The sequence below is a fragment of the Podarcis gaigeae genome (assembly GCF_964106915.1).
Source record: "Podarcis gaigeae genome assembly, chromosome: 8".
Lineage (NCBI taxonomy): Eukaryota > Metazoa > Chordata > Lepidosauria > Squamata > Lacertidae > Podarcis > Podarcis gaigeae.
The window spans coordinates 86,526,362-86,587,591 of NC_139684.1; the positions used below are offsets into that span (position 1 = coordinate 86,526,362).

At 47.1% G+C, this 61,230-nt stretch overlaps 3 protein-coding genes across 4 annotated transcripts in view; all 3 read left to right on the forward strand.

Moving 5' to 3' along the window:
- The first annotated feature begins 14,330 nt into the window (after positions 1-14,330).
- On the forward strand, positions 14,331-27,460 carry LOC310851504 (cytochrome P450 2F3-like). Of its 2 annotated transcripts, XM_083754003.1 has the most exons (9): positions 14,334-15,111; positions 16,753-16,915; positions 18,203-18,352; positions 19,767-19,927; positions 22,323-22,499; positions 22,656-22,797; positions 24,074-24,261; positions 24,550-24,691; positions 26,164-27,460. In XM_083754003.1, the coding sequence occupies exons 1-9, from the start codon at positions 14,932-14,934 to the stop codon at positions 26,349-26,351; spliced, it is 1,491 nt and encodes a 496-aa protein (XP_083610129.1). In that variant the 5' UTR covers positions 14,334-14,931; the 3' UTR covers positions 26,352-27,460. The 2 variants fall into 2 exon arrangements, with proteins under 2 accessions (XP_083610130.1, XP_083610129.1); XM_083754004.1 differs by lacking the exon at positions 18,203-18,352 and having other exon boundaries at positions 14,331-15,111; positions 26,164-26,703.
- Positions 27,461-29,431: 1,971 nt separating this feature from the next.
- On the forward strand, positions 29,432-40,782 carry LOC310851515 (cytochrome P450 2A13-like). Its single transcript, XM_083754017.1, has 10 exons — positions 29,432-29,549; positions 31,347-31,536; positions 32,481-32,643; positions 33,877-34,026; positions 34,830-34,990; positions 36,974-37,150; positions 37,372-37,513; positions 37,675-37,862; positions 40,065-40,206; positions 40,547-40,782. Exons 2-10 carry the CDS (start codon positions 31,366-31,368, stop codon positions 40,726-40,728), a joined length of 1,476 nt encoding a protein of 491 aa, XP_083610143.1. The 5' UTR covers positions 29,432-29,549; positions 31,347-31,365; the 3' UTR covers positions 40,729-40,782.
- A 4,306-nt stretch (positions 40,783-45,088) lies between these two features.
- Positions 45,089-61,230, forward strand: part of LOC310851514 (cytochrome P450 2A13-like) — a 20,176-nt gene continuing 4,034 nt past the window's right edge. The window contains exons 1-8 of the mRNA XM_083754016.1: positions 45,089-45,218; positions 49,153-49,343; positions 54,450-54,612; positions 56,197-56,346; positions 57,394-57,554; positions 58,143-58,319; positions 58,573-58,714; positions 58,875-59,062. Of these exons, the coding sequence (XP_083610142.1) occupies positions 49,173-49,343; positions 54,450-54,612; positions 56,197-56,346; positions 57,394-57,554; positions 58,143-58,319; positions 58,573-58,714; positions 58,875-59,062 (1,152 nt within the window). The 5' untranslated portion in view covers positions 45,089-45,218; positions 49,153-49,172. The remainder of the gene's footprint in view (positions 45,219-49,152; positions 49,344-54,449; positions 54,613-56,196; positions 56,347-57,393; positions 57,555-58,142; positions 58,320-58,572; positions 58,715-58,874; positions 59,063-61,230) is intronic.

Consider the following 61,230-nt stretch of genomic DNA (forward strand, 5'->3'; position numbering starts at 1 on the left):
TATACAAAAATGCCACTTTGAGCTCCTTGGAGGAAAAGAGGGAATAAATACCTTGCCCGTGTTTTAAGCAAAAGAACAGGACCCTTGTGAGAATGGTGAAACCTAGTGTCTTGTTTGTTTCCCTAAAATCCTGAGTTTATCTTTGGCAAATATAGTCTATTTTATAGGTACAAAACAGCCTTCGTAGAAGAGGCTATAATTACAGTTTGCTAGAAACACAAGATTAGTGTGCTGATCGTTATGTTAAGCATTAGAAGGTCAGGAAGTTTTTATCAATGCTTTCCAAGCAGGACTGAGAGAGACTCCAGAGAAAACTCACCTTGAGGAATCTGAGCCAGTCTCTCCCCAAATTGTGGCCTTGCTCCTTGGCCACAAACAGACCAAGATAAAGCAGGACTGGGAGAAGCCAGGGGGTGATTCCCTAGTCATCAAGGACTTTGGAATTCAGGCAGGAGCCACCAGATGCACAGATAAAGCAAGGGCGACCCCTGACAGTGGCGTAGCATGGGTTGTCAGCACCCGGGGCAAGGCAAGTAATTTGCACCTCCTAACCTGTGGATTTGCGCCCCCTAACCCGTGGATTTGCACCCCCTAACCCCCAGATGTTGCGCCCGGTGTGGCCGGCCCCCCTGCACCCCCCACGCTACGCCACTGACCCCTGATCTGCCAGCAGTGCAGGTGAAAAAGATCTAGGGGTCTTAGCAGACCCCAGTCTGAACATGAGTCAACAGTGCAATGCAATAGCAAAAGTAGTGGATGCAGTTCCAGGCTGCATCAACAGAAGTCTAGTGTCTCAATCACATCCCCTCCAACATGTTGACTCTGGAAACCTGGACACACATCTTCCCAGCCAGTCACATGACCTGCCCAAGACTGACTAGCCCAATATTATATTTTGTTGGAAGCTGCCCAGAGTGGCTGGGGAAGCTTCTCACTGGGCTCCCTTCCTGTCCAGTTATCTCCCTCACCTGTCCACACCTGGGCCAACCTGAGACTCTTCTCCCGGCAGCTGAGCGAGGTCTACGGCTCGGTCTTTACCGTCCACCTGGGGCTGCGGCGAGTCGTGGTCTTGAGCAGCTACAAGGTGGTGAAGGAGGCCCTGGTGGACCAGGAAGAGGACTTCAAGGCGAGAGGGCAGATACCATCCTTTTCCAAGGATTTCCATGAGCACGGTGAGAGGTCCATCCCTGTGGGAAAGGGGGCTTGGGGCGCAGCTCAGCCCATCTTTCTGTCACTCATCAGACATGGGTCTGATGGTAGAGTGCCAACCCGGTGCCCTCCATCTGGTTTGGACTACAGTTCCAATCAGTACCAGCTAGGGATGGGCCGATAGGACTCGAACCCATGGCTTCAAGTTACAAGAAAGGAGATTCTGACTAAGCATCAGGAAGAACTATCTGATGGGACGTCAAAGTGCAAGTAGATCAATAGGTACCACTCCGGTGGGAAGGTAAACGGCATTTCCGTGCGCTGCTCTGGTTCGCCAGAAGCGGCTTAGTCATGCTGGCCACATGACCCGGAAGCTGTACGCCGGCTCCCTCGGCCAATAAAGCGAGATGAGCGCCGCAACCCCAGAGTCGGTCACGACTGGACCTAATGGTCAGGGGTATCTTCACCTTTTTATCTGATGGGAAAAGCTGTTAGACAGTGGAACGGTCTCCCCCCAGAGGTTGTGAACTCTCCTTCTTTGAAGGGTTCCAAACAGAGATTTGGTGTCTACAGTTCTATGGTTTGTCAATTTTGGTTTCTATCAGTTTCTCATCTTCCCCAGTCTTGATTTCAGTACCCCACATATCCACATTGGTTTGCGAATTATTCTTCCAAATTTGAGTGCAAGTTTCTCCTAACATGCACATTTTTCTTAACATGTACAACATTGCAAAGCAATTTCCCCAAAACAAAACGCATTTGACCCTCCTTATTTCTGTGACTGCAAGTTGCCATAAGCTGCTTTTAACCTTGTGCTTTAATGTTGCAACCCCCAGCCCTACGCTGGGACCTTAGGGTAAAGGGCGGGTAATGAATGTTTAGATATTGGCATCTGTCTGTCTCTAGAGACAATGGAGTGTGCCTCTGGGGTGAAGGCAAACCATTGTGTTGGCAGCACCAAAGTGACCTCTCCAGGGCGGAAGCCTGGGCAGTGTACATGGGAGTCCTGGGCTCCCCAGAGGACAAGACCCCTCTTGGTCCCACTGATGTGTCCAAAGGAAAGCAGAGCAAGACATTTGGCACCAGCTTGGCTGCAGGAGTGGCCAGAAGGAGGCGTACAAGGCATCATCCAATCATCTTAGGGATTTGTGTAGGGTTTAATCCTTTGCCTTGACTTCTCCTGAAGATATCCCACAAGGCAGCAGGAGGACAACCAGAGTTGTCCTTCTCCTTGATAGGCTCCCTTCCCAGGTGGATGAGTCCCACTCGCCCCTCACTTCCCTCTGTGGTTTCTGCTTCCTTCACTGTGCAGCGAAATGCTTGTCACGGGACATTGTTTACATTCCACAGTCAGAGTTGCTGTTGGGCTTTCCCACGGGAAAAGGAGACTGGATGTGACGTACACTGGTTTCCTGTTTTTCACAGTTCTTTCGGTGCTTCCGAAGAGAGAGGGTGTTTCTCTGCTCTCGCAGAGGCAAGATGCATTTGTGTAATCTATCAGCTTTGAAGTGCAAATAAAGTAATGTAAAGTATGTGGCACGTACTCCTCATCCTTCCGCTGTGCACAGGAGCCTGCAAATACAACATTTTTGGTTATCGGGCCCAGAAAAACGCAGTCAAACTGTTGGTTATGGACTTCAGAATGCCGGCAAAGGAATGCAGAGAGACGGATCGGACGGATCGCTCTGCGCGTCAAGATGATTGATGAGAGGTATGTGCTCATGCTCCGGGCAGCCTGCCAGCTCCTAATTAATGGCTTTATGGCTGGACTTTGAACTTTTATAGCCGTTTGCTGCGGTCAGGCAAAGGCTCTAAGGCAAAGGCTTGGGGAGGCTGGAAACCAAAAGCATTTTTGAACTTGCTATTGGAATGAGGTTTGAAGCAGCAGACACGCAGCTTGTATAAAGCAGCTTGTTTAAAGCAGCAGAGATGATGCAGAAGGCTAATGCCAGAGTCATGATGGCTAGCTGCAGAAGGCTGGCAGATGCAAGTGGGGAATCTGTTACCACTCAGATTGCTGTTCAGCCAAATGCTCAGCTCACAGTAGCCTGTGATACTGCCGTGATTCAGAATGAAGCAGACTGCCGGGGTGCTAGCTGCATGGGAAAGGGGGAGTCTTCACAGACGTCATCTCAGAGCGCAGTGGAACCACCAGATGGCGCCAAAGCTTTGAAGGCAGTGAAATGCTACTCGTGTGGACGTCTAGGCCATATGAAGAGGGAATGCAGATATCCCAGGGCCAAGACAGAGCAGCGCAGCGAAAGCTCATCGCGTGGAAAAGGCCAAGGCAAAGGCAAAGGTCCGGTGTCCAGGACAACACAGCACAAGGCAATGGTCTCACGCTTCACTCCAAAGGTTGCAAAGGTCCAGAAGACGTCTAGATCTTTCTTCGTTGTTGATTCAGCAGCGACCCACCACATGTGCAACGATAAGCGACTGTTCGTGTCTTTTACACCACAGGAAGGTGCGATTCACCAGGCGGATGACCACACAATCCCCAGTAAAGGCTACGGAACTGTTGTTCTTCACAGTTTGGACTTATCGATAAAAGATGTACTTTACGTACCAGATGCCAAACATAATCTACTCAGTGTTGGACAGCTGAATGAACGGAAAATTGACGTTTCCTTTAAGAACAAAAAGTGCATCATCACAAAGAAAAATGATTATGTATTGCATGCTGAATATGTTGATCGTTTGTTTGTTTTGTATTTTGATGATGTTGTGCAGGATGACACTTGTTGCATTGCAGGTTCTAACAAAAGTTTGCATGCAGAATGTATTCACGATTTTCACAGGAAATTTGGTCATTTGCATTTTGAGGCAGTATCTAAAATGCCTGCCTTGGTTGAAGGTATGACTATTAAACCCTGCAGGTACCACATGAAGTGCAAGGCATGCGCAGCAAACAAGGTGAAAATGGCTGCGAAAGGTAAGGTGTCTATTAGGCAAGCAACAGAACCATACCAGGTTGTTCATGCTGATTTGGTTGGACCACTAGCGCCCTCTTTGGGTGGAAACAGGTACTTCATGGTTCTCATTGATGCATTTTCCAGGTATATTTATGTGTACAATCTCAAGCAGAAATCAGAGGCTTTTCCAAGGTTCAAGGAATTCTGTGCTTGGTTGGAAAATGTGCATAGTAAGAGGATAAAGACTTTTTTCAGTGATCGCGGGGGACAATTCACTTCTCAGCAGTTTGAAGCTTTTCTGACTGAGAAAGGAATTCAACACGATTTGTCTAGTCCTCGCTCGCCATGGCAGAATGGACTTTGCGAGAGGGAAAATCAAACATTGCTTCAAGGGTTAAAAACCTTGCTACATGATGCAAATCTTCCAGAGAGTTATTGGGCTGAATCTCTCTCGTGTTTCACTTACAGTTATAATTGGAGGTTATCTTCAGCGATTGGTTGTACCCCGTATGAGAAGATGTTTGGCAAGAAGCCATACATCAAACACATGAAAATTTTTGGTTCTGACATGTGGGTTCACACACCACAAAGCTCCAAGTTAGACAAGCGTGGATTGCATGGTATCTTTCTAGGTTATCAGAAAGGTTCTTACAGAATAATGATGACTGACTCTAAGACAATTAAGCTCACAAGAAGTGTTGAGTACAATGCCAAGTGGGGGGAGAATGTGGGAATTTTCCAATGTTATCCTGATGACAGTGATGAGACTGAGGATAGTCAAAAGCAGCCGCAACAACCCACACCCACTGATGAAGGTTCTGATTCTGAGTCTGAAGCTGAATCGAGTGATTCAGAGGATTTCAAGAGTGCGAAAGCCTCTATGCGACCCTCTGAAAGCTCTGATCAAGAATTGGAAGAACCATTGTTCACTATAGGTCACTTTTCTCCTAAGAAGGAAGAGGAGAGTGTTGAAGACTTAAGGCTAATTCGCAGGTCACAAAGAGCCACAAAAGGCAGACCTCCAAAGAGATTTGCTGGAGTTTGCTAAGATAGCAGTAGTAGGTGTTAAAAGCTCCAAGAAGGTATTTGAACCTTCAAGTTTCCAAGAAATCCAGGATTTGGATTCAAAGGAAGCTGAGCCATGGTTAAATGCCATGAAGGCTGAGCTTGATTCCTTAGAGAGGAACAAAACATGGGAGCTTGTTCCAGTAGTTCCAGGAATGAAACTGCTTGGAAGCAAATGGGTCTTCAAAGCGAAGACTGATCAAAATGGCAGGATAGTCAGACACAAAGCCAGATTGGTAGCCAGAGGTTTTGCACAGGTACCAGGTGAAGACCATCACGAAACCTACTCACCCACAGTGAGGTATGAGAGCATTAGGCTTATGCTCAAGCTAGCTGCAGAGGAGAATCTACACATTAGTCACCATGATGTGAATACAGCTTTTCTGTATGGATCTCTAGGTGAATCACTTTATATGCTTCCACCTGATGGTGTACAGGTAAAACAGGGATTTGTTTGTGCTCTGAAGAAGTCCCTTTATTGTCTCAAACAAAGTGCATGGTGTTGGCACACAAAACTCACTGAAGTATTGTTTTCTCTAGGTTTTAAACAAGGGAAAGCTGATCCATGTGTATTTGTCAAAGAGGAGGGGCAAAAGAAACTGTATTGTTTGTTTTATGTTGATGATATTTTATTCTTTTGGGAAGATGTCACAATGTACAATAACTCCCTAGCTCAACTGAAAGAGCACTTTGACATGAAAGATCTTGGTGAGGCAAACAACTACCTATCTCTGGAAATAGAGGGAGATCAAGATGGTAACATTCTAGTACACCAGTCACGGAAAATTGCTGATGTGTTAAGCAAACTAAACCTGATGGATGCTAACCCTGTAGACACACCGATGACAACAGGTTATCAGGTAGATGACACTGAAGAAGCATTTTCTGACACTACACTGTACTCTGTGTGCTAGGCAAGCTAAACTTCATTGCCAGATGTTCAAGACCAGACATTGCTGTTAGCTGTAATTTGCTAAGCAGACAAGTAAACAATCCTACTGTTAAGGATTGGAAAGCTCTGAAACGCATAGTGCGGTATTTGAAAGGCACTATGCATTACAGACTGAGATTTAACAATCAGAAGTCTGGTGGTCTTGAGATATTTGCAGATGCAAGTTTTGGAAGTGACACTACAGACAGGAAAAGTACGTCTGGAGTTTGCTATATGTACAATCAGGGTCTATTTGATTGGTCATGCAAGAAGCAAACAACAGTTAGCTTAAGTACTTGTGAAGCTGAACTGAATGCACTGTCTTATTCACTTAAGGATTGTGAATGGTTGTTACAATTGTGCAAAGACATGAAAATTCCTGTCAAATGTCCACTCCAGGTTTACCAGGACAACAAAGCATGTTTGGCTTTGCTGAATTCTGAAGGTTGTAAGCAAAGCACGAAGCACTTGCAATTGAAGTTGCAACATGCTAGGGAACGTATTCAGAAGGGACTCGTAACGGTGTCCTATATGCCAGGTAATGAAATACCTGCTGATGTATTGTCCAAGATTGTATCAAGGGATCAACACTGTACCTATGTGCAGAAGTTGGGTTTTTTACTGATATTGTACGAACACGCTGCCCAGTGATGTTCACAGAAAGGGGGAGGATGTTGGTTTCTGCTTCCTTCACTGTGCAGCGAAATGCTTGTCACGGGACATTGTTTACATTCCACAGTCAGAGTTGCTGTTGGGTTTTCCCACGGGAAAAGGAGACTGGATGTGACGTACACTGGTTTCCTGTTTTTCACAGTTCTCTCGGTGCTTCCGAAGAGAGAGGATGCTTCTCTGCTCTCGCAGAGGCAATATGCATTTGTGTAATCTATCAGCTTTGAAGTGCAAATAAAGTAATGTAAAGTATGTGGCATGTACTCCTCATCCTTCCGCTGTGCACAGGAGCCTGCAAATACAACACCCTCTACAGCACATGCAGAAACTGCCTTCTTGACCATTGGTCCTCTTTGCTCAATCCACTCAATTCTTATGCATGCTTTACTTTTGTGGCACTATACTTGGCTGGAGAACTGCGTTGCAAAATTCAGAGAGGCATGGATTCGCAGCTGTGTTCCAGTTCTTGGCACATCTTGTAAATGCAAACTGAATTGACTTTTTCTCCCCCTCACTAGCCAACTGGGCCAGATGTTGCTAGGAGAGATGCAAGTTCTCATCCCCCAAAACAACTGGAGGGCACCAGGTTGGCAAAAGCTGCTTTATCCACCCTGATTTTTCTTGAAAGCAATGTACTTGGCAACATCTGACTGGCACATAAACAGTGGTTGTGAAGGGTATTGTTTATCTCAGTAGTAGGAAGACTAGGAGAAATTTATGCAGCAAACTGGAGGTCAGGAAATGGCAGGTTGTGGGAGATGTCTCTGGGAAACATAACACATGCATCGGCCAAGGAGGAGTATCGAAGAGACAATATGTACTGGAAAATTATTATTCTCTCTCTCTCTAAATAGATTATATTAAAAGTTTGGAAGCCACTAGCTTATATATTTAGCAGCTCAGTAGTGTTTTTGGGTCTCCAATCCAGTGTCAGTATTCCCTTCTCATCCTCCTGCTCCTCTCATTGGAACTTTGGAACTCCCTTCCAAGAGAATTTAGATTACCTCCTTCCTTGCTGTCTTCCCACTGGCAGGTGAAAACCTTCTTATTCCAACAGACCTTTGGGAGCGGAGTTCTTTCAAGGAAACAGCTGGTGCTGTGCTGTTGTTATTGTAATTTTATGTATGTTTTTAATAGACTACATTATGTTGTTGTTATTGTTTAGTCGTTTAGTCGTGTCCGCCTCTTTGTGACCCCCTGGACCAGAGCACGCCATGCACTCCTGCCTTCCACTGCCTCCTGCAGTTTGCTCAAACTCAGGCTGGTAGCTTCGAGAACACTGTCCCACCATCTCATCCTCTGTCGCCCCCTTCTCCTTGTGCCCTCCATCTTTTCCAACATCAAGGAAGAAGGGGGGATATACACAAAAATATTGCAATAATCATAATATTGCTTGGCCAGGGGTGACCTTTTCCAACGGCGATCGGTGGAGGCAGCTTCGGAGGTTCAGCCTCACCACCTTGAGGAATTTTGGGATGGGGAAGAGGTCCATCGAGGAGCGGATCCAGGAGGAGGCTCAGTGCCTGGCAGAGGAGTTCCGTAAGTTTCAAGGTAGGCCTCTGGAGAAATTCATAATTAAAGGATTGGTCGCCTCTAGAAGGCTCTGTGGTGCTTGGTCCACAAGTGTAGCCATTGTGTGCTCTTGCCAAAGACAGACCTTTTCTTCCCTCCTCCTGCCTTCTGTCTCTCCCCACTAGGGACGCCCTTTGACCCCACCGTCATTCAAGGGTACTCATTACCAGCTCCTCTTTTTTTATTGAAAAGTGTGACATTTACTGTAACAACTTCATGATGAGTACTGGCACCTATTTTCCTAGGGGGGAAAAGCACTGGACAGAAATACAGTAACTATAAGAAAACCAATAGCTATTACCAATAATTGGCTGTCTTGTGACTTGAGGCAACTCAGAAGTGTAAATACAAATGTGACCAAAATAAATAGCTTTGAGGCTGACAAAAGCAGTAAAACATTAAATAAAAAGCGAGGAGTGTGTTTCGCTGGAGGCTCTGCACTTTTGGAAACAAGACATGAACTGGATTGTGGCCATCTTTTGAAATGTGCACTTCTCTGAATGTTGCAGTGTAAATCCCCAAGCCAAGTAAATGGTACCAACATGCATATCCTGGGATGGTAAAGCATGCATAAAAAGGTCTATAATAGTGAAAATATCATACACAGAGGCATTACATAGCCATAAAATGCTTTGCAAAAATGTGCTTCTTAGGCAATTGTGCATATGAAAAAGGGCAATGTTAGGAGAAATTTGTACTAAATGGTTGATGAATTTTCAGGAAACTGATATGGAGGGCACCAGGCTGTGGAAAACTGGATTAGGGATTTGATTTCCTTTTTTAAAAAAATCATTTTATAATGTACATAAAACACAGAGAACAGTTATAACAGGAGATGGGAATGAAAAGATGAAAAACAAAATTTTAAGAGAGGCACATGGGTCAGCATAACAAAGTCCAAGCAAAAAAGACTGACTTTCAAGGCTAGTTCCAGATCTGCCGGGCTGGGGAGAAGGGTTATCTTGAGAAAGAGGCATCCTGTGTATATGTAATAAAGAAATGCCAAGTCATATGAAGAGCCTTGTCAAACTCAAATGACTCACAGCTTTCTTCATTATCGCTACATTCCACACTGAGCGTTGCCAAGCACCAAGTGTAAGATTTTGTAATGACTATTCAAGCTGCCAAGATCATATATTAGACCAATTCCCTTGGCAATGTATCTACATTGGTATCATCAAAAATATTCATGTTTTGGAGACAAGTTGCACACCAGTGAATCTTGATGTTTGTTTCTGTCTATCATAAATATTCAAAGCTTGCAATGCAGAACTAGTTTGTAAAACTCTTTTTCTATATTTGTTGGCTGTGGATAGGTTGACCATTGCTCAAGGATGGAGAAATACGCCAGACTTTCCCCTTCACATTCACTTTCAGAAGGCTCTATGTATCACTGTCAGGGAACTGCCATCGGAGCCAGAGGGAGAGGGACGGCTCCAGAGGGATTCCGGAGAGCGTCCCGGGAGGGAGAGAAGCAGCCCATCTTCTGGGGAAGGAAATCAGCGTAGCACCAGTGGAGAAGGGGGGCAGATGGGGGAATCGGCAAGGTGGCTCCAGGACTCCTCGCCGGAGACCAGCAGGGAGAGCACGGGCCCTCCACTGCCCACACCCTCCCTGCGCAGAAGGCTTCCGCGCAGGGAGAGTAGGCGGAGACTAGGCGTCAAAGAGCTTCTTTGCTGGAAGAAGTTCAAGAAACGCCCACTGACGGATTCTGCCAGCGATTGAGACAGCCACGGGCGAGTGGCTGTCCGGACAGAAAGGGTTCACTCAGGCAACCCAGCCAGGTGTGGTGCCGATTTACGCACAAGCAACCCCTAGAACCATTACAATCACGATTTCAGAAATGTTTATTCATTTGAGGCACTGCCCAGCCAATAGCCTATGCTGTCATGTACCATATTTTTCCGTGTATAACATGCCCCCATGTATACAACACCCCCTTTTTGGGGGGACTCCAAATTAAGAAAGTGGGGGATACACTTCTTCTTTTTCTTCTTCAATCACTCGTAGCCGAGTAAGATTGTCTTCCATAAACACGGTTTCAACAATGAGTCCGTAAGTGACTGTGGAGGCCAATTCTGGATCCACACATCCTTCCACGGTGGAGACATTGGTTCCTGGGAGGGATTTGATCACGGTGTGGATTTGCCAAGCGTGCCTTCCTCTTAGCACGTTTCTCCCTTGCATTCTGAGTCTGAGTGTCTTCAAAGCCCATGACACCTTTGGTAAAGGCTGTTCTCCAACTGGAGTGCTCGCAGGCCAGGTTTCCCAGTTGTCGGTGTTTATACTACATTTTTTTAGATATGCCATGAGAAGTCTTTAAACCTCTTTTGTTGACCACCAGCATTACGCTTTCCATTTTAAAGTTTGGAATCGTGTAGTTGCTTTGGAAGACGATCATCAGGCATCCGCACAACATGACCAGTCCAATGAAGTTGGTGTTGAAGAATCATTGCTTCAGCACTGGTGATCTTTGCTTCATCCAGTACACTGATATTAGTTTGCCTGGCTTCTCAAGTGATGTGTAAGATTTTTTGGAGACACCGTTGATGGAATCTTTTGAGAAGTTGGAGATGACATTTGTAAGTGGTCCATGCTTCACAAGCATACAGTAAGGTTGGTAGTACAATAGCTTTGTAAATAAGCATTTTGGTTTCCCTGCGAATGTCCCAGTCCTCAAACACTCTGCACTTCAGTTGGGAGAAAGCCGCACTTGCAGAGCTCAGGCAATGCTGAATTTCGGCATCAGTGTTGACCATTGTGGAAAGATAACTGCCTAGGTAGGAGAAGTGGCTTTCTCAATAATGATGGAACTCAACAGAGAATACCTTTATTTTTATATGCCTATATTATTTGCAAAGGGAATCTTTGTGGGGGTTAGCATAGCAACATAAGAAGAGCCTGCCTGTTGGATCAGGCCAAAGCTTTTTCATTTAGTGGCCAACCAGATGCCTATTATGGGAAACCCACAATCAGGAATTGAGTGGAAGAAACCCTCCTGTGGTTTCCAGCAACAGAAACATTACTGCCTTCAACCATGAAGGCAGAGCTTAGCTGTTGTTGATGGCAGCCATTGATAGCCCTCTTCTTTGTAAATGTAGGAATATGTCTTCAGTGCCCGTGGATCAATATTTGGGATGGGCTTGAATGATACTGTGGTCCAAGGAGACAGGATAGTCAGACAGCAGGAGTTCAATATGTGGGCAGGAGCTCAAATTCCCTGTTTTGGGTTTCCAAAAGCTGGTCAGTATGACAGAGGGTCAAAGACTTCTTCTGTCTGCTCCTTGTTTTCTGGCTGCCTCTGGCATCGTGGCCTGGCGTCTTGGCTTCAACTGCCTCCTACTTGGACCTTGGAGCTCCTTGGATCTCAAAGGGCAGGGCACAGGACTGGCAGAAGTCCTGGCAGGCCCTGTCTGGGCCTGTGTTCCCACTGACCCTCCACCTGACTTGGCTTCCTTCAGCCCCTTGGCAGCCAGAAGAGCAGCTGGGCTCTGCTCCCAGGCGAGGCTGGTCAAAGATTGGCAGAGATGGACCCAGGTCAGTGGCATAACTGGGGTTTTTGCCACCCGAGGTGGTCACTGAGTTTGCTGCCCCTCTTGTCTATCATTTCGTGGATATGGGCTGATAGATGTTAGGAGGCCACCCCCATTTTCAGGGGCAAACAAACAAAAACAAACACCATGTGTGAGGCCAAAATTTGGCACGCACTCCCACCTCTTGCTTTTTCATTCTGTTCAATTCAGTATATCATAGGTATGACACCTAGACAGCATCTTAAAAAGTAGAGACATCAAATTGCTAACAAAGGTCTGTATAGTAAAAGCTATGGTTTTCCCAGTAGTGATGTATGGAAGTGAAAGCTGGACCGTAAGGAATGCTGATCGCCAAAGAATTGATGCTTTTGAATTATGGTGCTGGAGGAGACTCTTGAGAGTCCCATGGACTGCAAGAAGATCAAACGTCTCAATTCTGAAGGAAATCAGCCCTGAGTGCTCACTGGAAGGACAGATCCTGAAGCTGAGGATCCAAGACTTTGGCCACCTCAGGAGAAGAGAAGACTCCCTGGAAAAGACCCTGATGTTGAGAAAGATGGAGGGCCCAAGGAGAAGGGGACGACAGAGGACGAGATGGTTGGATGGTGTTCTCGAAGCTACCAGCATGAGTTTGACCAAACTGCGGGAGGCAGAAGTGCCTGGCGTGCTCTGGTCCATGGGGTCATGAAGAGTTGGACACGACTAAACGACTAAACAACAACAGTGCCCCATCAGCTTGGCATGCAGTGCAGGAGAACTGCTTGCATTGCCCTGAATCTGCCACTGCCATTCCCCTCACCAAGCTATAATTCCCCGATGGGCGCAGCACCCCTTTTCACAGGGAACCCTGGAATTGTAACTCTGGGAGGTGACTAGGGAGGGTCTCAGATTCCTCAAGGTGAGCTTTCTCTGGAGTCTCTCTCAGTCCTGCCTGGAAAGCATTGGTAAAACTTCCTGACCTTCTAATGCTTAACATAACGATCAGCACACTAATCTTGTGTTTCTAGCAAACTTTAATTACGGCCTCTGCTACAAAGACTGGTTTGGACCTATACAATAGACTATATTTGCCAAAGATAAACTCAGGATTATGGAAAGAAACAAGACAGTTTTGTCATTGTCACGAGGTTCCTGTCCTTTTGATTAAAACACGGGGAAGGTATTTTGTTATGAGAATTTTAAGGTCTAAGATATAAAATAAATGTTCATAAATGTACCAGGCAAACACATACATGAATATATAAACCACATGTCTGAAACAGTACAGGAAAAAAGTCCTAAAGCCATGTTGACTCTTTCGGTGACCTCAAATATTCCTCCGCAGTTTGGATGGAAATGGGAAAAGCCTCCCTATTGTCTCTGTGCTCACAAATCCTGCCTGAAGGGCTCATTTGGGTATGAATAGGGTGAGCCTGTGACCTGGACTCAGGAATTAAGTATTTACCATCACAAAAGAATGGATGGGCTGCCCAGATAAACCCATTAACAGGTTTCCCACCAGACAGGATTCTGTGGTAGACTGCCTCTTATGTGATGTATGTATGATGTATTGGGGGGTGGCCTTGAGCTACACGTTAGGCAATTTCAAAAGTCTATATAAGAGCTTCCACACCAATGTTCTGGGGTCCTCCTTCCTCCCGCGTGCGGGGGTGGTGGTGGTGAGCACCCTGTTGCAACAGTTTAATATAGATCAGGCTTACTAGCTGCTTTGCTTCTCAATATTCTCTGGTTGGCTTCTGTTATTTTCTCCTACCAATAGAGAACCTATATAAAGACTCTATATGGCTCTTGGATACCCAATAAGGGATAAAGGAGCACTTTTTTCTTATAACCTATTTATTCCCTCTTTTCCTCCAAGGAGTTCAAAGTGGAGTATATTACATAGCATTTTTGTATATTCTCTTTTCTCTCTCTCTCTTTCTTACTCCCCCCCTTGTAACACTCCCCCCCCCTTATAATTGAAATACTTTCAATAAAAATAGTAATTTAAAAAAGGAAGCGTACATAGTTATTTCCCTCCCTATTTAATCTCCACAACAACAACCTTGTGAGGTAGGTTAGGCTGAGAGTGACTGACTAGCCCAAGGGCACCCAAATGAGCTTCATGGCCGGAGTGGGGGGAATTTGAACCCTGGGCTTTCCCAGGTTCTAGTCTGACACTATAACCACTATGGGACACAGCAAACAAACAGGGATTTGTAGGAAATAAACAGAGTCCCTCTTCTCAGGGAACTGTAGCTCTGGGAGGCGAATAGGGAGGGTCTCTGAACATTGAAACAGACTACATTTCCCATGATTCTCTGGGGGAAGCCATGGCCATTTAAAGTAGAATCATAGCACTTTAGAGGGATGGTGCGGATGTGAGCCTGGAAAGGCAGGTGGATGAAACTCCAAAACATTTTCTTGCAAGCCTCCACAGTTGTTCTTTAAATGGGATTGCCTATTTGCCCTGCTCTGCAAAACATAAACATGTATTTGTTGTTGTGTAGTCTTTTAGTGGTGTTCGGCTCTTCGTGACCCCATGGACCAGAGCCTGCCAGGCACTCCTGTCTTCCACTGCCTCCCGCAGTTTGGTCAAACTCATGCTGGTTTGATAACACTGTCCAACCATCTCGTCCTCTGTCGTCCCCTTCTCCTTGTGCCCTCCATCTTTCCCAACATCAGGGTCTTTCCCAAGGAGTCTTCTCTTCTTGTGAAGTGGCCAAAGTATTGGAGCCTCAGCTTTAGGATCTGTCCTTCCAGTGAGCACTCTGGGCTAAGTTCCTTAAGAATGGATAGGTTTGATCATAGTACCAAAAAGGCAATTCACCCTCCACCTTAATGAGCCGCTCTCTGATTTGTCCCCAGTACCCTGTCCAACATTTGCAATGAAATGCCCTTTTTATGGTTATCATGTAATCCTTGTTAAGTTAACGAATTAACTTCTTGACTCGAAATGGCAAAGTCCACCCAGCTGGCTTGGAAAGGGGTCGGAGGACCGGGAGTTACTGGATAACCAATGTGGAAAGTTTGGTGTTCCCCAGCCGCCCTTATAAGTCCAGCTGTGGCTCTCGGCGCCTCCCCATAGCCCAGAGGGGGCATCTCTTGGCCAGGGTCCTCCATGGAGCTACTCTCTGGGTCTCTCTTCCTGCTCCTTTGCATCTGTGGCGTCCTCCTCCTGGGCTTGGGATGGAAGGGCAAAGGCGGCAAAGGTCGTCTGCCCCCTGGACCCACCCCGCTCCCCATCCTAGGGAATTTTCTCCAACTGGACCCAAATAACATCATCAAGTCCCTGGAGAAGGTGAGTCTCCTTTCACCTCCCTACCGAGCTGCAAGGTAAGCTGGGGGAGATTGGAAGCCTATGAGCAGCGCCACGGCCGGGGATCCATCTTTGTAGGAATGCAAGAGCACCAGAAGAGACTTGCTGGATCTGTCCAAAGGGGGTTTGAACAGACAGTGAACAGACAGGGGCCTCTGGGAAGCACTCGGGCAGGTCCTGAAGGCAATAGCCCCCCCACTATTGTCTCCTAAAACCTGATATCCACAGGTCTGTTACAAGTGTATGGACTCAGGTCTGGACTCAGATGTTCTCAGCCAGTATTCATGCAAGCTCATATACCCACTGCTGAGAAATTTAGGATTTTTGCTGATGTTATAATCAGTGCCGGATTTATGTATAAGCTAAACAAGCTATAGCTTAGGGCCCCACTCTCTTGGGGGTCCCCCAAAAAAATTAAAGAAAAAACACCACCTGATGTACATTTCCAAAATATAAGATAAAAAACAAATAAAATAAAACCTACATACAGCAACAGTGTTTTGTGTTGTGTAGGCTCCTATGATGTAAGTAATGGGCCCGGCCTGCTAGCCTGCTCCTAAAATATCACTGGTTTGCTCATTTCTATATATAGGGTGCCTACATTCTGCGGGGACTGTTATGTGCAAATGGTTTTAGATACCTATTAGGTCCATAAATTGTCATATAGCATATATTCAACTCAAAAAACAGCAACAACAAAGTACAGCTGAACATTTAAACTGAAACTATTTGATGTGTTTTAAATTGTTTTTTTTGTTTTGTTAGTTTAAATGTGTTGGTGTTGTGTAGTGTTTTTGTGTTGTATTGTATTGTTTTTATTTTTTGTAGTGTTTAAATTGTTAATAAATATTATTTTTTTAAAAAAAAACATTTAAAGGGCCCCATTACCTTCAGTAGCTTAGGGCCTCATCAAACCTAAATCTGGTCCTGATTATAATGCACACTAGTCTTTGAATGTGTGTTGACCCTTAAACTTATGCCCACGAAGACTTCTCACACCAAAGGAATACAGAAAACTTGGTTTGCTATGTGAGATAGAAATGATAGAATATATAAATGCTGCTACACACACACACACACACACACACACACACACAATCCTACAATTTAAGCAGGCAGAAAGTTTTATAATACCCACACCTTTGATCTGAATTTTGCCATGAACCCACACTAGAAGTGGGAGCAGGGGGAGGAAAGTATACCTTAAAGCAAAGCAGAAGTGTGTTGAATCCTGAGGAGCATTGGCTAAGTACCTCGTAGTAGGAAGCAGTGGTGTAGCGTGGGGTGTGTGCAGGGGGTGCCAGCCGCACCGGGCGCAACATCTGGGGGTTAGCGTTAGCGGGCGCAAATCCACGGGTTAGGGGGCACAAATCCACGGGTTAGGGGGTGCAAATTATTTGCCTTGCCCTGGGTGCTGACAACCCACGCTACGCCACTGGTAGGAAGGCCTTGGAGAGGAGCACTTCCTGTCTTTCCCCCAGAGCTCCTGCCCGTTTCTCCCCTTGGCCATCCTTGTGAGGCTCCCTTCCCGCCCGGTCCCTCCCTCACCTGTGCACACCTGTGCCAACCTGAGGGGGCAGGGAAAGGTTCCTTCAAAAGGGACTGACACTCTTCTCCCGGCAGCTGAGCGAGGTCTACGGCTCGGTCTTCACCGTTTACCTGGGGCTGCAGCGAGTCGTGGTCTTGTGCGGCTACAAGGTGGTGAAGGAAGCCCTGGTGGACCAGGCAGAGGACTTCAGCGGCAGAGGGCAGCTGCCGTCCTTCTCCAAGGATTTCAATGAACACGGTGAGGGGGTCCATCCTTGCGGGGAAAGGGGGCTTGGGGCGCAGCTCAGCCCATTTCTCCATCACTCTACTGACCTGTTGGAGGGCATAGTACATGGGTTTGAAAATTATTATTTTGTGTGTGTGAAGGTAACCATGAACGTTTATTCCCCTTAGAGTGAAGGGCAGGTGATTAATATTGATAATCAATAATCATATTTTTATATGTTAAGGTAAAGGTAGAGGGACCCCTGGCCATTAGGTCCAGTCATGACCGACTCTTGGGTTGCGGTGCTCATCTCGCTTTATTGGCCGAGGGAGCCGGCATCCAGCTTCCGGGTCATGTGGCCAGCATGACTAAGCCGCTTCTAGAGAACCAGAGCAGCGCACGGAAATGCCATTTACCTTCCTGCCAGAGCCGTACCTATTCATCTACTTGCACTTTGACGTGCTTTCGAACTGCTAGGTTGGCAGGAGCAGGGACCGAGCAATGGGAGCTCATTCAGTCGCGGGGATTCGAACCGGCAACCTTCTGATTGGCAAGTCCTAGGCTCTGTGGTTTAACCCACAGTGCCACCTGTGTCCCTCATTTTTATACGTTAAGTTTCACAAATATATGCACACTTTACCCCTGTATATTCACTTTTGTAACACGTTACTTGGCCGATGTTTAAAATGATGAATGTTGAAGAGACAAGCTTTATTGGAAAATTACTGCTTTCTCTATGGCTGGGCCTCTTCCAAGGAGTTCATGTTAATTTGAGATGCTGATGGATAAATCAGGGGTCCCTAAATTGGGTGGTAGTGTCTACTGGGGGGGGGGGGTAGTGGGATCACCTGGAAGGGTGCTAAAAGACAAGGGGTGGCAGGATTAGGGTGCTGGAGATGTCTGTGACTACCAGGCTCTGAAAAGCTGGTGTTGCTGGATGGAGTTCTGCAATTTTGTGGAATTCGTAGTTATAAGCAGTTCTAATTGGGGTTTGAACAAATGTCAAATGAATTTCTGCTGCCTTGAATATCACTGTGTAATTATGTTGCTTAATGGGTTGCACAAACCTCTATTCCCATAGATCTAATATATAAATCTGATAAACAAATAAATATTCCAAATAATGTTTTTTATAGGGGAGGGGAGAGGGTGATAGGGATGAGTTTGTGGAACCAAGGGGGTGGCCCCCAGAAAAAATTGGGAACCACTGACTTATAGAATAACAGCTCAGTGGTGCTTTTAGGTCTCCACATACATACATACATACATACATACATACATACATACATACATACAATAATAATAATATTGCTTGGTCAGGGGTGGTCTTTGCCAACGGCGATCGGTGGAGGCAGCTTCGGAGGTTCAGCCTCACCACCTTGAGGAATTTTGGGATGGGGAAGAGGTCCATCGAGGAGCGGATCCAGGAGGAGGCTCAGTGCTTGGCAGAGGAGTTCCATAAGACACAAGGTAGATCATAAAGATTAAAGGTAAGGGTAAAGGACCCCTGACAGTTAAGTCCAGTTGCAGATGACTCTGGGGTTGCGGTGCTCATCTCGCTTTACAGCCCGAGGGAGCCAGTGTTTGTCCACAGAAAGTTTTTCCGGGTCATGTGGCCAGCATGACTAAGCCGCTTCTGGAGTAACGGAACACCGAAACCAGAGCAGCGCATAGAAATGGCGTTTACCTTCCTGCCGGAGTGGTACCTATTTATCTACTTGCACTTTGTGCTTTTGAACTGCTAGGTGGGCAGGAGCTGAGACCGAGCAACGGGAGCTCACCCCATCGTGGGGATTCGAACTGCCGACCTTCTGATTGGCAAGCCCAAGAGGCTCAGTGGTTTAGACCACAGCACCACCTGCGTCCCTGATAAAGATTGGTTGCCTCTAAAAGACTCTGTGGTGCTTGGTCTGCACTTGAGAGGCTGGCGTAGCCATTCTGTGCTCTTGCGAAACGCAGACTCTTTCTTGTAGCAGCTTGTATGGCATATATATGATACCAACAAGGAGGAATGGCCAGACGAAGTTAGTAGAATATATAGAAATGGCTTGTTGTCTTTGTCCATGGAGCTGGACCATAAAGAAGGCTGATCACCGAAGAATTGATGCTTTTGAATTATGGTGCTCTTGAGAGTCCCATGGACTGCAAGAAGATCAAACCTCTCCATTCTGAAGGAAATCAGCCCTGAGTGCTCACTGGAAGGACAGATCCCGAAGCTGAGGCTCCAAGACTTTGGCCACCTCAGGAGAAGAGAAGACTCTCTGGAAAAGACCCTGATGCTGGGAAAGATGGAGGGCACAAGGAGAAGGGGACGACAGAGAACGAGATGGTGGAACAGTGTTCTCGAAGCTACCAGCATCGAGAACCTGCGGGAGGCAGTGGAAGACAGGAGTGCCTGGCATGCTCTGGTCCATGGGGTCACAAAGTGTTGGACACGACTAAATGACTAAACAACAACATAGAAATGGCATGATTGGGAAATAAGATATGAAATCAGGACACGAAAGTATTAGAAGAAGAATGGAAATGTTTTGTAGATTAACTGGAAACTCATTGCGAACGTATTAAAAGGTTAACAGTAAAAGAGTAAATTCAGCAGTTAGAGATATTGAGAAAAAAGAAAAGAAAAAAAAAGAAAGAAATGGGGACTACAAATTATAATATGTAGTGGAAAAGAAGTTAACAAAATAAACCGTGGAAGGAGTTGGGAGGGAAGTCAACATGAATTGCGTGGACCGTATTTGTATTTTGTATTTTGTATTTGGATTACTGTTTCAAGTGTGAAAATGAAAATGAAAAATACAATCAATCAATCAATCAATCAATCAAACAAACAAACAAACAAACTCTTTCTTCCCTCCTGCTTTCTGTCTCTCCCCACTAGGGACGCCATTTGACCCCACCTTCATCCTCAGCCGAGCTGTCTCCAACATCATCTGCTCCATCGTCTTTGGGAATAGGTTCCAGTACGACGACGAGAAATTCCTCACTTTGAACAACCTGATCACAGAACGGTTCCGCGTGGCCAGCCTGTCCCCGTCTCAGGTGAGGGCGGACGGAGAACCCCCCAATATCTCTACACCTTGATTATTATCACTATCGTTTTTTAAAAAGCAAAGAATAAAAAATTCAAGCTGTAAAGTGTCACAGTCTGGAAGGGCAAAAGGGCAAAGATGCAGCCCAGTTCCAGCGGTTCTCTTTGCAAATGAATACTTATTAAAGAATAAAAGTATTCCACTCCCGTGTGTGCCATCATCACCATTATTATTTTTACATTCTTTATCATTTTGCATTGCAACAATTCGAAACACTCATATACAACAACAAACCAACCAACCATAAATATGTCAGAATCTGCGTTTGACCAAGCTGATAAAGCTCATCTTCCGGAATCGCCCTCCGACGTGATTAACAACCAGAGCTTTTGATGAGGCTCCAGGCACATTCCCATTCAGCAGAGAATCAAAGCAGCACACGGAAGTGATGAGATTTATGGCTACATCGCTATGCTTTATTTCTTACTACGCAGACAGAAAGCACATCCTCTCTCTGTGAAAGCAGAGAGCAACTGAAACAAAGGAACAGGAAACCAATAACGTCATATCCGTCTCCTGTCTCCCGTGAGACTTCCAACAGCCTGGAAGGTCTCTGGAATGTAAACAGAGTCTTGTGACTCTAATCAGCTGCACAGTGGCAAACAGAAACTAACAAAATAACATATGAAAACAAAAGGGATGGTTTGCATTTTCTGTTAAGGTCTCTTTAAGTATTTCAGTGTCTTTCAGTAAGGTTTGGAAGGTAAGCATTGAGTCAAATAAGATCTTTTAGTCAAACGGGTCCCTCCATAGTGTCACAGAATCAAAGAATCTTAGAGCTGGAAGGGATACAAGGGTCATCTAGTCCAACCCCCTGCAATGCAGGAATCTCCGCTAAAGCATCCCTGACAGGTGGCCATCCAACTTCTGCTTAAAAACCTCCAAGGAAGGAGAGTTCGCCGCCTCTCATGGGAATATGTTCCACTGCAACAGCTCTTAGTGTCAGAAAGTTTCCCCCCGAATGTTTAGTCAGAATCTCCTTTCTTGTGACTTGAAGCCATTGGTTCGAGTCCTACCCTCCAGAGCAGGAGAAAACAAGCTTGCTCCCTCTTCCATGTGACAACCCTTAAGGTATTTGAAGATGGCTCTCATATCTCCTCTTACTCTTCTCTTTTCCAGGTTAAACATACTCAGCTCCTTCAACCGTTCCTCATCAGGCTTGGCTTCCTGACCCTTGATCATCTTGGTTGCCCTCCTCTGCACACCTTCCAGCTTGTCAACATAAATTGAGTTACTCTTAATTGGACACAATATTCCAAGTGTGGTCTGACCAAGGCAGAAAAGAGTGGGATTATTACTTCCCTTGAGTTGGACACTAGACTTCTGTTGATGCAGCCTAGAATAGCATTAGCATTTTTTGCTGCTGCATCACACTGTTGACTCATGTTCAGCTTGTGGTCCACCAAGACCCCTAGATACTTTCCACATGTACTGCTAGTAAGCCAGGTGTCCCCCATCCTTTATTTGTGCACCTGGTTCTTCCTAGAATCATAGAATCATAGAATCATAGAGTTGGAAGAGACCACAAGGGCCATCGAGTCCAACCCCCTGCCAAGCAGGAAACACCATCAGAGCACTCCTGACATATGGTTGTCAAGCCTCTGCTTAAAGACCTCCAAAGAAGAGACTCCACCACACTCCTTGGCAGCAAATTCCACTGTCAAACAGCTCTTACTGTCAGGAAGTTCTTCCTAATGTTTAGGTGAAATCTTCTTTCTTGTAGTTTGGATCCATTGCTCCGTGTCCGCTTCTCTGGAGCAGCAGAAAACAACCTTTCTCCCTCCTCTATGTGACATCCTTTTATATATTTGAACATGGCTGTCATATCACCCCTTAACCTCCTCTTCTCCAGGCTAAACATGCCCAGCTCCCTTAGCCGTTCTTCATAAGGCATCGTTTCCAGGCCTTTGACCATTTTGGCTGCCCTCCTCTGGACACATTCCAGTTTGTCCGTGTCCTTCATGAACTGTGGTGCCCAGAACTGGACACAGTACTCCAGGTGAGGTCTGACCAGAGCAGAATACAGTGGCACTATTACTTCCCTTGATCTAGATGCTATACTCCTATTGATGCAGCCCAGAATTGCATTGGCTTTTTTAGCTGCCGCGTCACACTGCTTAAGTGCAGAACCTTACATTTCTCCCTATTGAGAATCTTTTTGTTAGCTTGCGTCCAGTTCTTCAATCTGTTAAGGTCATTTTTGTTTTTTAAGAGTCAAGGTTTCCAGGCAGGCGTGAGCCTCAACACTTGCCTTTTTGTGGAATCTGAGTTTGCAAGAATCACATACTAAGGTCAGCCAAATGTGGTAACGCCCTTCCATTGCTCCCCATCTTCTTCCCCTGCAGCTGTACAATATTTTCCCAGAGATCATGGAGAAGATCCCCGGATCCCACCACGCGGGCAGCAAATGTTCCCAGGGGATCATCCGCTTCATAGAGGAGAGGATCAAGATGCAGCAGGCCTCACTGGATCCCTCTGATCCCCACAACTACATTGACTGCTTCTTAGTTAAGATGGATCAGGTAAGGAATGAACTTCCTCATCTCTATCATCTGCTCCCCCTAAAACGTGCTGTCTGCAGGTTTCAGAGAATTGTGGAATTGGAAGGGACCCCAAGTGGCAACTAGTCTGACCCCCCTTCAATGCAGGCATCATAGTAGACCTCGATCTCTTGGCAGGAAGAGAATAATCCGGCTTCTGAATTTTGCATGGAGAATTTGGTCATGGCCACCTTCAACTTGTTCTTCGCTGGGACGGAGACGATCGGCACCACCCTGAGATATGGATTCCTCACCATGCTGAAGTATCCACAGATTCAAGGTGAGGGCAGAAGGAGGGAACCTATGAGAATCACCTGAGCTTCTACAGCTACAAACAAAGCTGTTCCCGGGGTGTGTCCATTGTCGCATGCTGACAGCTTCTGGGAGCCACAAGTGAGAGAAGAGTGTTGGGTAGGGACCAGAGCTGGACAAAGTTGTTGGGAGTACCCACAGATTCAAGGTGAGGGCAGAAGGAGGAAACCTCCCTCCAACAAGCGAGAAACACATGAATTGTACAGGGACAGAACAAGCTGATGATGGAAGGCAGCAGCATAGACCCTAAGGCCACATGTCCCCACAGAGGGGGGCGTGTGGATTGTTTATATATTTGAGAAAGCTCAACATCTTCACACTGGTCTGTCATTCTGTCTTTCTGAAGAGGCCTTTATAGGTCTCTGCTGGGTCAAGCCAAAGGGGGTCCATCTAGTCCGGCCTCCTCTTTTCACAGCGGCTCAGTGGGAAACCTGCAAAGAGGACTGGAGCACAAGAGCCGGGGGCTGGACCACATAACCCTCAGGATCCCTTCCAACTCTACAACTCTATGATTCTGTGATTTAAGCCCTCCTTTGGTTCCTAGCGGTGAAGTAATTAAATAAATAAATAAATAAATAAATAAATAAACTATAGGCATTTTCCACCCACAAGGGAAGCCCCAGCTAGAACTGACTGTAGTAGTCAAGATGTGAGATTAACAGGGCATGTAGATGCGTGTCCAGGCTACCCCAGTCCAGAAATGGCCATAGCTGGACTTCTGGTTGGTCGCCCATTATGGCGGACGGGAGCTCTTTCATCTGAAAGGGCACCGGTGCTTTGAAGGTTGGAGATCGCTAGAGTGTCGCGGTACCCCCCCCCAAAAAAAACTCGGATCAAGTGTTCTGAGGACCTGGTGTTCCTGCGGGTGCCTGTAGCGAGTCCCTCGCTCCCTGGTAAGCTCTTGAAAAGAGCTCCGAGAGCGAGCGGGGTTGGAGACGGAGGCACTTGAGAATAGGCTACCCCAGTCCAGAAATGACCATAGCTGGAGGGCCAGTCATGGATGGCAACAGGCACTCCTTGCCACTGAAGCCAGTTGGCACTCAACTGATAATGTCACATCAAAGCCTTCCCCCAAAATTTGAAGTTGCTGTTTTTGGGTGGTGGAAACGGCCCTATCCTGATTGTGAACAGGTGCTCAGTCATAGAATCACAGAACGGCAGAGTCGGCAGGGATCCAAAATATCATTTTGTCCAGCCTTCTGTAATCCAGGAATCTCAGCCCAACCGCTCTCTTTCCCCCCAAGAAAAACTCCATGAGGAAATCGATCGAGTGATTGGGAGGGACCGGATTCCAGCCACTGAGGACAGGAACAAAATGCCTTACATGGAGGCTGTCTTGCATGAGATCCAGAGGTTCAGCGATATCCTACCCATGAGTCTTCCGCACGCTGCCACCAAAGACATCAACTTCAAGGGATACGTCATCCCCAAGGTAAGATTCCCAGCAGGCCCCTCAGCAAGGACAGAGGGACCAGGATCCAGCCTTTTGGCCCTCAAAGCAATTGGTGTGAGACTACAAGGATGGGGGTGGGGACAGGATTTGAGCTCAGTGCCCCCCACTTTCAGGTCCAGAGGCAGTCTGTCTAGACTCCTGGGCTCCTAAGGGGGTATTTGGCCACTGTGAGAACAGGGTGCTGGAGCAGAAGGGCCCCCTTTGGCCTGATCCAGCAGCCAGGCACTTCTTATGTTTTTTAAATATATAAAAATACTATTCTCCTAGGGGACCTACATCTATCCTTTGCTGAGCAGCGTTCACTATGACACAGAGGAGCACTCCAACCCTCAAGAATTTGACCCAGGGAGATTCTTGGATAGCCAAGGCTGCTTCAAGAAGGTGGAGGCGTTCATGCCTTTCTCAGCAGGTACGTGGGGGGGGAGGGGGCTCCTTCCATTCCATTGGGAGGGGAGTCGGGTTGGTGGGTGGTCTCTCTCCTATGAGATTCATTTCTGGGCCATCCTTCTCAGGAGGGTCAGAGAAAGGAACCTCTTTTCTGGTCCTACTTATCTTGGCTTCTCGCAGGCATCTTGGGGGCCACTGGAAGAACAGGATGCAGGGCTGGAGGGGGCCTGATCCTGCCGGGCTCTCCTGCATTATACCTGCCAAGGACAGCATGGGAGAGGGGCCGGGTTGACCACTTAGCAACCTGTTGGTGCATGCCCCATTAAGAGAATACATTACAACCCCCCCCCCCGGGGCCACAGACAGTTAGAGGCCAAAGGCAGGCTTAAAGAGGATCAATTATGCCTGGCACCTAAAGATTTATAATTTATAAGCATTCCACAAATCGGGAGCCACTGCAGAAAAGGCCTGTTCCCATGTTGCAACCCTCTGGACCTCTCATGGAGGAGGTACTGTTTAAATGTATGCTATAATAGCATAAGGGACGCGGGTAGCACTGTGTTATAAATCAGTAAGCCTCTTGGGCTTGCCGACCAGAAGGTTGGCAGTTCGAATCACCGCAACGGGGTGAGCTCCCGTTGCTCTGTCCCTGCTCCAGCCAACCTAGCAGTTCAAAAGCACGCCAATGCAAGTAGATAAATAGGTAGCACTGTGGTGGGAAGGTAAATAGTGTCCCCCCCCCTTTTGACGTTTTAATTTTTTAATTTTTTAAAAAATTGTACACTCTTTACATCAGAGGATGGTTTCTGTCACAGTGTCCCGTTGCGTCAGGAGCGGTTTAGTCCTACTGGCCACATGACCCAAAAAGCTGTCTGTGGACAAACGCCAGCTCCCTCGAAAGCGAAATGAGCGCCGCAACCCCATAGTTGGCTTTGACTGGACTTAACCATCCAGGGGTCCTTTACCTTTTACCTATAATAGCACACAAGGACACCTTGACTCTTCTAGACCATCCTTGCAGGCAACAGCTACTTAAGACTTTCTTTTACTGCCGACACGCCGTAAGCTATCGGTGCCTATCAATAATTGTTCCCACTACATCTTGCACCCACTGAGTTTTTTATTGGCTTAATTGGGTAGGTTTCGGCACAGCAGCCAGACAGCCCTCCAGCTAGCTCTCCTCCTCCACTGACACCCAGATCATGAAGAACCTTGCATGTTGCTGAGCAATGGGACCGGCAGGCCCAGAGGGGGTTTCCTTGCCCTCAGCGCCATTTACGTCTGCTTGGGAGGAGTCCAGAGGGAGAGGATTAGAGAGGGAAGGAGGGGCCAGACAACAATCGCAACAACATCTTCAAGTAGGACAGATTAGCCCAGATGAACTCTGTTATGTTTTTGCTGTTGCGAATAAAAGCTGACTGCACTTCGCGTCTCGATACCTGTTACAGTCTCTTGACACTGCCCTACAGATTTTGCGTTTCTTTCTCCTGGCAGGGAAGCGTATCTGCATGGGCGAAGGGTTGGCCCGCATGGAGCTGTTCCTCTTCTTCACCACCATCCTGCAGGCCTTCACCCTCCAGTCCCCTGTGCCCCCCAGCCAGATCAGCCTCGCACCGGCGGCCGTGGGCGTTGGGAAGGTGCCCCCAAAATACCAGCTGTCAGCGTCCTGGCGCCAACACTGATTTCTCCCTTCCTGTGTTGCGGCGCAAGAAGATATCTGTTTCTCTCTCAGTACCTCTGCACTCCTGAGAGATTGGCCATGTAGGACAGTCCTCTCTTTGAAGGCCTGCCCATGCAAGGAGGAACAGCAGCACCAGAAGAAAGGAAGACAGCAGAGGCCTTGAGGTCACCTCTTTTGGGCAGCAGGCAGAACAAGGACCCAACTCACCTGGCCACAGTCCCCTTCCCTGCTAGGATGAGATGGGCTGCATTTCTGTTTAAATCAATGGTTGCCAAGCTTTTCTGGAGGACCTCCCTCTTGGCTCCATGAACTCATCCCCTGTGTCCCCTGCCTTGTCATTAGAATATTGGTTTGCACAAAGCCACTTCCGACCTTGGGAGGAGGTGGTGTTGCGGGCTTCACGCTCGCAGTGGCTGGTTTGCAGCCCCACATGATCTGGTGAATCGTCGGGCTGCGTCATCCCCTGAGCCAGCCAATCGGCTGGCTCGGAGAGTGTGGCTTGCCCCATTTAAGGCAAGCGCGGCCCGGGGATCGCCCTCTTTCAGACCGCTCAGCTGACTGGTTTTCCCACCCGCCCGCCCTTCAAGGTTTCCTTCTGACCTTGCTTTGGACCTCAGTTGGTCGCCGTTAAGGCGCCTGGTAGGAATTTTTTCCACTTGGCAAATTGGCACTGGCCATTTGGTTTTTCGCCTACCTTGTAGCAAATCGTCACAACTTCCCTGGTTTAGGCATTGGTAGGGGTATTCTTATGCAGATGTGTTGGGGGGAGCGCCATCACCTCCCCCAAATATTGAAGGGTAGTCTGGTAAAGGATTCCAGGGGGCGTTGCCTCATCCGAAGCCTATGGAGACCAGGGCCCAAAGTGCGCCCCCAAGCCGTGACCCCGGGGGAGTTCCTAGTTGACGTGCAACAGCAGGGCTCCCCCTGCTGGTGTTAACCCTTGCCGGTCTTCATGCCATCAGGCTGAAGCCGGATAGAATGATAGGACCAATGCCTAAGCCAATACCGCTCTTACCTGTAACCAATAAAGTTGTTTCCAATTTTAGCCCATTAACCTTAATTATGGTGTCATGTGTTGTTATTACCACTGGTGGGAGACGGGAACTCGCCATGCAACCCACTAAGGAAAGTAATAATACAAATTATGACAATAAAGGTTGAATGGATGGATGGGTGGATGAATAGCACAAGGGGTTTCAAAACATCCACAATGAATTGCACATTTATTGGGGGGGGGGGGAAACGTTTGCAAAAATGGATATATCTCATTCCCCCAGAATCTGGTCAGCTGAAACTCCTGGCTGACTCGCCAAACTGCTATAAGAAAAACAACAACAACTGCTCATTTTCCCTTATGGGGTATCCAAGGGCCCGTATAGAATCCTTAAGTGGGTTCCCCATCAGTAGGAGAAAATAACAGAAGCCAACCAGAGTATATTGAGAAGCAAAGTGGCTAGTAAGCCTGATATTTATTAAAGGAACTGTTGCAACAGGGTCCCCACTCACCACATGCAGAAGGGAGGAGAGAATCCAGAACAATGGTGCGCAAACCCTTATATAGACTTTTGAAATTGCCCACCCTGTAGCCCAAGATCACCCCGCAAAACAGCATACGCATATACATCACAGAAGGAGGCAGTCTACAGCAGAAATCATGTTTGTCCAGGATACCTGATAATGGTCACTGATTGCTTTCCTTGGGCGGCCTGGTAATTCTTTTGTGATGGTTTAGTTCCTGAATCCAGGTCACAGGCTCACCCTATTATTCATATACAAGTGCACCCTTAAGAGAGGATTTGTAAGCAAAAGACAATAGGGAGGCTTTCCCATTTCTTTTCTCCTTGCAGAGAAATATTTGAGGTCAACTTGGGAGAGTCAAAATGGCTTCAGGATTGCTCTCCTGTACTATTTCAGACACTTGGCTTATATAGTTATGTATGTGTTTGCCCCATATATTTAATTTATATTTGAGACCTTAGAATTCTCATAACACCCTGTAGTTAAAAAAAGAATATGCAGCAAAGAATATTGCATGAAAAATATTTATACACCTTCTTACATATGGGTGAGGGAAATTTAATTTAACAGCATTATGTATTTATATATAGCTACTTAGTCCTGCTGGCCACATGACCCGGAAGCTGTACGCCGGCTCCCTCGGCCAATAAAGCGAGATGAGCGCCGCAACCCCAGAGTTGGCCACGATGGCCAGGGGTCCCTTCCAGGCTGTAGAGAAAGGTTTTCTTGAGAAAGATGTTGCCTTTGTACATGTAATAAAAGCAGGGCTACCGGCTGGCAAAGAGGAGACTCATCTTGGTCGTTCTGCAGCTCTCAAGTTTTCAGTTCGTTTTAACTTTGTGTTAATTGGTTTTAACTCATTGCATCAATATTTTATGGAGGGGAGACCATAGGACAGAAATCCAAATCTCGCCTGCCCTTGAAGCCTTTCTAATTAATTTAGACTGGTTTGCAAAGAGTGTATCACATGTCACAGTCAAGACAAAATAAAAAAATTCCTTCCAGTAGCACCTTAAAGACCAACTAAGTTAGTTCTAGGTATGAGCTTTCGTGTGCATGCACACTTCTTCAGATACACGGCATGCACACGATAGCTCATACCTAGAACTAACTTAGTTGGTCTGTAAGGTGCTACTGGAAGGCATTTTTTTATTTTGTCTTGACTATGGCAGACCAACACGGCTACCTATCTGTAACATGTCACAGTGTTTTTCCAGATAGGGGTGGCCACAAGAATGCAAAAAAGAGTGGAGCAAGTTAAGCAAGCCAAACAAGCAAAGCTTTCAAAATATTTATCTCCCGCTGATAAAGCAGGAACATGGTACTCCTCTGGTGCAAGGAACACTCATACATCTGGCTCATTTAAGGCTATATAGAACCCCAGTTCCTATTTTCCAGAGATGGTCCCAGCTTCTGTAAATCCGGCTTCTGTAAATCTGGCTTCTGTAAATCCGGCTTCTGTAAATCTGGGGCTGTCCCTGGAAAATAGAGACACTTGGAGGGTGGCTTGGTCCATGGCTGCAACTGTGGGTGTGGTTTAAGGACAATTCCCAGGTCTCTCCTCCTTCTCCTCCGCTGCTTCCCCCCTCTGGGTAACTCAGTAAGACGCTGCAAAGGGTGTGGAGCTTTGCGCAGCTAGGAGTTTGAGAAGGGAGCAGGACAGACTGAGTAGCCGACCAAGGTAGGGATGGGGTAACAGAGAGGCATTTGGAAGACCTTTGAGCCGTGGTGGATGGGAGGGAGTCCTCATTTTTTATCTTAACCAGGATCAGGGGACAAATGGCTTGGACACCGAACGGCCAGCGTGGCTATACGTCCATGCCAACCTCCCTCTTGAGCTGTGTCTCTCTTCTACCCCTCCCCCCAGACATTTTAGGGGGGGATATGAAAACTTGAGGGACGCGGGTGGCGCTGTGGGTTAAACCACAGAGCCTAGGACTTGCCAATCAGAAGGTCGGCGGTTCGAATCCCTGCAACGGGGTGAGCTCCCGTTGCTCGGTCCCTGCTCCTGCCAACCTAGCAGTTCGAAAGCACGTCAAAGTGCAAGTAGATAAATAGGTACCGCTCTGGCGGGAAGGTAAATGGCATTTCCGTGCGCTGCTCTGGTTCACCAGAAGCAGCTTAGTCATGCTGGCCACATGACCCGGAAGCTGTACGCCACTAAAGTGAGATGAGCGTCGCAACCCCAGAGTCAGCCACGACTGGACCTAACGGTCGGGGGTCCCTTTACCCCTTACCCTTATGAAAGCTTGGCAACCAGAGATTTTAAGGAAAGTGGCAACCATCCTGGAAACCTCAGGAAGAGCTTGGGTGTGGGGCATAAATGGACTGCAGCAAAAAGGTTATTTCTTTCTCTATCCTTTATGACATTTCCTTGTCACATTTTCCTCTAAAGGCCTCCAGGAGCTACACAGGGCTCTTCTCCTCCCCATTTTACTTTTACAACACTCCTGCAAGGTAGGCTGGGCTGAGAGGCTGTGACTGGCCCCCCAAGGTCACACCCAGTGAGCGTCGTGGCCGAGTGGTGGCGATTTGACCTCTTCTAGCTCATTCCCCAACACTCTAACCACTATGCCACATAGCCTTTAATTTTTTTAAAAAACGGACTTGGCAGGAAGGGATAATATAAATGTGAATGTGCTGGTCCCATGGGTTACCCCAGAGGTGAGGTCGAAGTCTGGTCCGTGGTCAAAGGTGCAACGAGAACGCCCTGTGTAGGGAAGCTTTTAATATTTAATGCTGTATTGTTTTTAACATTTGATTGGAAGCCACCCAGAGTGGCTGGGGAAACTCAGCCAGATGGGTGGGGTATAAATAATAAATTATTATTATTATGAAGCTGGGTGCAGGCCAGGGAGTCGGGTGAAGTCAGGAAGCAGGGAGCCAGGGCAGGTCAGGAGGTCAGGCAGGAACGCAGGACAGGGTTCAGGCAGGAACTAGCGACCAACAATGCTGCTTCTGCAACTTGGGACTGGGCTGACCAGCTTTTGTCCGCTCCGAGGCATAGGGCGGCCCCGATCCTCTGGTGACTCACCTCTCCTGTCCTGGAGGCGAGCACTCCTCCTGCGGGAACTTAGTTCCCTCCGCCTCTCTGCCTTCAGCCTCTGCAGCTCAGGAGAGGCTGGAGAGTTACTGGACCCAGAGGCAACCTCAGCTTCCTCTGACTGGGCTGAGAGTGGAGGACCTGCAGGCAATGGGTCCTCCATCACCTCAGGAGCCAGAGCAGACTCAGCTGACGCCTGCACCTGAGGATCCAGCACAGGTGAGGACCCTTCAGGCTCATGTGGGGACTCCTGTGCAGACTGGGATCCCTCAGGTTCAGCACCCGAGTCCGAATCCCAGGCCATCACAGTGAACGAATCTGCGGAAGATCCAGGATCAAACTGAGGGCCTGATGGGGAGGGAAATATACCCAGACCTAGCAGCCCCTCCCCCAAGACAATGCTAGAAGCTCTCTTTCTCTGCTCCCCACCTGCAGGTTGCCATCCAGCCTCCCCATGGACCTCCTGGGCCCATGGACCCTCCTGTTGGCCTCCTTCCTCTTCTGCTTGCTGCTCCTCTCGGCATGGAAGAAGAAAGAGAAGCTGCCGCCTGGACCGACTCCGCTGCCCTTCATTGGGAACCTGCTGCAAGTCAACACAAATGACATGTCTCAGTCGCTGATGAAGGTAACTCTCTGGACGCCTGTCCGTCCATCCGGCCGTCTTCCCTCTCACCTCCTGGCCAAGTGCCAAGTGCCCTCAATAGTTTTGCAAGCCACTCGGGGACTTGGAAGCCTAGAAGTGTGGAAGGAGGGGACCCCAGGGGTCACGTAGCCCAACCCCTGCAGTGCAGGAACGCTCCAAGTGCACATTCCTCAACCAGACATTGGAAGGTTCACTTCTTGTGTCCCAAGTGGCTCATCAAGCATAGATTGTTGTTTAGTTGTTTAGTCGTGTCCGACTCTTCATGACCCCCTGGACCAGAGCACGCCAGGCACTCCTGTCTTCCACTGCCTCCCGCAGTTTAGTCAAACTCATGCTGGTAGCTTCAAGAAGACTGTCCAACCATCTTGTCTTCTGTTGTCCCCTTCTCCTTGTGCCCTCCATCTTTCCCAACATCAGGGTCTTTTCCAGGGAGTCTTCTCTTCTCATGAGATGGCCAAAGTCTTGGAGCCTCAGCTTCAGGATCTGTCCTTCCAGTGAGCACTCAGGGCTGATTTCCTTCAGAATGGAGAGGTTGGATCTTCTTGCAGTCCATGGGACTCTCAAGAGTCTCCTCCAGCACCAGAATTCCAAAACACTGGCTATCAAGTGTTGGTGAAAGAGGGGCAAGATATGTCAGGAAGGCAGGAAAGGCTGAGCCTCAAGGAAAGGGAACAATGAGCCAGTAAGTGGACTTCTGTCTAAGGGAAGATACATCGCAGAGTAAGATTGCCTCATTTCAAAAGACTGGCCAGGAGGCAGTGGAAGACAGGAGTGCCTGGTGTGCTCTGGTCCATGGGGTCACAAAGAGTCGGACACGACTAAACAACAAGAAGCTTCCTTGTCTTCCTAAAAACTAGTCTATGTATTTGTTCCATCTCTCCATCTGTTCCATCACCTCACACAATGCCCTCCTCCTGTTTTCACAGATCCGTGAGAAATATGGTCCTGTCTTCACCATCCACTTAGGCCCTCGCCGTGTTGTGGTCTTGTGTGGATACGATGCTGTGAAGGAGGCCCTGGTGGATCAGGCCGAAGAGTTTGGTGGCCGTGGAGAACAAGCCACGTTTGACTGGCTTTTCCAGGGTTACGGTCAGTCTCTTCTTGGGCAACCCTTGGCCAGAGCCAGAGCCTTTTCAAATAATAAATTATTATTATTATTATTATTATTATTATTATTATTATTATTATTATTACTGGTTCCGGCCTGGTGGAACGCTCTGTCTCATGAGACCAGGGCCCTGCGGGATCTGATTTCTTTCCGCAGGGCCTGTAAGACAGAGTTGTTCCACCTGGCCTTTGGCTTAGAATCAGTTTGATTCCCTCCTCTTTCTTTTTTCCTCTCTCCTCCTGTGAAGAGGCTGCATCCTAATGTTTTAATGTTGTATTTTAATCTTGTTTTTTAAGCTGTATTTTAATCAACTTATTTTTATTATTGGTTGTTAGCCGCCCTGAGCCCGGTCTTGGCTGGGGAGGGCGGGGTATAAATAAAATGATGATGATGATGATGATGATGATGATGATGTAGCACTGCCAATGACCCTTCCCATGCTCCTATGAAGTAGATTTTTTATACCCATTTTACTGAGGCTGAGAGAGAGTGTATGTCTCAAGACTATTGAGCCTCACCTCCTCATCTGTTCTTAAAGACCACAACCCTCTTAACACAAATCAACACACACACACACACACACACACACACACTATGAGAGGGAACCCGGGCACTTACAATTGTTGAATGGTCACTGTAAAATGTGAAGGTTCATGATTGTTTCACAAGTTGTGTATGTCTTTAAGGGCCAGGGCAAATAACGAGACCCAGTCTTACAGCTGTGAAACATAGAAGGTGCTGCTAGGTTGTGTTAATTAAGCTGTGTCAGCATTTGGGCATAGTATATAAGGAGCAGCTCTCTCACTACACTGGGGGGTGGGTTATGTTATGTTATGTTATGTTATGTTATGTTATGTTATGTTGTTATGTTATGTTATGTTATGTTTTATGTCATGTCATGTCATGTCATGTCATGTTTGTTGTTGTTATCTTTAGTGTAAAAGGAGTTTTTGTTTTGTTATTAAAACCTTGTTAAAGTTATTTTTTAGTTCCTTGTCATGCATGGTCTCCCCAGCAAGCTCTCTGCAGCGCTACTAAACTGCAAATAGCCAGCAACAATGTTCTTCCATCTCCTGCAATCACAATTTTAAAATTAAGAAGGTGAAGGTTTTTTTGTGTGGGGCCACTCTTCATCACTGTGTGGTTCCATCCACATTCTCATTCACTGCCACCCCCTCTTCCTCCTCCTTCCTCCTCACTCCTTTGCTTCTCAGGGGTTGGCTTCAGCAACGGGGAACGGGCCAAACAACTACGCCGATTCTCCATCACGACGCTGAGGAATTTTGGGATGGGAAAGAGATCCGTTGAAGAGCGGATCCTGGAGGAGACCCACTTCCTGCTGGAATCGCTGAGGGCAACAAAAAGTGAGCTCAGTTTTGACATCTTCAAGATATGCTGCTTAATGGGTCAGGAAATATTGCTTAATGGGTTAGAAACCGTTGGCTGTTAACTGGGCATTTGAAGGCTTTATACTGAATGTTCTCACTGCCACTTTTGATTTATTTTTGGTTATGTGCGAAGAAAACTTTGCCTAAGCTAACCACATTACCAATAAGTTTTGTCCTCTAAAAGAGAACTTGCTCTTATTGGCCCAAAAATGGAAGCAAGAAGAATTCCCGACAATTGAAGAACGGAGGATGAAGTTAATGGACTATGCAGAACTAGATAAACTAACAGGAAGCATTCGAAACCAGCGGGACCAGAAATTCACGGAAGACTGGAGTAAATTTACGGACTATTTAAAAAGTATTTGTGAAGATCAGACGACGTTTGTAGGTTTGCAAGAAGTTTTGTGAGGAGTATTATTGGAAGTATTGTAAAAATGGACAAGGGGAGGGATGATTTGTTAAGAGATGTAAAGGCAATATAAAGTTAAGAAATGCATAAGAAGTGTTTAAAACGGTGGATCATCAGAGGTGCTGATGGAAGTCTAAAAAGATTGTATAAGTGATACGTTTTGTGGTACATTTTATAATTTATATGTTAAAATCAATAAATATATATATATAAAAGAGAACTTGCTCAGGCTGTCACCCAGGAAATTGAGGCTTAAGAAGAAAATGGAGTAGTGGGTCAAATGAATAATGTGAGCCAAGGCTGGACTGGTTTGCAAAGTCTCTTCTTGACATGTTCCAGAGTTGAGTGACTTGGGGGTCTCTCTTTCCAGGCGCACCCTTTGACCTCACCTACACCCTGAGCCGCACGGTCCGCAACATCATCAGCTCCATTGCCTTTGGCGACCGCTTTGAATACGAAGACCAGGAGTTCGTCTCCCTGCTGAGCATGATGCAGCGTAGCTTACAGTTCACTGCCACCTCTTGGGGGCAGGTAAATTGGAGGGGAGGGGAAGGACTTCCTTTGTGAGTGTGTGAATAATGTCGTTTCAATGAATCTCCTCAAGGCATGGCCTGCAGGACCAGTCAGGAGAAATTGGAGCCATTCTTTCCACTAAGGAGCCAGATCATATTCAAGGCTGAATGGAGCTGTCCAATACAACCTTCCCAATACAACCTTCCTGCTGGGTTCCTCAACACAGTACAAAATTAAACTCCAAATTTTGTACAGTGGTACCTCTAGATATGAACAGGATCCATTCCGGAGCCCCATTCGCATCCTGAAGCGAACGCAACCCGCGTCTGCATGTGCGTGGGTCGCCATTCCCCACTTCCGCTCATGCGTGTGATGTCATTTTGACCATCTGCGCATGCGCGAGCAGCGAAACCCAGAAGTAACGTGTTCCATTACTTCCGGGTTGCCGCGGAGCACAACTCGAAAACGCTCAACCTGAAGCAACTTCAACCCGAATTATGACTGTAATCCATTAGTGATTATATGCAATTATGAATAAAGTTCAGTTGTTAAGAACTTTCCTTTCCATAAACAAAAGGTTTGAGACAGTGGCGTTAGGGCTCCCGGACGCTCCCAGGAATCTGGCACCGCCTTCCCTTTTCTGTCTCTCAACACAGCATCATAGCCACTTTTAAAATCTCCTGATAATAATAATAATAATAATTATTATTTATTATTTGTAACCCGCCCATCTGGCTGGGTTTCCCCAGCCACTCTGGGCGGCTTCCAACAAAGATGAAAGATACACTAATATGTCACATATTAAAAACTTCCCTGAACAGGGCTGCCTTCAGATGTCTTCTGAATGTCAGGTATACGTTTATCGCTTTGACATCTGATGGGAGGGCGTTCCACAGGGCGGGTGCCACCACCGAGAAGGCCCTCTGCCTGGTTCCCTATAACTTGGCTTCTCGCAGGGAGGGAACCACCAGAAGGCCCTCGGAGCTGGACCTCAGTGTCCAGGCAGAACGATGGGGGTGGAGACGCTCCTTCAGGTATACAGGACCGAGACCGTTTAGGGGTTTAAAGGTCAGCACCAACACTTTGAATTGTGCTCGGAAACATACTGGGAGCCAATACTGATACTGACAATCAGAAAAAGTATGGGTTTTGGTGGCCCATCATCAAGTACTTGTCCATAGGTTTTTAATAAAAGAAGGTCTCCTACTTGCAGCTTTCGTGCACGTAACCTTAATTTATCCAGAAATCAAAGGGCGGACCTCCTGTTTTAACCTGAATTCCGTCTAATTAAATCCAATCTGATTCTTCGATCAAAATGCTAGAAGATGCCAGATTCTTCTTACCCTTTCATTTCGGCTTGAATATTTTTAGTTGAGAATCTCGTGCTGACAGTAGGCAGCTTGAAGCTTCGTCCCACAGAGTCGTGTTGCAGCTGAAAGCACTCTCAACCGCTCCCCCCCCCGCCCTTTGGCAGCAGTTTTGTAGAAGTTAAAACTTTGATTGATTGAAAGGCCTTCTTATCTGTGAGACAATAATCCACTGCACTTGTTCCGTTATTATTCATAAAGGTACTGTATTTTTCGCTCTATAAGACGCACCAGACCACAAGACGCACCTAGTTTTTGGAGGAGGAAAACAAGAAAAAAAATATTCTGAATCTCAGAAGCCAGAACAGCAAGGGGGATCACTGCGCAGCGAAAGCAGTAATCCCTCTTGCTGTTCTAGCTTCTGGGATAGCTGTGCAGCCTCCATTCGCTCCATAAGACGCACAAACATTTCCCCTTACTTTTTAGGAGTCTTATAGAGCAAAAAATATGGTAAATTCTCCCTTCCTGTTCTCCAGAAACACCCCATTCACAATCCTGAGTGGCAAAATTTCACCCAGAGGGTAAAAAGAATTAGAAATCAGCATCCTCTGGATAAAACATAACGACTTCCTTCACCTCAGCTTCACTTTGTTCAATATCTGTTTTCTCTCCCCTCTGAAACCAACACAAACAGCTCTACGACATGTTCTCGGGCGTCATGCAGTACCTCCCTGGCCCACAACATGAAGCCTTCAAGCAGCTCTTAGGGTTGGAGAAGTTCATCATGGAGAAGGTAAAAGACCACGAGGAGACCCTGGACCCCAATGCCCCTCGGGATTTCATTGACTGCTTCCTGGTGAAAATGCAGCAGGTATGGTGATTTTATTCTAAGAAATATGAATATTTTTTTTCTGGAAGGAAACTAGGGTCTCTGAAACCAAGCCACCTTTTCAACACTACTCAACTGTCCATTCACTCTCATTGGTTTAATCATGACATCACTGCAGCTCAGCCAATCAGTAGTAGAGAACAAACTTTGAAGACATCTGAAAACCAGATTTTAACCTCCTTTACCATTTTCCTTCTGGCTAGGAGAAGGAAAACACAAATACAGAGTTCTTCCTAAAGAACCTTGTTATGACGACCCTCACCATTTTCTTCGCTGGCACAGAAACGGTCAGCACCACCTTGCGCTATGGCTTCCTGCTTCTGTTGAAATACCCGGAGGTTGAAGGTGACTGCGGAAGGGGGGGGGGGATAGGGTGGAGAGATGTGTCCTTGCCTTTCTGTGGGAGGGTCCCTCTTTGTTTTCCCGGCTATGAGCTGGGATCCTTCTTTAGCTCCCTGGAAGGTGCAAATAGCACTTTTGGTCTCATTCTGCTGATTTCTCAACAGAGAAAGTCCACAAAGAGATTGAACGGGTGATTGGCTCCAGTCGCACTCCCAACATGGATGACCGTCCCCTGATGCCCTACACGGATGCTGTGATCCACGAGATCCAGAGATTCACTAACATGTTCCCCTCAGGAGTAGCAAGATGTGTGACCCGTGATACCCAGTTCCGGGGATACACCATTCCCAAGGTGTTGTGGTCCTATTAATTCCTTAGACCTCACCCTTCCAGATATAGTTTGTGGCTCAGTGAAGTTCCCCAAACACATCTGTTCCACCTGTCCTTACTCTCTGAATGATAACAATCAGGGAGACAGAGGTGTGGCTGCTGGGGAGCCCTGGCAGTATTCCCTTGTCTTTCTGGCATCGCTGTGGCTTAGCAGGAGGAGCGAGGCAGCTGCGAGGACAGTGCTGTGCAGATATGCCAGCAGAAGGACCACATGGGCTCCTCTGGGGACTACAGTTCCCATCATCCCTGACCACTGGTCCTGTTAGCTAGGGATCATGGGAGTTGTAGGCCAAAACATCTGGAGGGCTGCAGGTTGGGGCTGCCTGATCTAAAGGGATGGATTGCTACAGTTGCTTGCATTTGTGGACTTTCTGGGATGGGCATGGCTATGATAAGCTCCTGTGCTTCAGAGCTGGCCACAACACCAATGGTGTTGTGGTTCTGGATGGTTAAGAGTTAACACTGCAGGAAGAGTTTTTATTAACTGGGTGCACTGCCCGCATGATCTGGGCATTTTTCCTTTGATCTAGGCTCTCTGGGGGCCGCTGAGAGCAGTCTGTCTGAGAAGGTGAGCAAGGTTGTTTCGTTTTTGTTAGAGACAGAAAGCTGTGAACATGCAGCTAGATTCTGTAGGTTTTTCTTTTCTGTTTTTTGTTTGCTTCTAAATAAAGAGAAAAGCAATGACAAACCTATACAGCATCTTAAAAAGTAGAGACATCACCTTGCCAACAAAGGTCCGTACGGTTAAAGCTCTGGTTTCCCCAGTAGTGATGTATGGAAGTGAGAGCTGGACCATAAAGAAGGCTGATCGCCGAAGAATGGATGCTTTTGAATTCTGGTGCTGGAGGAGACTCTTGAGAGTCCCATGGACTGCAAGAAGATGAAATCTCTCCATTCTGAAGGAAATCAGCCCTGAGTGTTCACTGGAAGGACAGATCCTGAAGCTGAGGCTCCAAGACTTTGGCCACCTCATGAGAAGAGAAGACTCCCTGGAAAAGACCCTGATGCTGGGAAAGATGGAGGGCACAAGGAGAAGGGGACGGCAGAGGACAAGATGGTGGGACAGTGTTCTCGAAGCTACCAGCATGAGTTTGACCAAACTGCGGGAGGCAGTGGAAGACAGGAGTGCCTGGCGTGCTCTAGTCCAGGGGGTCACAAAGAGTCGGACACGACTAAATGACTAAGAAGAAGAAGAAGAAGAGGAGTTTGGATTTGATATCCCACTTTATCACTGCCTGAAGGAGTCTCAAAGTGGCTAACAGTCTCCTTTCCCTTCCTCCCCCACAACAAACACTCTGTGAGGTGAGTGGGGCTGAGAGACTTCAGAGAAGTGTGACTGGCCCAAGGTCACCCAGCAGCTGCATGTGGAGGAGTGGAGACACGAACCCGGTTCCCCAGATTACGAGTCTATCGCTCTTAACCACTACACCACACTGGCTCTCTAAATGACTAAACAACAACAACAACAACACTGTGGTGCCCAGAACTGGACACAGTACTCCAGGTGAGGTCTGACCAGAGCAGAATACAGTGGCACTATTACTTCCCTTGATCTAGATGCTATACTCCTATTGATGCAGCCCAGAATTGCATTGGCTTTTTTAGCTGCCGCGTCACACTGTTGGCTCATGTCAAGTTTGTGGTCAACCAAGACTCCTAGATCCTTTTCACATGTACTGCTCTCAAGCCAGGTGTCACCCATCTTGTATTTGTGCCTCTCATTTTTTTTGCCCAAGTGCAATACTTTACATTTCTCCCTGTTAAAATTCATCTTGTTTGTTTTGGCCCAGTTCTCTAATCTGTCAAGGTCGTTTTGAAGTGTGATCCTGTCCTCTGGGGTGTTAGCCACCCCCTCCCCTGCAAATTTGATCAGGATGCCCTTGAGTCCATCATCCAAGTCATTGATAAAGATGTTGAATAAGACCGGCCCAAGACAGAACCCTGTGGCACCCCATTGAAGTTTGTCAGAGTGCCAATAAATCAGATTTATTGCAGTGCCATTGCAGCAGACTCCATGGGTCAAAGGGTTTACGACCCACAAACTTTAACAGTCTGGTGTTGGAGAGTGGAATATGCAGCCTCAAATCTCAGAATGATTTCTTGCCCCCCAGAAGAATCTCCCATTTCTCCCGTATCTTCTCATTTCTCTCCCTTTCTTGTTCAGGGGACTGAAGTGTTTCCCATGCTCGGGTCTGTGCTGAGAGACGCCCAACACTTTGCAAGACCAGATGTTTTTGACCCCCAACATTTCCTGGATGAGAATGGGCAGTTCAAGAAGAATGATGCTTTTATGCCATTCTCTACTGGTGAGTCAGTCCCCTTCCTTTTCCAAGCATTCCTAAACCATCTATAACAGCACCCTGAAAGCCTGTATTCACCTTCCTCCTCCCAGTGTGGTGTAGTGGTTATGAGCGGTGGACTCGTAATCTGGGGAACCGGGTTCGCTTCCCCGCTCCTCCACATGCAGCTGCTGGGTGACCTTGGGCTAGTCACACTTCTCTGAAGTCTCTCAGCCCCACTCACCTCACAGAGTGTTTGTTGTGGGGGAGGAAGGGAAAGGAGAATGTTAGCTGCTTTGAGACTCCTTAAAGGGAGTGAAAGGCGGGATATCAAATCCAAACTCTTCTTCTTCTTCTTCTTTCCTAGGGAAGCGCTATTGTTTTGGGGAGCATCTTGCTCGGATGGAGCTCTTCCTCATCTTCACCAGCATCCTGCAGAACTTCCGCTTCAAATCCCCCATCCCTCCTGAAAAGATCGACATCTCTCCCATGCTGGTTGGCTTTGTCACCATCCCACGTTTATATGACATGTGTGCCATTCCCCTCTAAAATGGGGTTTTAGAGTTTTTAGGGTTTTTTGAATGTTTTGTAGTAGTTTTATGTAGTTTTTCAGTTTCATTGTTCTGCATGGGACAATGACAATAAAGATTTCGTATCGTATCGTATTGTATCATAAACAAGTTGGGGAGTTCTTGAACTCACAAAGGGGTTGACCCTCCTGTGGCGATCACACAGGGTCCCCGGACGTTTCACCTTCTATTGATCCCTGTGCCACCACTTTATTTCTCGCGGCCACCACCCAGCCCTACCTGGTACAATGCTGAGTCCACTCAGGGTTAAATTTGAACATAAACTTCTGTTTATTTATTGCAGTTTAACAAGCGTGTGGTTTCATAAAGGGTCTATTACAATCATGGGGTGCCTATCCAGACCTATAACTTCCGCTACCTGCTCTCACTCAGATATTGACTTGTCCTCCTAGCTCCTAACTGCTCCTGACTCAGCATATTTCGCTGCACTAACTCATTCTGGGACGCAGGTGGCACTGTGGGTTAAACCACAGAGCCTAGGACTTGCCAATCAGAAGGTCGGCGGTTCAAATCCCAGCGACGGGGTGAGCTCCCGTTGCTCGGTCCCAGCTCCTGCCAACCTAGCAGTTCGAAAGCACGTCAAAGTGAAAGTAGATAAATAGGTACTGCTCCAGCAGGAAGGTAAACGGCGTTTCCGTGCGCTGCTCTGGTTCTCCAGATGCAGCTTAGTCATGCTGGCCACATGACCCAGAAGCTGTACGCCGGCTCCCTCGGCCAGTAAAGCGAGATGAGCACTGCAACTCCAGAGTCGGCCACGACTGGACCTAATGGTCAGGGGTCCCTTTGCCTTTACCTTTAACTCAGCCTTCCCACAGACTCTATTCCAATTCACTCCCACTCCAACCAACCACCCAACTCCCAACAAACTCCCCCCTTCACCCCTCCCAGAGCTGGTTTTATAGTCCCTCTGACTCCACCCCCCCTGGGTTCTGATTGGGTAACCTGTTTAAATATTTCACCTCCAGCACTCTCATATGTTAACGTCACACCTCCTGTCTCCAGATTCTTTCTTTTGAAGCTCCATGATCTCTTGTTTCCATTGGTAGAATTTCCCCCTTCTGCATTTCTTTTGGAATGGAGCGCCCATGGGAATAAACAGCAGGTCCCTGGCTCTCAGCCCCCTTCCCTTCTCTCAGACACCATGAATGAGCCCCTCTCCCCATCCACAATCCCAGCCGTCAGATTCCCTTCCTGCTGCTAGTCAAAGAGGTTATCTTTATCCATATGGTGTCCCCCCCCCCATTCCTCTTGTCAGTTTCCTGTGCTGAAACTTTCACTGTGAGCAGTTAAGGAAGAATTCTTAACCCTGCAGTAAATGACAGCTGCTCAGTCCACACTAAAGGGTTTTGCGGGCAGAAGGTGTTGGCCGTAATCTAGGAAAAATAGCTTCTCTGGAATCCTACAATCTTAATAATAATAATAATAATAATAATAATAATAATAATAATAATTTATTATTTGTACCCCACCCATCTGGCTGAGTTTCCCCAGCCACTCTGGGTGGCTCCCAATCAAGTGTTAAAAACAGTACAGCGTTAAATATTAAAAACTTCCCTGAACAGGGCTGCCTTCAGATGTCTTTTAAAGATGGCGTATCTGCTTATTTCCTTCACATCTGAAGGGAGGGTGTTCCACAGGGCGGGCGCCACCACCGAGAAGGCCCTCTGTCTGGTTCCCTGTAACCTCACTTCTCGCAGTGAAGGAACCACCAGAAGGCCCTCGGCACTGGACCTCAGTGTCTGGGCAGAACGATGGGGGTGGAGACGCTTCTTCAGATATACAGGACTGAGGCCATTTAGGGCGTTAAAGGTCAGCACCAACACTTTGAATTGTGCTCGGAAACGTACTGGGAACCAATACAGATCTTTCAGAACCGGTGTTATGTGGTCTCGGTGGCCGCTTCCAGTCATCAGTCTAGCTCCTTTCCTGGGATAGGCTTTGGAAGAATGGTTGGAGTTTTCCTTTTTAAATGTGAATATGAAGGTTTACCATCATCTGGTTTTGGTCTTTGTGGTGTATCTCTTCGTCTGTTCTTTCCATCTGCTGCCCTTAGCATCACATTATCGATCACCTGACCCGTATAAAGGGAGATTGCTAACTCCCATTGTCCCATAGGAAGCAGGGGAAACCTGGGAACCGAACAGGAGGGAGTCGGCCAGTAATAAATCAAGCTCTGAGGGTCTCTTTTCCTAAGAGCACAAGAAGAATCCTGCAGCTGGATCAGACCAAAGGCCCACCTAGTCCAGCCACCTGTTCCCACAATGGCCAACAAGGGGTGGGAGGCGGTGTCCGGCTGAATATCAGCTTCTGGAAACCACAAATGGGGAGAGTTACAGCTGCGCTCAGATTCTGCTTGCAGCTTTCCTGTAATGGGCATCTGGTTTTCCGCTGAGACAACAGGATGCTTGACAAGGATGCTGGACCTGATCCAGGGCCAAAGAACATATGACATTAAATGTTGCTTTGCACATAACACACAGGTCTTAAAAGCACAGATTCCAGTGGGCCTCTTTTTTAATTACCGTATTTTTTCCATCTATAAGATGCCCCCATGTATAAGCACCCCCTACTTTGGGGGACTCAGATTTAAGAAAAGGTGTGGGGGGGGGGGAGGAGATGTATCCGTGTATAAGATGCCCCCTAATTTTTGACATTATTTTTTAGGGGGAAAAAACCCTAGTCTTATACATGGAAAAATATGGTATATGTCTCTTGGTGCTGTGGGGGGGGGGGGAGTAGTCAGAAAATCAGAGGAAAGTAGAGTCTGGGCCATTGCAATTTCCTGTGAAAGATACAAATTCATTTGCCACACTCCCCCCCCCCCCCGTTAAAAAGAAGCTCCTTTGGGTCTATCCTTTGACGCCCCTTTGCAGTAGAAAATTTGGAACTAAGCTCCATATTCCATTCCCAGACTTTTGATTCTCATTTATCCATTCTATACTCACAGCGGCATGACTAGAAAGAAGCTTAATTTGGATGGTTGCTTTTATCTCCTTCAAAGTCCTCCTTACACAAAGATGTAACTCTTAATCCCAGAATGAGAACTATAGCTTACCCCTTAAAGGTAAAGGTAAAGGGACCCCTGACTATTAGGTCCAGTCATGGCCGACTCTGGGGTTGCGGCGTTCATCTCGCTTTATTGGCCGAGGGAGCCGGCGTACAGCTTCTGGGTCATGTGGCCAGCATGACTAAGCCGCTTCTGGAGAACCAGAGCAGTGCACGGAAACGCCGTTTACCTTCCCGCTGGAGCGGTACCTATTTATCTACTTGCACTTTGACGTGCTTTCGAACTGCTAGGTTGGCAGGAGCAGGGACCGAGCAATGGGAGCTCACCCCGTTGCGGGGATTTGAACCGCCGACCTTCTGATTGGCAAGTCCTAGGCTCTGTGGTTTAACCCACAGCGCCACCTGCGTCCCTTCAAGCTTACCACTTAGAAAGGGTCTTTTATCCACTTTTTGTGTTTTCAAGATTTTAATACTTCACAATCAGCCCAAACACCAGGATGTATATCAGCCAAACCATTCACAACCAGGAGCCCCCACCCAAAAGGGAATCTTATGGTGGAGTCTCCCAGTTGCCTTGGTACAGAACGCCAGAATCACATTCCGCCAGAAACCTACATTCAGAGAAGAAGTTTCTGAACAACCAGTGTAGGAAGCGGTTGAGACCCAACCTCCCCTTGAAAGCCAGATGTGATTTGAGGAGGGTGGAGTCTCCCTCTCTTGCTAGATTTGTGCACCACAGAACTGGAAGTCGCTTTAATTTAACAATTAAACCAATTCCCTTTGGAGATGTTCAGGATCTTTACATTCTTTGTCCTTCCAGGTTGTGACGCTTTCATAGTTTAGATCAGGGGTCAGCAAACTTTTTCGGCAGGGGGCCGGTCCACTGTCCCTCAGATCTTGGGGGGGGGACTATATGTTTTGGGGGGGGAAATGAACAAATTCCTATGCCCCACAAATAACCCAGAGGTGCATTTTAAATAAAAGCACACATTCTACTCATGTAAAAACACCAGGCAGGCCCCACAAAGAACCCAGAGATGCATTTTAAAGAAAAGGACACATTCTACTCATGTAAAAACATGCTGATTCCCGGACCGTCTGTGGTCCGGATTTAGAAGGCGATTGGGCCGGATCTGGCCCCCGGGCCTTAGTTTGCCTACCCATGGTTTAGATTTCTGGTGTGTCCCCCCCCCCCGCTCTCCCTTTTGTTATTTCTGTCCTTTTTTGGGGTGGGAGGTGAAGGGGAGGGAGAACAAATCTATAGAAATAATAATAGCAGGCGACTGAGTTCATGTCTGCAGCTGCGAGTGTGGCTTAAGTCCAGCTCTTTCTTCCTCCTCCTCCGCTGCCTCCCCTTCTGGCTGCCTCAGTTGCAGAGGGTGTGGACCTGTGTGCAACAAGCATTTTGAGAAGGGAGCAGGACAGACTGAGTAGCCGACTAAGGTAGGGACAGTGACACAGAGAGGTGTTTGCAAGACATTTGAACCCTGGCGGATGGGAGGGAGACCTCATTTTTTTAGCTTAACCGGGATCCGTGGGCAAAGAGCCTGGACACTGAATGGCCGAACAGCGGCTGTACATCCATGCCAATCTCCCTCTTGAGCTGTGTCTCTCTCTCCCACCCTTCCCTCTCCCAGGACGTTGTAGGGGAGGGGAGCCAGAGGCAGTTCAATGAAATGGTTTGGCAGGCACCCTGGGATGAGGAGGAACTCAAGGGTGGTCACCCTCCTTCTCCTCCCTGTGAAGGCTGAGGTCTGCCTCCACAGTCAGTGGCAGCAGTGTTTCTGAATATGAGTTGGTGGAAACCTCGGGGGGGGGGGGGAGAGAGCTGGGGGCATAAATGGACTGCACAGGAAAGGTTATCTCTATCTATCTATCTATCATCTATCTATCTATCTATCTATCATCTATCTATCCATATCTATCTATATCTATCTAATATTATCTATCTATCTATCTATCTATCTATCTATATCTATCATCATCTATCTATCATCTATCATCTATCTATATCTATCATCTATCTATATCTATCTATCTATCTATCTATCTATCTATCTATCTATCTATCATCTATCTATCTATCTATCTATCTATCTATCTATCTATCATCTATCTATCTATCTATCTATCTATCTATCTATCTATCATCTATCTATCTATCTATCTTTCATCTATCTATCTATCTATCATCTATCTATCTATCTATCTATCTATCTATCTATCTATCTATCTATCTATCATCTCTCTCTCTATCTATCATCTATCTATCTATCTATCTATCTATCTATCATCTATCTATCTATCTATCTATCTATCTATCTATCATCTATCTATCTATCTATCTATCATCTATCTATCTATCTATCTATCTATCTATCTATCTATCTATCTAATCTATCTATCTATCTATCTATCTATCTATCTATCTATCTATCTATCTATCTATCATCTATCTATCTATCTATCTATCTATCATCTATCTATCTATCTATCTATATCTATCTATCATCTATCTATCTATCATCTATCTTTATCTATTTCTATCTCTATCATCTATCTCCACCACTGACTATGCTGCACTGTCTCTCTTAGAAAAGAACAGTCTCTCCTGAGAGCTAGGAAAAAGTTCTGGGAAAGGGGGGGGGGGGGTTTGGAGGAAGGCAAGGGTCACAGGCAGAGGCAGCCTCAGGGCCTGCTCCAATTGGACGATGTGTTCCGCCCTAATCCCCAGGGCCATCTTCTTAGTTTAGATTATTTATTTGCTTCAGTGCTTCATTTTTGAAAAGAGACGACTTGGCAGGAAAGCACCATATAAACGCCAATGAATATGGAGAAGGGGAGGGAAATGTTCACAGGCCTAGCAGCCTCTTCTTCCCCAATGCGATGCTGCCCGTTTCTCAGCAGCTGGGTGAGCTCTGCCCCGTTTTTTAATTGAAGTTTTTGCAATACAGTGGACGCTTGGGTTGTGAACGTGATCTGTGTGGGACGCACGTTTGCAAGCTGCAGCGTTCGCAACCCACGTCTGTGCACACGCGGGTTGCGATTGGATGCTTTTGCGCATGCGCAAATGGCGATTTAGCGCTTCTGCGCATGTGCGACCACTGAACCCTGGAAGCAACCCATTCCAGTACTTCTGGGTTTCGGCGGTCCGTAACCTGAAAAAACCTGAAGTGGCTGTAACCCGAGGTATGACTGTACAATAAAAGGAGCAAACCCATCTGCAGGAAATAAAGAAAAGAAAGAAACTAAAGAAAGAAGGAAGAGACAAAGAAGCTGCAAGATCCTGCCTCATCAGTATACCTTAACTTTTATCCTCTCCAGAGGCAGGTGTGCCCTCTCAGCTCTCACCTGGGCTCCCCCCTCTCTTCTCAAAGCCTCTCACCCTGGGAGCTCCCGCTTTCTCTGCCTCTCACACCTGTATACAGTTCTTACCACAGTAGAATGAGACAAATAACGTGAGAATGATAATAAATGAGAGAAAAGAGAGAAACAAAGAGATAAAAGGACCTGCAGCTGTCCACCTGTCAGATGTGTAGTCAATATTTCTTCCAGTTGGTCAAATGCTCCTTCTATGTTATTCAATTATTCCTTCTGCTGGACGTTGTTTTTTGCCAGCCTTCCACCCAGTGCTCCCCAGTTTGTTTACTTTTTTCTATGCAGAAAGTCTAAAAAAGATTCTTCTGAAGAAGTGTGCATGCACACGAAAGCTCATGCCAATAACAAACTTAGTTGGTCTCTAAGGCGCTGTCAACCTAGCAGTTCGAAAGCACGTCAAAGTGCAAGTAGATAAATAGGTACCGCTCTGGTGGGAAGCTAAACAGCGTTTCCGTGCGCTGCTCTGGTTCGCCAGAAGTGGCTTAGTCACGCTGGCCACATGACCCAGAAGCTGTATGCGGGCTCCCTCGGCCAATAAAGCGAGATGAGCGCCACAACCCCAGAGTCGGCCACAACTGGACCTAATGGTCAGGGGTCCCTTTTCCTTTAAGGTGCTAGTGGAAGGAATTTTTAAATTTTGTTTCAATTTGGAAGCTGCCCAGAGTGGCTGGAGAAGCCCAGCCAGATGGGCAGGGTATAAATAATTTTATTATTATTATTATTATTATTATTATTATTATTAAACAGTCCCTCTTTATTTTTTATCTCCTCCTCCGAAAGAAAAGCTTTTTAAAAGCTGTTTGTATATTAATGCATGGAAGTTCAGTCACTTTAAAACCTTAATTTGTATCCCAATCCATTTCCTGTGTCGTTTCCATCCAGATATCAGCTCTGTACCAGTCCTGTATCTATATATATCAGTCCATCAATCCTGTTTGTCCAGTCTTTCTTCTCTTCTTCCAGTTAACCAGGGAAGCAAGATTCTTTTCAGACTGCACACAAAAAGTCTATCCTTTCTCTGCTTTGGCTCCACTCCTGACCCCCCTAAAATAAATAAACCAAACCTCCAGTATTTGGCAGCTCTGTTCCTCCCGGCCTTTGCACACTGATGTGCAACTCTGCCATTCCATTCTGCTTTCCAGACTGCATCTCTGATTCAAATATTTTTTTCTTCCCCCTTGGCTCCCCCCCCCCACCCGATCTGAGCCTGCAATTGCCAGAAAAGGAGCTTCTATCTATCTCCTTTTCTGGCAATTCTGGCACTTCATCGACAGATTCTCCTAGAATCATTTTTCTCATCCTGCACACCTATTTCCTCAAACAGTGCTATTGCCACATTAACTGTCAATGGATTGCCTTTCAAAATTCTCCATCCTTGCAGTCACATTCATTCACAGTGCAGCCTTCTCACAGTCAAGAAGTGTGTCCTCAAGATGCTTAGAATTCCAATCTCACCACAAGTACAAATTTCCTTCGCAAAATAAATATGAACAATGGAGGCACAAAAGAACTGCAGGACAAGCCCAGGAGAAAACCTCTCAGAGATAGAGAAACCTTTGTTAGATTTATAGTTCAAACTGAGCTTTCTGCTTGTTCTTTATCAAGTACCTTCACCAATAACCTAAATCAGTCATCAGGTCACATTTTGCATGAGCACTTAAATGGACATAGGCGTAGTTTCAAAGGCAGTGAAATAAAACAATAAGAGGAGTGGCAAGTGTTTTTGCTGGATTGATCCCCAGTGCCTTAAGTGGTTCTTAGGCAATGCTGAGATTTTCTCCCGCTCCCAGATCACTCACCCAGTAGATTTTCTCTATCCTGTCAGTGAACAATCCACTCTGGAGCTTCTGGAAATTAATTTATTGTCATCTCCGACTGCAGAGAAAGAGGGTAGATAAATAAATCTGTTGTCCACTTAATTGCAACTTTCGGAAGCTGCGACTGAGCTGGATAAGCTCCTTCCAGGAACTCCATCTCTTCCTCTCCTCCCCACCTGCAGGCTACCACTCCAGCTGCCCCATGGACCTCCTGGGCCCATGGACCCTCCTGTTGGCCTCCTTCCTCTTCTGCTTGCTGCTCCTCTCGGCATGGAAGAAGAAAGAGAAGCTGCCGCCTGGACCGACTCCGCTGCCCTTCATTGGGAACCTGCTGCAAGTCAACACAAATGACATGTATCAGTCGCTGATGAAGGTAACTCTCTGGACGCCTGTCCGTCCATCTGGCCGTCTTCCCTCTCACTTCCTGGCCAAGTGCCAAGCGCCCTCAATAGTTTTGCAAGCCACTCGGGGACTTGGAAGCCTAGAAGTGTGGAAGGAGGGGACCCCAGGGGTCACGTAGCCCAACCCCTGCAGTGCAGGAACGCTCCAAGTGCACATTCCTCAGCCAGGCGTGAGAAGGTTCACTTCTTGTGTCCCAAGTGGCTCATCAGGCATAGATTGTTGTTGTTGTTTAGTTGTTTAGTCGTGTCCGACTCTTCGTGACCCCATGGATCAAAGCACACCAGGCACTCCTGTCTTCCACTGCCTCCCGCAGTTTGGTCAAACTCATGCTGTTAGCTTCAAGAAGACTGTCCAACCATCTTGTCTTCTGTCGTCCCCTTCTCCTTGTGCCCTCCATCTTTCTCAACATCAGGGTCTTTTCCAGGGAGTCTTCTCTTCTCATGAGGTGGCCAAAGTCTTGGAGCCTCAGCTTCAGGATTTGTCCTTCCAGTGAGCGCTCAGGGCTGATTTCCTTCAGAATGGAGAGGTTTGATCTTCTGGCAGTCCATGGGACTCTCCAGAGTCTCCTCCAGCACCAGAATTCAAAAGCATCCATTCTTCGGTGATCAGCCTTCTTTATGGTCCAGCTCTCACTTCCATACATCACTACTGGGAAAACCATAGCTTTTACTATACGGACCTTAGTTGGCAAGGTGATGTCTCTGCTTTTTAAGATGCTGTCTTGGTTTGTCATTGCTTTTCTCCCAACAAGCAGGTGTCTTTTAATCTCGTGACTGCTGTCACCATCAAGCATAGATAGATAACTCATAGATTTGTTGATGTGGCTGCCCTGGAAAGTGTGGGGCACCCATTGCATGTCTTGTAGCCTCCTTACAGACAAGTCAGAATGAAGGGTGGCTACTCAGATGGGTTTGCATTACACACACACTCATCGCAAATGCCGTGCAAATGAGAAAAAGGCTGTATGGGGTGACCCCTGGAAACAAGGAGGGCATGAAAGAAAATGGGGCAGTCCCACAATGGTGAGTCTCAGATGAACAGAATCTATGTTAAAGTCAGAAAGGGACCCCAAGGGTTATCTAGTCCAACCCCCTGCCATGCAGGAATAAAAGACAGCCTTTGCCTCTTTGTTGTGCTATTTCTTGTGAGGCGCTCAAAAATCCCAGGGCTCTCCCCACACCCCAGTTTAGGCAGCGATGGTGTTGCCTTGATTGGACTAGGAAAGAGAACGAGATGAGGCATTTGTGTTCCAGTTTTTGTCGACGATGATGATGGTGAAGATTAAGGTTATTATTATTATGATGACCCAGGCCCTGGTCCTATAGACACTCTAACCAAGAGTTTTTCCAAACTCTGCATTGTGACATGTTCATGTGTTGGCTGCAGTGTGTAGATGTGTCGCGCGAATGCTTCCTGCGCTCCTCCTGGGGCTGGAAAGGGGTTGGTTTATCCTCCAGTTTGCTAGTAGAACTGATGTGCTGTGTCGCAAAATGAGGCATGTCTTAAAGGCATGTCACCAACACACAAAGTCTGGAAAGCTCTGCTCTGTTTTTCTGCCCGTGACCTGGCCATGCCCTGTTGCTCAGAACCCCTCTGATCCACTCTGCACATGACTTGGTGACTTTTGTTCGAATTCTGTTTTAAAACAAACTACTGCATTCATATATTTCTGGCCTTTCCATTCATGAAGAAGGGTTTGCAAGCGTTAATTAGAAGCTCCCTCAGAGTGTGGTCTCCACTTCTGCTGTTTGATGGGTGAGGTAATGACAGGATGTTTTGCAGAGTCTTTCTTGGCACTGCCTAAAGGCGTTGCTGTTTTTGTAAAGTTTTTCCTTTCTTTCTCCAATTCTAAAGGGCAGGGATCTAAAGTTTGAAGAGATGTTTTTCTGCCACTGTGTGTGCCATTTTCAGAATATGTGCAACTGTGGTCGCCGCTTGTGCACATTTGTGTGTGGGGGGGGATGCATTTATCAACATGCATTTTATCCGCAATACAACTATTTGGTTCTTCATAATTGGTTCTAGTTCCTGTGGGGATGCGGATGCAGTGTGGGGGCACACCTCCATATAAGACACGCCACAGCATGTCTGGCCGCCATGTCCATTCTCTGACCTTTGCCTCAATCGCAGAAAGCTTTGCTTAAAGTTCCACTTGGCTGGATCAAGAAAAACAGACTTTAGAGTATCAGGGGAACATTGGGGGGGGGGGAACGCCTATCTGACACGTGTATCGCTAGCACTGGAAATGTGTTGGAAACACGCCCTGGGAAAGGCTGCCAACCTCCCAAGTCTTTGGAGTGTCTCTCCAGTGGCCCTCTCTGCCTGTAAATCTCCCTCAGTCCAGAGAGAGCAGTGATGAGCGACCCTTCTCTCCTGAGAAGAGCACACTAATCTTCTGGTTTATCATAGCAGAAGAAAGACTCCTTCGTAGTTCTAGAACTACTTTATTTACAGACTATATACAAAGACTCCATCGGCACGTCTGTGCTCTTTGAACACCAGTACAGAAAACGGCGACACATACAGAAGTGAAACTAACTTTCAACAGTAATGAGACTTCCTGTCTCACGCTCACTCAGACACTCACATGATGTATACAAAACATACTGCCACAGCTGGAGCAGCTTGGATAGATAAAAATCCTAACATCACTTCCCCATTTTTAGGTAACCGTTGCTGCGTAAGCTAGTGCCGCATCAAGTGACATAAACAGACAGTTGCTATACACATAGTATACCCCTGTTGTGCCAGTTCCACCTTCAGAACTACCTGCAACTGGCCTTGCTGGAAATACGTTAAGTTCAGGGTGGTTTCGCTACTGTTTCCAATTGCTGACTGCTAATAAAAGGAGCCTTTGCAGAGCTAGCCGGCAGCTTGTTTGGAGCTTGCCAGCTTGCTTGCTCCTGCACAGCTCACATGCATTCAACTCCCTTGCTGTCCTCCGTTATTTCTACAGTTCCCTCGTCCGCAGAACCGTCTGCACCCAGTAGGTGAAAGTGGAGACCAGGGGCATTAGGTATGCTGAAGCCATTTGCTTGGCCAGGAGATCTGACCCCACCCCTACCATTGTGCTGCTGACTGTTAGTTTCTGTTTTGCCACTGAGCAGCTGCTTGGAGTCACAGGACTCTGTTTACATTCCTGTGATTCCATACTATTGGAAGTCTCACGAGAGAGGAGACAGGATGTGACATTAGTGGTTTCCTGTTTCCTTTGTTCCTTTGTTTGATTGCTCTCTGCTCTCACAGAGAGAGGATGTACTTTTCTTTGCTCTCTGCGTAGCTTAGAAATAAGGCATAGCATGTAGCCAAACCCCTCGTCTCTTCCCTGTGCTGGAAACTCTGCTTAATGGAAGAATGTGCCTTGGAGCCTCATCAAAGGCTCGAGGTCGTTAATTATTCGTCGGAGGCGATTCCGGAGGCTCGGTCGGAAGATTAGCCTTATCAGCTTGGCTGAGTGGAAATTCTGACACCGACAGCCTCACTCCATGGGACTTTTCCTGGGCTACCAACACAGCCCCCCTGCCCTTGCCACTGCACCCTTGCTGCTGCTGCTGCTGCTGCTGCTGCTGCACCGTGGCGGTAGAGCAAGCACAGGTCACAGGTGAGGTTACAGGTGTGGTGATGGGGCTGGCAGCAGCAGGGCTGTGAAGGGGAAGGAGGTAGTTCGGAGCAGGAAGGTAGCGGGGTGGGGCCTGCATCTAAATTGGGGGGGGGGCAGCATCCCAAAGGCTTTCAGTCTCAGCAACTGATTTGCATGCAGTAAGACCAGCTGGAATGAACTGCTGAGAGTCCTGTGGAGATGGAGGTTTTGAGAATAAAGAGTTAGCTCCAACACTGAACTGCGACGACTGACCCAAACGCTCCTGCAGTCTAACTTTGTAATTGGTGTCAATGAAACTGGAATTTTTATCTTGTATTTTTTATTATCTTGTGAGTCGCCCTGAGATCTTTGGATGAAGGGTGGCATATTACTACTACTACTACTACTACTACTACTATTATTATTATTATTATTATTATTATTATTATTATTATTATTATTTATTATTATTATTATTTATTATTATTATTATTACCAGCTGTATTTGGAGGGGGGAAAGAGCAGGGGAGGGACAGCAAAGACCTGGGAGAATAAGAACTCTGCCATAATCCAATATCTTGCTCTCTGAGCGCTTTATCTGAATCGACTCTTTCCCACCCAAATTCAGCTTGCTGACACCAACTACCTGGGGAGATTACAAGGCCATTTGATATCTGAAGCCAGGCCAGATAGTGATTTCTCCTAAAATACTTTTTTTGGGGTAGGGAATTTGTAGAATCCTGGCTTGTGCATTCCCCATTCCTCAAAGCTTTCATGGGTTGCCACTCCCTCCACACCAATAGCTCTGACCTCCTTTTCTTCCAGGTCCTTTACGAGAGTCCCATCCCTCCGTACCTTATCCTGCAATGCATCTTCTCTTAGACAGAGGTCTACTCACTGGCTCATTGTTCCCCTTCCTTGAGGCACCTGGATCCAGGGAGCTCCATCTTTCTTTCCCATTTCTTTCCGCAGGGCCTGTAAGACAGAGTTGTTCTGCCTGGCCTTTGGCTTGGAATCAGTTTGATTCCCTCCCCCTCTTTCCTTTTTCCTTTCTCCTTCTGTGATGGAACTCCTATTTGGGGACTTCCCTGGCTTTTTTTCTGGCCCATGTAGAACCAGTCTGGATAGTTGGCCTCGGTGAAGATTGGACGTTTTCATCCCTAAAAAGTTTTTGATTTGAGTTTCTACTGAAATGAGGCTGCATTTTAATGTTGTATTTTAATCTTGTTTTTAAGTTGTATCTTAATCAATTGTTTTTATACCTGGTGCTAGCAGCCCTGAGCCCAGTCTTGGCAGGGAAGGGCGGGGTATAAATAAATTATCATCATCATCATCATCACAGTCATTCCTGCCTTCCTGACATGTCTTGCTCCCGTCTTCCACCAACACATGATAGCCAGTGTTTAAGATTCCTTGTCTTCCTGAAAACCAATCTGTTTGCTCCATCTCTCCATGTGTTCCATGACATCACACAATGCCCTCCTCCTCTTTTCACAGATCCGTGAGAAATATGGTCCTGTCTTCACCATCCACTTAGGGCCCCGCCGTGTTGTGGTCTTGTGTGGATACGATGCCGTGAAGGAGGCCCTGGTGGACCAGGCTGAAGAGTTCAGCGGCCGTGGAGAGCAAGCCACGTTTGACTGGCTTTTCCGGGGTTATGGTCAGTCTCTGCTTTTGCAGTCCAGAGGCATGATTATTATTTTTTAAATGCAGACCAGAGTGCATGATTATGGGCATCTATAGGACACTTCTAGTGAACCTCCCCTGGTCCTATGAAGCAAATCAGACATGTTCAACTGGTCAACCTCGATGGACAGATAGATCCCTGGATGATCCTGGTCGATCGCAGGCTCTTGATCGATCACGGGATTATTTAAATGAATGTCTCCACCCCCCGTCCCCCTCACTCTGTCCCTCCATCACATCAAGTGAGCAGTCGTTTGGCATCTGCTGCTGGTGATAGGGGTTTGTGTTTGTCAGCAGTAGATTGTTTGGTGAGCGATTTATGGCATTCCCCCTTAGGCTCAACAACTCAGGGCACTCCTCCTTCCTCCAATGCCAATGAGTAGTTCACTGATAGTTTTCTTATACTGGGAGTAGATCACAATCTCTTGGGAGTTGGATGTGCCTGGAGTACATTTTTAAAATACATATTTTACAGTGGAAAGAAGTGAGGCAGAGAGAATGTCTTCCAATGCCATTGAGACAAGCCATCAAAAAGGGTGCTGGACGAGGGTTTGCAAGCCCCCACCCCACCCCAACTCCATGATCCTGTCAGGAGATCAGCCTACACTCGAGTAGGACCCTGGCAGAGACACATGCCCGACTGGCATGTTCTTTCTCTCCTGGTTGATCGTTCAGGAGATTCATAAGCTTTCTTCAGCCCGAACATCACAGCGACCGATGCCAACCGACACCGGCACACTTAGGGATCCACAGAGTTTGCGCAGCTTGCAAAACAGACCTCAGCAACTCAGCATTTTGGCTCATCTACTTTATTTACGTATAAACACACATGGAGCACTGCAACATGGCTCCCTCTCTCTCTAGCATCAGACAGCAAAGAGGAAACAAAAACAAAGGGCAATAGTCCCACTTCACGGAACACAGTAACACAAACATCCTGTCTCCATCACTTCCCACTCTGTGGAGTCAAAACATATACCGTCATGTGATAGACAACAATCCCATGACTGCAATCTTGAAGCAAGAATTCTAACTGATCCTATAAAGACCACAACTCTCTTTGCACACAACAGCACACGCTTCCAGAGAAGCGGACACGGAGCAATGGATCCAAACTACAAGAAAGAAGATTCCACCTAAACATTAGGAAGAACTTCCTGACAGTAAGCGCTGTTCGACAGTGGAATTTGCTGCCAAGGAGTGTGGTGGAGTCTCCTTCTTTGGAGGTCTTTAAGCAGAGGCTTGACAACCATATGTCAGGAGTGCTCTGATGGTGTTTTCTGCTTGGCAGGGGGTTGGACTCGATGGCCCTTGTGGTCTCTTCCAACTCTATGATTCTATGATTCACCCAGGCACACACCCTATGAGAGGAAACCCTGACGCTTACAACGTTCTTCCAAATGCTGATATTACAATTTTAGAAACCAGGCAAAAAATTCAAAATGTGAGTTTTTAAGGGGGGCATTCTTCATTGTTGTGCAGTTTCAACCACGTTCTCATTCAGAGCACATGCCTTCCTCCTCCTCCTCCTCCTCCCTCTTCCTCCTTTCCTTCTCAGGGGTTGTCTTCAGTAACGGGGAACGGGCCAAACAGCTACGCCGATTCTCCATCACGACACTGAGGAATTTTGGGATGGGAAGGAGATCCATTGAAGACCGGATCGTGGAGGAGGCCCACTTCCTGCTGGAATCCCTGAGGGCAACAAAAAGTGAGCTCAGGTTTGGTATCTTTAAGAAATGGACTCATGTTATGCTAGTGGTCCAAACCAGGTCAAGACACACTTAACTTCGGGAGTATAGGAAGTGGAAAGAGCCTCAAACAACCCTAGTCCCTAGCCTTCATGTGGACGATGGAAGTCCAGGGGAGGGTCCACTTGGCCTACCTCTGTATTATACAACTTGGGATCAAAATCCTCTGACGGGTTTAAGAGAGAAGGATGAAATCATTCTAGATGGCTTTGCAATGTGTGGCCTCTGCCACTTCCTCAGCCCCCTTTAAGAATTTTTCTATCATCCAGGGTGTCTTGGATGCTGTGCAATGCCATATTTCAGTTTCCTAGCCAGAGCTGCAGAAGCCAGGTTCTCAGTCAATCAGTCAGTCAGTCAGTCAGTCAGTCAGTCAGTCAGTCTGTGAGCTCAGTTTTGATATCTTCAAGAAATGCTGCTTAATGAGTTACAGGTGATAGTTAGAAACAGTGGGCATATAAGTGGGCAGTTGAAGGCTTTATACTGAATATTATATTTACTTTTGGTAATGGGTGGAAACAGACATAACCTAGCCGGAGCTAAATACATCACCAACACTACATCCTATTGAAGTAATGTTTCTCAAAGGAATAATGAGGTAAGACTGTACTGCTTTGCAAAGTGTATTTTTTACTAGGAATTTAAACAAAACATATTATCTTAAAACATATCATCCTTAATCCCCCCCCATAAAACAACCCCCTCCCCCCTGACTTCCCTCAGTTCCAATCTCTGGTTTCTCTATAAATGCTATTCTATGCATGCTACAAAATTGTATAAACCCTTAATTTAGCTGACTGGTTATTATCAATAAAAAGTTTGTGAGTGTTTATTCAAAGCCTGCCAAGGAGTCCAGTTCACTTTGTTGCTTCTTTAAATACTTTGTAAAAGGTTCCCATTCATCTTTAAAGTCACAGTTATCCTTGTCCTGTGCAAAGTGTACTCTTGATTTGTTCCTGGGTTGAGTGATGTGCTTTCTAGGTGCTCCCTTTGTGTATATTTCTTTCTAGGTGCACCCTTTGACCCCACCTACATGCTGAGCCGCACGGTGTCCAACGTCATCAGCTCCATCGCCTTTGGCGATCGCTTTGAATACGAAGATAAGGAGTTCGTCTCCCTGCTCAGCATGATGTTGGGTAGCTTCCAGTTCACTGCCACCTCTTGGGGGCAGGTAAATTGGAGGGGAGAGGGAGAGCACATGGGATGAGGCCATGGAAACAAGAAGAGTTCCCCTTTCCCCTGGTCTTGAAAGAATCTAAGATCTCCACAAGGAACAGTGCTTGGCAGTGGCTAATTAAAAGCTATTGACCGTTGTTGGGGCAAGTTGCTCACTCATGGAGCTCTCCATGGTGCTGCAACTCCTGATCTGCCTTGCTGCTTGACTGGAGCGAGTTTAGAATGTTGCTTCAGCCTCACATAATCCCAGATTGAGCTGTTGAGGCTGCTGGCACTGTAAGAAACTCCCTCTCACCCTCTGATTCCTCCTCCAAGTCTCCATCCTTATCCCCGAAAGAGGAGAAGTCAGATCCTGAGGTCATGTCTGTTACAGCTGATAGCTTAGTCAGCAGTTGATGCTGGAGTCAGGAATTCCACCTGCCTGTTCTGTTCTTCCTGGAGAGAGACTTTCCGAGTCTGCCTTTTTTGTAGTCCCTTCCAAACTTCCATGATATTTTTCCAACTTCCACAGACCTTCACCTCAGCTTCACTTTGTTCAATATCTGTTTTCTCTCCCCTCACCCTCTGAAACCAACACAAACAGCTCTATGACATGTTCTCGGGCATCATGCAGTACCTCCCCGGCCCACAACATAAAGCCTTCAAGCAGCTCTTAGGGTTGGAGAAGTTCATCACGGAGAAGGTAAAAGACCACGAGGAGACCCTGGACCCCAATGCCCCTCGGGATTTCATTGACTGCTTCCTGGTGAAAATGCAGCAGGTATGGTGATTTCATTCTAAGTATTGTGATCAAAGTATTTGTCTGAAAGGAAATTAGGATCTCTGGAACGAAGCCACCTTTTCAACACTACTCAACTGTCCCTTCATCCTCATTGGTTTAATCGTGACATCACTGCAGCTTAGCCAATCAGCAGGAAAGAACAAGCTTTGAAGACATATGAAGAGCAGATTTTAGCCTCTACCCACATATAATCTATGAAGCATCCTCCATTACCATTTTCCTTCTGACTTAGGATAAGAAAAACCCAAACACAGAGTTCTTTGCAAGGAATCTGGTTATGACAACCCTCAACATCTTCTTCGCTGGCACAGAAACGGTCAGCACCACCTTGCGCTATGGCTTCCTGCTTCTGTTGAAATACCCGGAGGTTGAAGGTGACTGCGGAAGGGGGGGGGAATAGGGTGGAGAGATGTGTCCTTGCCTTTCTGTGGGAGGGTCCCTCTTTGTTTTCCCGGCTATGAGCTGGGATCCTTCTTTAGCTCCCTGGAAGGTGCAAATAGCACTGTTGGTCTCATTCTGATGATTTCTCAACAGAGAAAGTCCACGAAGAGATTGAACGGGTGATTGGCTCGAATCGCACTCCCAACATGGATGACCGTCCCCTGATGCCCTACACGGATGCTGTGATCCACGAGATCCAGAGATTTGGTGACATGCTCCCCTTGGGAGTAGCAAGACGTGTGACCCGTGATACCCAGTTCCGGGGATACAACCTTCCCAAGGTATGGTGGTTCTATTAGTTCCTGAGGCTCAGACCCTTTGGTACAATTTCCAGATACACTTTGTGGCTCAGCGAAATTTCCCAAGCACTCTGTCTTGGTAGTGTGTGAGCACCGACTCTTGGGGATCCTTTTCTTTGTCTCAGCACAGTTCCTCATAAATTTGCCTGTGTCTTCACAACATCAGGAGTCCAGCCCTTTCCGGTTCAATTCCCATTACAGGAATAGACACCTCAGTCATCCAGTTATTCTCCTCACGTATTTATCGTTCACAAGTTGCATTACACTACTGGTCTACATGAAAAAAAAAAAAAAAACAAACCAGAACTACAATGGTACCTTGGGTTAAGTACTTAATTCGTTCCAGAGGTCTGTTCTTAACCTGAAACTGTTCTTAACCTGAGGTACCACTTTAGCTAATGGGGCCTCCTGCTGCCAGAGCACGATTTCTGTTCTCATCCTGAAGCAAAGTTCTTAACCCGAGGTACTATTTCTGGGTTAGTGGAGTCTGTAATCTGAAGCGTATGTAACCTGAAGTGTATGTAACCCGAGGTACCACTGTATATACTTCTTGAGTTGGAGTGGCGTCCGGCACACTTCCCTGTGCCTCTGAGCCTTCAGACGTCTTCCTGGCTCCAAGCAGAGTTTCGCAGCAGCGGTGTGTGCCCTGTGTAGGTGCAATAATTCACAGTCCATACGGAAACTTCTTTCTAATCTAAAGAAGCTTTATTTATGTACAGCATAGCAAAATAAATCAGCTGGGAGATCGAGAAGACATCCTCCCGGTTCCTCTACGGAAAGAGAAAAGTAACTCACACACAAAGAAAGATTCCCCTATGTGAACAAACCACGCCTCAGTAGGCAGGGACGGTACACAGAACTGTTTAATCCTGTAAATTCTGGTTCTCCTCACAATACAGATCTCTGCTCTCTTCAGCCATCCTGCCAAAGAGATAGTCTTTCACATATTCATGCATTCACAATGACCACTGCATGCGCTGATAAGAACACCAGCTAAGGGGAGATTTACTGGTGCTTAGCAGAGGCACCACAACAAGGGTAAAGGTAAAGGGACCCCTGACCATTAGGTCCAGTCGTGACCGACTCTGGGGGTTGCAGTGCTCATCTCGCTTTACTGGCCAAGGGAGCTGGCGTACAGCTTCCGGGTCGTGTTGCCAGCATGACTAAGCCGCTTCTGGCACACCAGAGCAGCGCACGGAAACGCCGTTTACCTTCCTGCCAGAGCAGTACCTGCTTATCTACTTGCACTTTTTGGGGTGCTTTCGAACTGCTAGGTTGGCAGGAGCAGGGACCGAGCAAAGGGAGCTCACCCTGTTGCGGGGATTCGAACCGCCGACCTTCTGATCGGCAAGTCCTAGGCTCTGTGGTTTAACCCACAGCGCCACCAAGGGTAGTGTCCCAGAAATGAGGAACTGTCATTGAAAAGGCCCTGCCAGGGGTCACAGTCCCCAGCAGACCACTGTGAGAACAGGATGCTGTGCTAGATGGACAATTTATTCAGTCGCCTCCAGGCACCAGTGGCGGTCCTTGGAGAAACTATAGCAGGTGTGGATACTGGGGAGGGCCAGCAATATTCCCTTGTTCTCCTGGCATCACTGTGGCTTAGCAGGAGGGGCGAGGCAGCTGCGAGGTCAGCGCTGTGCAGATACGCCGGCAGAAGGACCACATGAGCTGCTCTGGTGCTTCCAAAGAGCACCAACCTCCCTGCTGACTCACCCCCCCCCCACCGTCCCCCCCCACCAGGCACCAGTCACAATGCCTCTGCCGGCCCCATTGGCTGCTTGCAAGGCAGAGGACTAGAGTTGTGCTAACTCTCCTAAATGGGGTCTTACACTATGCGACATTGCTGCTCTTTCTGGGATTTGGGTATGTGATCTAAAGTGATAGGGACACGGGTGGCGCTATGGGTTAAACCACAGACCTAGGACTTGCCTATCGGAAGGTCGGCGGTTCGAATCCCCGTGACGGGGTGAGCTCCCGTTGCTGGGTCCCTGCTCCTGCCAACCTAGCAGTTTGAAAGCACATCAAAGCGTAAGTAGATGAATAGGTACCACTCTGGCGGGAAGGTAAATGGCGTTTCCGTGCACTGCTCTGGTTCACCAGAAGCGGCTTAGTCATGCTGGCCACATGACCCGGAAGCTGTGCGCCGG

Bases quoted from the DNA above. Each gene is read 5' to 3' on its own strand.
- LOC310851504 (XM_083754003.1), top strand. From the start codon at position 14,932: ATGGAGCTACTCTCTGGGTCTCTCTTCCTGCTCCTTTGCATCTGTGGC. The intron at 15,112-16,752 runs GTGAGTCTCCTT...TTCTCCCGGCAG, and splicing joins TCATCAAGTCCCTGGAGAAG to CTGAGCGAGGTCTACGGCTC. The intron at 24,692-26,163 runs GTACGTGGGGGG...TTCTCCTGGCAG, and splicing joins GTTCATGCCTTTCTCAGCAG to GGAAGCGTATCTGCATGGGC.
- LOC310851515 (XM_083754017.1), top strand. From the start codon at position 31,366: ATGGACCTCCTGGGCCCATGGACCCTCCTGTTGGCCTCCTTCCTCTTC. The intron at 37,151-37,371 runs GTATGGTGATTT...CCTTCTGGCTAG, and splicing joins TCCTGGTGAAAATGCAGCAG to GAGAAGGAAAACACAAATAC. The intron at 37,514-37,674 runs GTGACTGCGGAA...ATTTCTCAACAG, and splicing joins GAAATACCCGGAGGTTGAAG to AGAAAGTCCACAAAGAGATT.